Source organism: Aquarana catesbeiana, linkage group LG12, assembly GCF_042186555.1.
Source record: "Aquarana catesbeiana isolate 2022-GZ linkage group LG12, ASM4218655v1, whole genome shotgun sequence".
Taxonomy (NCBI): domain Eukaryota; kingdom Metazoa; phylum Chordata; class Amphibia; order Anura; family Ranidae; genus Aquarana; species Aquarana catesbeiana.
The window spans coordinates 239791062-239847732 of NC_133335.1; the positions used below are offsets into that span (position 1 = coordinate 239791062).

Below are 56671 nucleotides of genomic sequence, written 5' to 3' on the forward strand. Positions count from 1 at the left end.
GAAGATTCACAATGAAATTGTGGGCATTTATTTGAAGCCTGATCCTTGCATTACCCTATTGTCCGTTCCCTTGGTTTTTTGTTCTAGAAGGAGCCATTGTGCCATATCATTAGTGGTGGCCCCCACAACTATAACAAGACATTGGAGTTCAGAATATACCTCTACTGTGGTGGATTGGGTGTCTGAAATGACTAAGATTGAATCTTTTTGAGAAAATGATCTCTCAGGAAGGTAATAGACTTGAGAGATGTCAAATTGCACAATTCCATTGCAGTGGCGGATGGTGCTCAAAATTTTTGGGGGGCTCAAACAAACCGAAAAGTTCTGAAAAATACTGAAAAAAAATCCATCAATTAGCCTCACTGTGCCCATCAAATGCAGCCACTGTGCCCATCAAATGCAGCCACTGTGCCCATCAAATGCAGCCACTGTGCCCTCTCCCCTAGGAGAGCCTGTCCTTTGTATTTACTTAATTTAAGTAAAAGGGCTGTAACAGGCTTGGCCAAGACAAAAAGTGCTGCGCTGTCTGGCAGTGTTGCCTGGTTCACAAGACTTGTGTGCACACTCGTCTACCTCCAAAAATGGAAGAGGATCCATTCCCTTCTGTCTAGGGCAGGGGTGTCCAAACTTTTTTCAAAGAGGGCCAGATTTGATGAAGTGAACATGCGTGAGGGCCGACCGTTATTTTTTGAACCATTAAAATCCGGGCTAATGCCCCGTACACACGGTCGGACATTGATCGGACATTCCGACAACATGTGCCAGAAGATTTTTATCCTTTTATATCACATTTTATTGTATTGAATGTTTGCTAATATATTGTATTTCTTTCCTCATTCCCTAATTACCATGATTGTAATATGCTGTGAATGTCCCCTTTCTCCTCATGCATGCTTGAATTTTCTGGGGGTTTTTTTGTCCTTCATACATATTTGCCTTCACTTACCTCCCCAGCATGTTCTCCTGGCCCTATATTCACCTCATGTAGTCACTTGATAATGTATTTTATCAGCTCCATAGTAGTGCTTTACCCCAAACACCCCTAAAATGTTTAGAAATGTGATTTGTGCTTTCAATTCAGGCAGAGTGCCAGAGACTTTTTTTGTAGTGTCCCCAAATCATTTTGAACTCTCCCTCCCCCCAACTGCTAAGTCAGCTGATCCCAATTCTCTATCTATCCTCAATCCTCTACCTGCTGACTTTGCCAAAAGCATACACACTATACCCACCTCTTTTGTGGTCAGATTTATGGATGAATTCCCCAAAGCATGTAGTGCAAGGGCCTGCCGGTATACTTTCAAATGGTACTGTTTAAAGTTTTTGGATACTATTATTATCTTGATAGGTAATAGCAGAATGTCCAAATGTGCTCAAATGTGTACAGTGTGTATTTATATCTTTGTATTATGACACTTCTTACCTGTCCAGTGGGCTGCCAATAGTGTAACTAAGGAGGGGCTGTTCCAAGTAATACCCATTATTTAGGCATTCATCTCTCAATTAAGTGGAGAGGGTTACCTGTCCAAGTTTCCCCGCCCTATAATGTTAGAAATGGCCCATGAGAGGGGGGGGGATATGATAGGTGTACCTTATACTTTGGTGTTGTAAAATTCACCTTAATAAATGTTATCTGGATGTTGGCCAAGAATGTTTGTGTCTAATCTGCTTTCCATGTTTATGTGCAAAAATACTAATTTTTTTTGTTTTCCTCAACAGTTTCCTTCTACGCCACAGGAATGGCAGACTGTGGCCTCCCACTTTGCCCAGTGGTGGGACTTTCCTAACTGCGGAGGGGCAATTGATGGGAAACACGTCCACATCGTCCCACCACCCAACTCGGGGTCGTACTATTATAATTACAAGGGGTTCAATAGTATTGTGATGTTGGCGGTGGTGTCGGCTAATTACGAGTTCCTGTATGTGGACGTGGGGAAGAATGGCCGGATGTCCGATGGTGGAGTCATCGCCCAGACGGAGTTTTACAGGCGTCTCCAGAATGGCAGCTTGGACTTGCCACCTCCAGAAGAGAATGTGGAAGGACTCCCATTCGTCTTCGTTGCGGATGAAGCATTTGCGCTGGGGGACCATCTTATGCGGCCATTCCCAATGAGGACCCTCACCCCGGAACAGAGGGTTTTTAATTACTGGCTGGCCAGAGCCAGAAGAGTGGTGGAGAACACATTTGGAATCATGGCCAGCCGGTTCTGCCTATTTCTTACACCCATCCATATGGCGGAGTATAAACTGAATCATATAATCCTGGCGTGCTGTGTTCTACATAACTTTTTACATCAACATTCTGCCAACTATGCTAGCTCAGTTGGGCCTGAGGCCGGAATGATAAATGAAACAACCCTGACGGCGCTTGAAAGTGGCCGTCCTGGCTTGCCCTCCCTGAGTGCCCATGATGTCCGGTTAAGATACCTTGAGTTCTTTGCGGGTAGGGGGGCCATCAATATGCCAGATAATTTGTGAAACCTTGATCCAATAAAAAAAAACGCAAATCTTTGGTGACATTTACTGCTTGTGTTTGTTTTAGCTGACCCTGACAGAAATGTGGTGAGTCCAGAAAATGGCGTGATTGTGTAACCTTATACAAATCACTGTTGGGTGTTATTTACTAAAGGCAAAGACACTTTGCACTACAAGTGCACCTGGAACTGCACTGAAACTGCACTTGTAGTGCAAAGAGGATTTGCCCTTAGGAAATAACCCCCATTGTCACAGAAAACAGCAATTACATCACCACAAAAGTGTTGTAGCGTTGAGACAATAATCCACACATTCTTGATTAACAATCTTTTTAATACCTGCACAACCACATGTGCATTTAGAAAAGGTTTTTAAAACAAACCAACATGTTTGTTGTATAACAATTTTTGGGGTGGCATTATCAAAAATCGAAATGTCCATTTAAGATAAAACAGGCATGTGTAAAACCAACAAGAAAGACACAAATCTTGAACTTACAAAGTTCACATTTGGTAGAACTTGAAGGCAATATCAGACATGAGTATTTAGGAACTGTGTTTGATATTGCGTTCAGATGGGGTGAAGTCACCCCAGGAAAAGCAAAATTTGGATGATGCACACAGTGTGTCAACATGTGCTACCTGCCATCACGGGGGATCAAGGGACGTGTTTTGGGGGAGAAACCCCTTCCTCTCAGCTACTTTATTATTGAGGAAGGGGTTGCACCCCCAAAACGCCTACATTGATCTCCCGTGATGGCAGATAGCACATGTTGACACACTGTGTGCATCCTCCAAATTTTGCTTTTCTAAAAATCGCTAAAACATTTTGAACTTTGTAGCACACAAAAAAAGAAAGTGATTTGGAGGAGTTTTAAACTCGCCCCAAAACATCAATGATGTTCTTATTTTTTTGAATAACATCATTGATGTTTTTCTGGTGGTTTTCCAAAGCTAAATTACACCCCATGATCTCCCCGATCAGGATCTGGGCACTTTCTGATTTGAAAGGATCTGGATCCACAACATCACGATCACCTAAAAAGAGAGAAACCAAACAAAAACAGGTATCAAAAATATGCCGGCATCCATCTCTTACCTGAGCCTGTGGTCGCAGACACTCACCTGTTGTGGTGACTAGTTCCACCACATCTTCTTTCTCCTGCTCTTCTTGTGTTGGGGGTATTTCCCCTTCTTCCAGAGGTGGGTGGTCTCTGGTCTCCTCGGATGAGAGGTGTCCCCCGAGTCTTTTCTCCCCTATGTAAAACAAAAATGCTATACTTAGCACAAAGATATTTGATGGCAGAACTATAAATATGAAACATTGCTTGGAAGTGGGGTACAATTGTCTATTTTGGCAGAGTTCCAAAATGTAGCATTTTCAGTGTCCTTGCTTTGTCAAGCTGCAATACTTTACCTGTTTGGTACAAGCTTCACAGATGGAGACCCCCCTATAGTATACACTGGAGCACCTGTGTGGCCCCCCCTAATAAAAAGGGTGTTCTGGTGTCCCACACTAGTGCTCCAGTGTCCAGATGTGAAAACAGCTGCTCAGTGTCCTCTCCTTACACAGAATCTAGTTTGCATTTCATGCATATGGCCAAAACAATGGTGTTTTATAGGCCGAAAGAAAAATGTTTTATATTAACGAATAATGTACCCATGAACATGAAAGTTGACATTTTAGAATGTACACTTTTAAGAAAAGCACATGGAGCAGCACGAACGTAATAAACATAAAGAATAGGAACACAGCACAACTACTTACTTTTTTGCAGCACTCTCCGGATCTTTCTGTACTGCTCATGTTCTTGTAATTTGAGGTCCGACCACCGCTTCCTGAGCTGATCTTTCGATCGTCGTACCCCGAAATTCTGGTGCAGACTCCTGACCACTTTCGCCATGATCTTGGCCTTTCTGACATTTGGGTTGGGGTAAGGTCCATGCTTTCCATCATAGTCGGCCTTCTTCAGGATGTCGACCATCTCCAACATCTCACCAAAGGACATATTTGAGGCCTTAAATCTCCTTCTGGATCGGGACATCTCCGAATCCGGGCTTTCCTCCTCCTCCTTCCTGTAATTAGCACGCACCTGCTGTGTCTCCGCCATGTGCTCTTCCCCCACTGCGCAGAACGAAAAGGGGCCGGGAATAGACTAGAAAGAACGTCAGGGGCGGGCGTAGTTACACGCATGCGCAGTGTGTATAAAGCATAACACGCGTGCGTATTACGTATGATCTGTGAGCGGAGGAAGGAGCACCGATCGTAATAACGAAGGTAAGAGCCAAACTTGGGCCTATACTGCTTCTAGATTGAGGCCTATATTGTAACAAGATTAGGAGAGTTTTGGCTGACATTAGGGTTTGTCTTGTGTTGTGTCTTGCTGTGAAAATGGATATCTTGAATGATACCGACTTCATGGCAATCTTCATTGACATGTTCAGGGAGCTGCCTTGTCTGTGGGAGATCAACCACCCACATTACAGGAACCAAACAAAGAGGAAGGCAGCGCTGGATCAATTGTTGGAAATTGTGAAGCAGGTGATCCCCACGGCAGACATCACATATTTGAAGATCCTAATTGGTGGCCTGAGGAGCACATATCTAAGGGAGCGCCAGAAAGTCCAGGATTCCCAGAGATCCGGAGCAGCAAATGACATTTATCTCCCCAGGCTGTGGTACTATGACAGGCTGCATTTTCTGGCAGGCCAGACTGAACCCAGGTCATCCCTCTCCAGTCTTCCTTCCACGCTTCCTTCCCCCCCCAGCTGAGGCTTCTGACGCCCAACCTGGGCCTTCCAGGCAGCAACATGTGGAGGAGCCCAGATTGAGCCAGGTATAGCATTCTTCTAAATATTTCTGGTTGTCCAATCAATGATGTTAACTAGATGTTAGTTGGGAGTACTAATTTATGATTGTGATTGATGATGCAAAACATCCAACAACCATGTCCCTTTTTCATACACAGGGAAGTCTCAGCCAGGAGGTGGCCAAGCAGGCTGCCTGATATGCAAAGAGAAAGTGGCAGGAAAAGGAGTACCCTAGAGGAGGCTGCCATAGGCCTCTTTTGGAAGGCTACAGAGGCCCTGGGAGCACCACACACTGTGGAGGAGGACTTTGCTGGCATAATTGCCTGTAAAATGCAGCGGATGGAGAAGGGCCAACAACTCATGTGTGAGTCATTAATGTTGGAAGCTCTCAATAAGGGGTTGAGGGCCCAAATAACATCTGCTACCCACATTTGTGACCTCAGACATGGTCCTCCTCCTCCAGGTCCTACTCCTCCTCCTCCTCCTCCTCCAGGTCCTACTAGTCCTCCTCCTCCTCCAGGTCATACTCCTCCTCCTGCCACATCTCCAACAGCAGAGCCACAGCCTGGAAGGAAGACTAGAAAGTGATGACCCTGGATCCAGTCTGGTCTGGCAAAAGATGCAGCCTCTTGTGGTACCACAGCCTGGGGACACAGATGTCATCTGCTGCTTTCCGGATCTCTGGGACTTCTGGACCAGACTGCACTCCCTTACATATGGACTCCTCAGGCCACCAACTTTGATGTTCAAGAATTGATGTCTGCCCTGGGGGTCCCAGGCTTCGCTAATTTATGCTGTTTATCCAGCGTTGCATTACTCTTTGTTTGGTTCTGAGCCCTTAATAAAGGATTTTTGGTTTCAATTATACTTGCCTATGTGTGTTTTCCGTAAAAAAAGACAGTTTGTTGGTGAGGATTCAGGTACATTTCAAATATACAATGTGAAATTAACAAGGGACACCAACACCAAACAATCTCCTTGAACTTCAATAATAAAAGATAATAATGGTGTTGTGGTAACTTGACACACAAAACACACACAAAAATATTCTGGAGTAAAACTAAAAATAAAATAAAACAAAGATCAGCCTTGGAAAAAATACAAACCTAAAATTAAAAAAAATCTGCCTTTAAAAAAAAAAAAAAATATACCGTATTTATCGGCGTATAACACGCACCGGCGTATAACACGCACCTCAATTTAGGAGGGAATTTTAAGGAAAAAAAATTTTAGGAGGGAAGTTGAAGGGAAAAAAACTTACATTTAAATGCTCATCATTGCAGCCTTCTCAGTGCAGCCTTGCCCCAGTCCAGCCTTGCCCAGTGCAGCCTTGTCAGTGCAGCCTTGCCAGTACAGCCATGTCAGTGCAGCCTTGCCAGTGCAGCCTTGCCAGTGCAGCCATGTCAGTGCAGCCTTGCTAGTGCAGCCATGTCAGTGCAGCCATGTCAGTGCAGCCTTGCTAGTGCAGCCATGTCAGTGCAGCCTTGCTAGTGCAGCCATGTCAGTGCAGCCATGTCAGTGCAGCCAAGTCAGTGCAGCCTTGCTAGTGCAGCCATGTCAGTGCAGCCATGTCAGTGCAGCCATGTCAGTGCAGCCTTCCCCAGTGTCCAGTCCAGCCTTGCCCCAGTCCAGCCTTGCCCCAGTCCAGCCTTGCCCCAGTCCAGCCTTGCTGAAGCCTGTGAGCTTCAAAATCGCCGACCGCGATTTGAAAATGGCGCCGCCGGCGCCGAAATACACAGAGCCGGTCCTTGGCTCTTCTCGGCGGCTCTCGTTTACTTTCGGTTCCACTCGGACGGTGAGCGGAGCTATCCGAAACTAGCCGAGTATACTCGGCTAGGTTCGGGCGGCGCTCGAGTGAAACCGAAAGCCGCCGAGAAGAGCCGAGGACCGGCACTGTGTATTTCGGCGCCGGCGGCGCCATTTTCAAATCGCGGTCAGCGATTTTTTAATTCTGACAGGTCAGGATCGCAGGGGATCGGCGTATAACACGCACCCGCGATTTTCCCCTGATTTTAAGGGGAAAAAAGTGCGTGTTATACGCCGATAAATACGGTACATATATTTTTGTCAGATGTGACAAATCAAAATATATTAAGGGAATCCCGATAAATAATAAAGAAAGAAGTTTGTGAGAAGTCTGTGTGAATATGAGCAGCAAAACGACTTCATTCTTCTCACATTATAAAGAAGAAGAGAGTGCGCTGTATTAAACCATTTTTAACATTGCACCGTGACGAAAGTGCTGTATCCATTGCGAACGCTAAGTTTACCAGACCGAGCTGTTCCGTCTCGGAATTTCTATTGAGCATGCGTGGCACTTTGTGCGTCAGAACAGGCCACACACAGTCGGAATTGACGCGATCGGATTTTGTTGTCGGAAAATTTTATAGCCTGCTCTCAAACTTTGTGTGTCAGAAAATCCGATGGAAAATGTCCGATGGAGCCCCACACACGGTCGGAATGTCCGACAACACGCTCCGATCGGACATTTTGTGTGCACGGGGCATTAGTGTTTTCGTCCGAGCACTAATACACTGCCCAACAAGAATTCTCTTGCCTTTGTGGCTTTGTGTGGTGAAGAGATGAACTCGGGCGTGTTATTTGGACATACCGTATTTATCGGCGTATAACACGCACCTTCACTTTAGGAGGGAGGTTTCACGAAAAAACGTATATTTTAAATAATGAACTGTGAAGCAAAATAAGGGTCAGTGCCCATCAATACAGCCTAATCAGTGCCCATCTGCAGACTCACCATTGCATGAATGCAGCCTCTCCATTGCCATGCATGCAGCCTCACCATTGCCATGAATGCAGCCTCACCAATGCCATGAATGCAGGAAGGGGGTAAATCCTTCCGGGGCTGAAGTGGTTAAAGAGCCATTTAAAAAAAAAAAAAATTTTAAATTACACTTTTTTTTATTGCATTGAAGTGTAAATATGAGATGTGAGGTCTTTTTGACCCCCCAGATCTCATATTTAAGAGGACCTGTTATGCTTTTTTTCTATTTCAAGGGATGTTTACATTCCTTGTAATAGGAATAAAAGTGACAATTTATTTATTTTTAAAAAACAGTGTAAAAATAAAAAATAAAATGTAAAATAAATAAGAAAAAAACGTTTTTTTTTAATGCGCCCTGTCCCGCTGAGCTCGCGTGCAGAAGCGAACGCATACGTGAGTAGCGCCCGCATATGAAAACGGTGCAACCTGTAGAATTTTTTAAACGTTGGCTATGGAAATTTTTAAGGGTAAAAGTTTGTCGCCATTCCCCGAGTGAGCGCAATTTTGAAGCGTGACATAGGGGGTATCAATTTACTCGGCGTAACATTATCTTTCACAATATAAAAAAAAAAAAACTGGGCTAACTTTACTGTTGTCTTATTTTTTAATTCAAAAAAGTGTATTTTTTCCAAAAAAAGTGCGCTTGTAAGACCGCTGCGCAAATACGGTGTGACAGAAAGTATTGCAACGACCGCCGTTTTATTCTCTAGGGTGTTAAAAAAATATATATATAATGTTTGGGGGTTCTAAGTAATTTTCTAGCAAAAAAAAATGTTTTTAACTTGTAAACAGCGGATATCAAAAAGAGGCTCGGTCCTTAAGTGATTAAATAAAAAGATGTAATTGTAAAAATAGGCGTGTGACAACTTTATCTTTCTGAGCAGTAGCCCACACGCTTAGTGGGAGTTGGCTTATATTGGAAATGTACACAGCTTTCGTCTTATACTTGCTGGTCAGAAATGAATTTGGCTGCAGCGAGAGACTCCCTGACATGTTCGGTCTGCCAGGATATCTTCAAGTATCCCGTGACATTGCCATGTGGACACAATTTCTGCCAGGACTGTATCATAAAGACATGGGACAATCAGGAGGAAAGAGAATATTCCTGCCCGGAATGCATGCAGAGGTACAGAAACCGCCTGGGGCTAAAAAAAAACATAAGACTAAAAGACTTAGTGGAGATTTACCTAGCTGAAGCAAAGAAATTTGGGATCTTGTGTATTTACTGCGTTGACACCCCTACACCGGCTGTGAAGTCCTGTCTGAAATGTGAATCTTCTTTCTGCGATAAACACCTAAAAGTCCACAGCAAGTCACCGGAGCACGTCCTGACCAAACCCACCTCTGACTGGCAGAACAGAGAATGCCCCGTCCACAACCAGACCCTGGAGTATTACTGTGTGGAGGACTCATCTTGTATCTGTACGTTCTGCACGCAACAAAAAAAGCACCGAGGGCATACCATACACACCTTGTCTGAGGCAAGTACAAAAAAGAAAGCCGAAGGTAGACTCCTTTTAGCGAAGTTGACCAACCAGAGAGAAGAGACGGAGAAAACAATCCGGAGTTTGAAAAAACATAAGGATAAGCTACAAGAGAAAGCCGTCGGTATAGCGGACAGGGTGGTTTCTCAGTTCAGAGCATCCCGGAGGCAGATAGAAGACCTCGAGCGCAGAGTCCCGGCTGAGATCACCACCAAAAAGGAGCAGATTTTAAGTTCAGTCTCTAATCGGGTCCATCAGCTGGAAATAAAGCAAGAAAAGTTATCTAAAAAGATCTGTCACATTAAAGAACTGCGCTCCATAACTGATCCGCTAACAGTGATATGGGAATCGGACCGAGGTGGCTTTTGCGGTGATGATGAGGTTGGAGAAAATGAACATAGAGCAGGAGATGATGAAGAACACATCCATGGTGCTGATGATCTGGATGAGATTCTGATCTCCCTTAATATACGGAAAGAATTATCTGATATTGTAAGCAATGCTATGAAACATCTCTCAGTGGCAGAAGGTTCAGATGTATATCTAGATGACAGCAGTGCCGCTGATAATGTAGAAGTATCTGTTGATCTAAAGGTCGCCTATGGAGTAAAACACAATGAAACTTATGAACAGACATCGGAAACATTCGAATCTAACCAGGTTTTAAGTAGCACTTCTTTTGACAGAGGAAGACATTACTGGGAAGTAGATATCATGGGCAGTAACAACTTTAGAATTGGAATGTGCTATGCCAGCATAGACCGGAAGGGGTGGTCATCTGTAATCGGTAATACTGGTGATTCCTGGTGCTTAGTACATTCAGATGGAAAGTTCTCATTGAGGCATCTTAATAATGACATTGATTTAGATCATGAGTCTTTTATTAACAGATTAGGGATCTACCTAGATTATGAGGCTGGGCGGTTGTCCTTTTATGAGATGTGTGACCCGGTCAGGCATTTGCACACCTTCACTACCGTCTTCACTGAGCCCCTCCATGCTGTGTTTCGAGTTGGCTTAGATGTCTGGGCAAGAATTAGAACTTAAAATAGAATATGAAGAAATAATAATTAAAATGTTAGGCGATTGGATTTTATTATGGTGGGGGTGGGAGGGTTTAATCAAAAGAGTTTTTATTAGTATTACATGCCCCTATGTTGTATGTATTGGGGGGGTTTACCAAAACTGGAGCACTCAGATTCTGGTGCAGCTCTGCATGGTGGCCAATCAGCTTCTAACTTCAGCTTGTTCAATTAAGCTTTGACAATAAAACCTGGAAGTTTATTGGTTTCTATGTAGAGCTGCACCAGATCTGGCATGGTCCAGTTTTAGTAAATCTCCTCCCTTTGAGTCAAATGTAGATCAAGGGTCATACACAGGGGCGTTGCTAGGTCTACAAAAGATCTGGGGCTAGAACCCATAGCAGCGTAGTAAAGAAAGTCACACGCTTGGGCCGGCATACACATGTATATACAGCAATATAGGTGTGTGTGTGTGTATATATCCCCAGAGAGCCCCCCACTTAAATCAGGGTCCCCAGAGAACCCCCCCTTACATCAGGGTCCACAGAGAACACCCCCTTACATAAGGGTCCCCAGAGAACCCCCCCTTACATCAGGGTCCCCAGAGAACCCCCCCTTACATCAGGGTCCCAAGAGAGCCTCCCCCTTGCATCAGGGTCCCCAGAGAGCCCCCCACTTACATCAGGGCTCCCAGAGAGCCCCCCTTACATTAGGGTCCCCAGAGAGCCTCCCCCTTAAATCAGGGTCCCCAGAGAGCCCCCCACTTACATCAGGGCTCCCAGAGAGCCCCCCTTACATTAGGGTCCCCAGAGAGCCTCCCCTTTAAATCAGGGTCCCCAGAGAGCCTCCCCCTTAAATCAGGGTCCCCAGAGAGCCTCCCCCTTAAAATCAGGGTCCCCAGAGAGCCTCCCCCTTGCATCAGGGTCCCCAGAGAGCATCCCCCTTACATCAGGGTCCCCAGAGAGCCCCCCCACATAAATCAGGGTCCCCAGAGAGCCTCGCCTCCCCTTGGGGACCCCTGCAGAGACTCGGGGCTATGGGCTCCAGATTCGGGGCTATAACCCCAAAAGCCACCCCCTAGCGACGCCACTGGTCATAGATAGGACAAGGTTTCTGCAATATGGAATACAGAGAAGGAATGTATTGCATAGACAATTTTCAAAGTTATCAAATTGCTGAAGATGAATGAAATGGGATACCTAATCAAAGACTGTTTGCAGGAACAAATGCAAAATAATATAGCAAAGCCCATATGAGTGTAATCAGTTGAGAAACTATGAAAACCAAAAAGTGTTGTGTGCTGTCCAAAAATAGAGAGATATTAGGAACTTCGTCGTTCCCTTTGATATAACCGATCACCAAGTTTATAGCACTAAAACCTGAGTAGGTCAGACCTGAGCACACAATGGACAGCAAGTAGAGGGTTCTACCTGCAACATACTGTTTTATTAATCTGTTTAATTAATAGCATTTTATTAATCTCTTCTTTCCATTGTTGTAAGGCTGGCACCCCAGCTTGGGTCCACACCTTAGCTATCAGCCTCTTGGCTTCTTTTTGGTATTTTAACCACTTACTTCCCGCCCAGCCTATAGTCAATTGAAGACTGGGCAGGATATTTGTCATTCCGGGTGGACGTCATATGATATCCTCCCGGAACGCGCATTGCGCGAAAGCCATGGGGCCTCGCTGTGGCACGATCTGTCACCGGCTGTGTCCATCAGAAAAAGCCATTGACTGATCAGTGTACCGGCTTGCTGTTGGTACCATGTGATCACTGTAACCAATCAGATCACAATGACAATTGGTAAACAATGGACGTCTTCCTTTCATACCATCCATTGTGTTCAACTGTGTTGCTGGCTGCGATTGGTCACAGTAATCACATGGTACAGACAGGGCCCAATCAGAGCCCATCTGTACCATATGATTAGCTGTGACCAATCACAGCTAATCACAACAATACACACTGAATGAATCAGTTTCATTCTGTAAAATGCTTGGTTATAGCAATATAATTCACTGGTATAAACAATCATAATGTGTAAAAAAATTTTTTAAAAAATACTGATCACTTCCTCAGAGTAGTACAGTGTTACTAATGTAACACTGTATTGCTCTGGTCACTGTGTGTTTAAAAAAATCATTTAAAAAATTTACCAAAAAAGAAAGAAAAATGTTAAAAAATTTAGGAAAAAAATATTATTATTATGTTTTAATTTTTTTACATACTGTCCCTATATAACAAACAAAGTAAAACTTGTTTTGTTTTTTTTCAACATTTTTGTCTTTTTTCATTTATTTAGCAAAAAATAAAAACCCCAGTGGTGATTAAATACCACCAAAAGAAAGCTCTATTTGTGTGAAAAAATTGATAGAAATGTCATATGAGTACAATGTTACATGACCGCGCAAGTGGCATTCAAAGTGTGACAGCGCTGAAAGCTGAAAATTGGCCTGGGCAGGAAGGGGGTGAAAGTGCCCGGTATTGAAGGGGTTAAAGTAGATCTAAAAACCTAACTGGAACATGCTCTGTTAATAAACTCTCTTAGCACAAATTTCTAAAAATTTACAATGAAATCACGGACATTAATATGAAGTCAATTCTCACATTACCTTATGGTTCATTCTCCTGGTTTCTTAAGAAGGAGCTATTGGGCCATTTTCTAGTGGTGGCCACCACAAATATAGCAAGACCCTGGAGATCAGAACATACCCCTACTGTTGTGGAGTGGGTGTGTGAAATTAATGAAATTTAACCTTCTGAGAAAAATTTCCCTCAGAAAGAGAATAGGCTTGAGCTTTATCTTCTTGCATGGTTCCAGTAGGAATACTTTAAGTCTTCTCTAGAGTCCTCCATCTTCCAAGGGCACTTAGGAGCCTGATTGGTGGTATGCCGGCCTGCTGGGAGTAGCCTGGTGAAGTGTCACGCTCTCCTTCTCTGATTTTCCTTCCTTTCTTTCTTTTATTCTCTTTTCTAATTGGTTCTTCTTTTTCTTTGTTTGTTTGCTTCCTTATCGTTTCTTTCTTTCTCCTCTTCTCTGAAATCCTTGTGGAGGAATCAGCTGCATCCATGGCACTAAAACATCTATGTTCATGAAGTACCATGGTTCTTCTTGTTGAATGATATCCATGAATCCTCTGATAACTAAAATATATTCTGGTGTATTTTCTAATGCCACATTTTTTTTGTGACACATATTATAATGTTGTGATAAATGGGACTTTGATCCCAATCCAAGCTGTATGTAATGCTCATATATAACATATTGATGTGAAATTGTATTTTCTGTGAATGTGCTATTTTATGCCTTCCATGCTGCTTTCTGTATTAGAATTTGTCAACTTAATAAATAAAGATTATACCTAAATGAAACAGTGGAGGCTGGTGCTCAAAATTTTTGGGGGGGCGCGAACAAACGGAAAAATTTGGAAAAAAACAATCAATTGCCGCCACTGTGCCATCAAATGCAGCCACTGTGCCCCATAAAATGCAGCCACTGTGCCCATCAATTGCCGCCACTGTGCCATCAAACGCAGCCACTGTGCCATCAAATTCAGCCACTGTGCCATCAAATGCAGCCACTGTGCCCCATAAAATGCAGCCACTGTGCCCATCAATTGCCACCACTGTGCCATCAAACGCAGCCACTGTGCCCATCAATTGCTGCCACTGTGCCCATCAATTGGCGCCACTGTGCCCATCAATTGCCGCCATTGTGCCATCAAACGCAGCCACTGTGCCATCAAATTCAGCCACTGTGCCATCAAATGCAGCCACTGTGCCCCATAAAATGCAGCCACTGTGCCCATCAATTGCCACCACTGTGCCATCAAACGCAGCCACTGTGCCCATCAATTGCTGCCACTGTGCCCATCAATTTCCACCACTGTGCCCATCAATTGGCGCCACTGTGCCCATCATTTGCTCCCACTGTGCCCATCAATTGCCACCACTGTTCTCATCAATTGCCGCCACTGTGCCCATCAATTGCCACCACTGTGCCCATCAATTGCCACCACTGTGCCCATCAATTGCCGCCGCTGTGCCCATCAATTGCCCCCACTGTGCCTCATCAAACGCAGCCACTATGCCAAATGAAATGCTGCCAGTGTGCCCCCCGCCGTCTGCACCTACCTGTTTCGGTGGCGGTGGGACAGCTCCTCGATGTCTTCTCCCGTCCTCTCTTCCCGTCCTCTGCTATGATTGGACGCCTGGCGTCCAATCACAGCGCCTGCCGTTTCAGCCAATCAGGTGACGGGTAACAGATCCGAGCACCTGATTGGCGGACATGCGGTTTAGTGTTAGGAAAGCGAATATTCATTCCACTGAATTGGAAGATAGTAATTGCTTGCTCACAAAAATGTGCAATACCACCACCATGGAGATGTGCTGTATATGTGTGCTTCAGATTGGTACAATTTATTCTTAAAACGGTATGTGAAGGACCACCTGGCACCACGCCTGGGTGCCTCTACCACAGAGCTGCTTCCTCGCTGCTGGAACCCAGGAACAAGGTATTATAGCTAAGAATTGCACCCAAGAACTAGACAACACTAGCTTAGATGCAAACAGGAACTACCTTTATTGTAAATCCACACAGAATTTATGCCACACAAAATCAGATAAGAGCTTGATCACATTATCCTAAACCATGCAAACTGTAATATCATCCGTACATCTAACAGTACATCTGATGAGCAGCTAGCAGCTACAGTACCCTGAATAAACAATGATCTAATTAACAGTAAGCAACAGCCAGGCACCCAGACAAGCTTTGATTTTTCAGAGAGCCCACCCCAGACGGTCCAGAAAGTCCACAGCCCTGGATACACAAAGTGTATTACACATGCTGTCTTTCAGGTGTTTGGCTTTCACTTGTGTAATCTGTCCACTAGAAAAGCACACTTGCCAACTGTCCCGAATTTCCCGTGACATTCCCAGGATTCAGACCCTTTTCCTGAATTTATCGTTTCCAGGGAAATGTCCCGGGAAATTAGTTTTTTCCAGATTTTTCGCCGCCGAGGTCCGCGCCACCGGCCACTAGAGGTCCGCAGCCGCCATTTTCAAGAAGACCAGAAGAAGTAGGCTGGTCAGGTGGCTACAATAGAAATTGAGCTGCGGCGCCGCCCACCCCGCTGCCAGTCTCTGTGACCTGTTATGGAGGGGGATGGGCGGAGCTGTAGCTCAATTTCTATTGTAACCGCGCTGTCGGCTCCGCCTCTATTTTGTTCCCCCTCGGCCTCTCTTCTGTAATGGTGGCGGAGACACCGCTGCTCTGGGATACCTAATAGATGTAAGGAGGGGCTCCGCTGGGGACACTGGGTGAAAGGAGGGGTTCCGCTGGAGACACTGGAAGTAAGGAGGGGCTCTGCTGGGGACACTGGATGTAAGGAGGGGCTCTGCTGGGGACACTGGATGTAAGGAGGAGCTCTGCTGGGAGGCACTGGATGTAAGGAGGGGCTCCGCTGGGGACACTGGATGTAAGGAGAGGCTCCACTGGGGACACTGGATGTAAGGAGGGGCTCCACTGGGGATGCCTGATATAAGGAGGGGCTCCGCTGGGGACACCAGATGTAAGGAGGGGCTCTGCTGGGGACGCCTGATGTAAGGAGGGGCTCTGCTGAGGACACTGGATTTAAGGAGGGGCTCTGCTGGGGACACTGGATGTAAGGAGGAGCTCTGCTGGGGACACTGGATGTAAGGAGGGGCTCTGCTGGGGACACTGGATGTAAGGAGGGGCTCCACTGGGGACACTGGATGTAAGGAGGGGCTCCACTGGGGACACTGGATGTAAGGAGGGGCTCCGCTGGGGACACTGGATGTAAGGAGGGGCTCCACTGGGGACACTGGATGTAAGGAGGGGCTCCGCTGGGGACACCAGATGTAAGGAGGGACTCTGCTGGGGACGCCTGATGTAAGGAGGGGCTCTGCTGAGGACACTGGATGTAAGGAGGGGCTCTGCTGGGGACACCTGTTGTAAGGATGGGCCCCGCTGGGGACACCAGTAGTAAGGAGGGGCTCTGCTGGGGACGCCTGATGTAAGGAGGGGCTCCGCTGGGGATGCCTGATGTAAGGAGGAGCTCCGCTGGGGACACTGGATGTAAGGAGGGGCTCTGCTGGAGACACCTGATGTAAGGAAGGGCTCCGCTGGGGACACCAGGTGTAAGGAGGGGCTCTGCTGGGGATGCCTGATGTAAGGAGGAGCTCCTCTGGGGATGCCTGATGTAAGGAGGGGCTCCACTGGGAACACTGGATGTAAGGAGGGGCTCCGCTGGGGACACTGAATGTAAGGAGGGGCTCTGCTGGGGACGCCTGATGTAAGGAGGGGCTCCACTGGGCCCACTGGATGTAAAGAGGGGCTCCGCTGGGGACGCCTGATATAAGGAGGGGCTCCACTGGGGACACCAGATGTAAGGAGGGGCTTTGCTGGGGACACCTAAAGTAAGAAGGGGCTCCGCTGGGGACACTGGATGTAAGGAGGGGCTCCGCTTGGGACACTGGATGTAAGGAGGGGCTCCACTGGGGACACTGGATGTAAGGAGGGGCTCCACTGGGGATGCCTGATATAAGGAGGGGTTCCGCTGGGGACACCAGATGTAAGGAGGGGCTCTGCTGGGGACGCCTGATGTAAGGAGGGGCTCTGCTCAGGACACTGGATGTAAGGAGGGGCTCTGCTGGGGACACCTGATGTAAGGAGGGGCCCCACTGGGGACACCAGTAGTAAGGAGGGGCTCTGCTGGGGATGCCTGATGTAAGGAGGAGCTCTGCTGGGGACACCTGATGTAAGGAGGGGCCCCACTGGGGACACCAGTAGTAAGGAGGGGCTCCGCTGGGGACACTGGATGTAAGGAGGGGCTCTTCTGGAGACACCTGATGTAAGGAAGGGCTCCGCTGGGGACACCAGGTGTAAGGAGGGGCTCTGCTGGGGATGCCTGATGTAAGGAGGAGCTCCTCTGGGGATGCCTGATGTAAGGAGGGGCTCCACTGGGAACACTGGATGTAAGGAGGGGCTCCGCTGGGGACACTGGATGTAAGGAGGGGCTCTGCTGGGGACGCCTGATGTAAGGAGGGGCTCCACTGGGCACACTGGATGTAAAGAGGGGCTCCGCTGGGGACGCCTGATATAAGGAGGGTCTCTACTGGGGACACCAGATGTAAGGAGGGGCTTTGCTGGGGACACTTAAAGTAAGGAGGGGCTCCGCTGGGGACACTGGATGTAAGGAGGGGCTCCGCTTGGGACACTGGATGTAAGGAGGGGCTCCACTGGGGACACTGGATGTAAGGAGGGGCTCCGCTGGGGACACTGGATGTAAGGAGGAAATCCGCTGGGGACACTGGATGTAAGGAGGGGCTCTGCTGGGGACACCTGATGTAAGGAGGGGCTCCGCTGGGGACACCAGTAGTAAGGAGGGGCTCTGCTGGAGACGCCTGATGTAAGGAGGGGCTCCGCTGGGGATGCCTGATGTAAGGAGGAGCTCCGCTGAGGACACTGGATGTAAGGAGGGGCTCCGCTGGGCACACTGGATGTAAAGAGAGGCTCTGCTAGGGACGCCTGATGTAAGGAGGGGCTCCGCTGGGGACACTAGATGTAAGGAGGGGCTCCGCTGGGGACACTAGATGTAAGGTGGGGCTCTGCTGGGGACACCTGATGTAAGGAGGGGCTCTGCTGGGGACACCTGATGTAAGGAGAGGCTCTGCTGGGGACATTAGCTTGTAAGGAGGGGCTCTGCTGGGGGCACCTGATGCAAGGACGGACTCTGCTGGGGGCACCTGATGGCATCTGGTGGCAGGCGACCTGGCAGGTGACACGCTCAGGGGTCCCACTGATTATGGTGAGTTGAATGATTTCATTCTATATTACAATGTAATAATAGAAATAATGCGCTTCAATCATCCTGACACCACAACAACCATGGTGCTGGGATGATTGAAGCGCTAACACCAGATATTTGGAGTATCTTTATCTGCTGATTTGCTAAACTCTGGAATACACATTTCTATTGGGGTGTAGGATCTGGGCCTGCTGTCCCTCCATCCCTCTTTCCTTCCTTCTCTCTCCTTCCCTCCTTCTTTCCTTCTTTCTCTCTCCCTTCCTCCCTCCCTCCCTCCCTCTCTTCCCCTTTTTTTCTCCATCGCTCATTAATCTCAGACTCTAACCACACTCCCATTTGAACTGCGCCCATATAAGCCATGCCCACTATTTCACGTAAACCACGCCCATTCTTTTTTGCTATGTCACATCTACAAACGCATGCCCCACCTCCTAATTGCAATAAAACTCCACCTACAGCTAAAAAAGTGTCCCTATAAATTTTTTTACAATGTTAGCAACTATGGAAAAGTCATCATAAGGCTTCATGTATACTTGAGTTTAGGAGCTTTTGGTGTTTTTTGCCAAAGCTCCTAAACTCAACTCCTAGGCTTTTAGCATTGTTTAGGAGCTGCTACCATTGGGGGAGGTTCAACCTCCCTCAACTGAATGTGAAAGAATTGCATTCACAATAGCAACGTTTTGACTGCTGGCTATGGAAACCGCAAAACGTGGCCAAACCGTGGCAAAATCATGGTGCATTTTTGCAGCATTTTCCCGCGGCACATCAGAGCCAAGTATACATGAAACCTAAGACAAAACTCATATAATGTGGAATTTATTTATCTTCATAGATCTCCTGAGGATTATGGTTGATAAATATTTCTGTCCCAAGTAGAGGAGCTTCTCCAACCCAGTCTGCAGAAGGGCCACCATATTTCCTCTGACCATTACCCTGTACAAGATTAATATTACACCTTTCCATCCACTCCAGAAGGGAATGTTTATTGTACTTATTCAGAGAATTAATCCAAGCCTCGCTCTCAGCGTTCATCACATGGTTATCATTAGAGAATGATCTGCTCTCTCCATGGTATCAGACGCTGTACTGAGCTTTTTTTCATGCTCTGACCAGGAGAAGCCGACAAAATCCCCGGTCTCCTCCATGGGCCATAATCAGTGGGTAGAAGGCTAGCCCCCAGTCCCCACAGTCCCTAGTCCCCCAGTGGTTACCGTGACTTGGTAAAAAATCCCATAACTAAAAAGATAATATAATACAGCTTACCAATCCTTAGATGTGGTGGCTGCATTCGTTTTCCTTTTTTTTTTTCCCCCCTTTATTTTCACTTGGTTATTTGGCCAGTAACACTTCCTGTCTTAATCTGGCCATACATTATACAATTTTCTTATTCAACTTCCTTTAGATTTTACCTTCAACTATGTAGTGCAAGGGCCTGCATGATTCTATTGTAACCGCGCTGTTGGCTCCGCCTCTATTTTGTTCCCCCTCGGCCTCTCTTCTGTAATGGTGGTGGAGACACCGCTGCTCTGGGATACCTAATAGATGTAAGGAGGGGCTCCGCTGGGGACACTGGGTGAAAGGAGGGGTTCCACTGGGGACACTGGAAGTAAGGAGGGGCTCTGCTGGGGACACTGGATGTAAGGAGGGGCTCTGCTGGGGACACTGGATGTAAGGAGGAGCTCTGCTGGGGACAATTTTCTTATTCAACTTCCTTTAGATTTTACCTTCAACTATGTAGTGCAAGGGCCTGCATGATTGCATACAAATTGGAAGTGTTTAGGTGTGACCTCATATTATATGGTTTTGGTAAATCTCAAAGAAGATGTATGACCAGCCTTAGGGTGGCTCCATTCTGGATGGAGGAGCATCAGAGACAGCCATTGAATTAAAATCAATATAGAACATAGAATGTATAACTTCTTATAGCAAAACCCACAATAAACATCTAAGGTGCACGTTCCTAATCTACATGTAGATGTTCATAAACTATCTTCTGGAATACACCTGGACTTAGAAGGAGATGAAGCCTCTGAATAAATAACATAAATATTACCACCATAACTAATTGTAGTCACACACAAACATGACATACCTGGTGTAAAAATTAAAAAAAAAAGACATTTTAAACATCCTCATGTTTGAAGTAGATCATCAGCACAAAGCATGTGGGGAGGTGCGGCGTGGTAAACGCTCCGAGTCCAGGTGCAGAGAACAGAACTTGTATTATTGTCAAAGTTCAATAATTCACAACAAGCCCGAGAGGAAGGAGCCCGACCGGTAACACTCACAGAATGTAACAGCGATATGTAGCAGTGCAGGTCTCAGATGTGCCGACAGCGTCTGTCTTGAGGGGGCGGAATGTGACCTGGCCGGTCCGTACCCAAATGAGGAGGTCTCCAGGAAGGTTGGTATGTCCCAATCCTTTCCCTACTCGTCTAGAACCTCTCCCTACCGCTAATCACTGTCCCTACACTACCCACATGCAAAATACGTGCCGAGCCTGGGAGCCAGGGCCTCTGCCTGACCCAAGATGGCTGCCGGAGTCACATGGGGTGACAGCATCCAATCGAATTGCTTAATTTATACCCAGTGAGGCACTAAGTCAGAAACGTGTAAAAAATAAATGACTAATGCCAGTAAATTAATTAATAAATATATATACAGTGGGGACGGAAAGTATTCAGACCCCGTTAAATGTTTCACTCTTTGTTATATTGCAACCATTTGCTAAAATCTTTTAAGTTCATTTTTTTCCTCATTAATGTACACACAGCACCCCATATTGTACACACAGCACCCCATATTGACAGTTTTTCTTTTTTAATAAATCTGCAAAAATGTCAACAATTCTGTGTTTTTCTGTCAATATGGGGTGCTGTGTGTACAATATGGGGTGCTGTGTGTACAATATGGGGGGCTGTGTGTACAATATGGGGTGCTGTGTGTACAATATGGGGGGCTGTGTGTACAATATGGGGTGCTGTGTGTACAATATGGGGGGCTGTGTGTACAATATGGGGGGCTGTGTGTACAATATGAGGTGCTGTGTGTACAATATGGGGTGCTGTGTGTACAATATGAGGTGCTGTGTGTACAATATGGGGTGCTGTGTGTACATTAATGAGGAAAAAAAATGAACTTAAATGATTTTAGCAAATGGCTGCAATATAACAAAGAGTGAAAAATGTAAGGGGGTCTGAATACTTTCCGTCCCCACTGTATGTTCAAAATCTCAGTCCTGTGAAGACTGAGGGAGTTGCATCACAACTCCCAGATGCAACTCCTTCAATCTTTCCAGCAACTAAAGTTTGAACACATATCCATACGGCTGTCATCTGTGATCGGCAATACCGTTGATTCCTGGTGCTTAGTACATTCAGTTGGAAAGTTCTCATTTAGGCATTTTAATCATTGAATTGCTTTACACCATGAATCCTCGATTAGGAGACTAAGGATCTACCTAGATTATGAGGCTGGGCGGTTGTTCTTTTATGCGCTGTGGGACCTGATCCGTCATAGCCCGGAAGGGGCCTTCATTTGTAATCGGCAATACCGGTGATTCCTGGTGCTTAGTACATTCAGATGGACGTTCTCTTTCAGGCATTTTAATAATGACATTGATTTATATAATTCAATTTAATCTAATGCAGCCTTTCTCAACCTTTTCAACACAGAGGAACCCATCGAAATAACTTTTCAATCTCAGAGAACCCCCGCTAAAACTTACTATATCTACCACTCATGATACATTAGTGTGATGGTCAGTGGGAAGAATGCTCCTTACACTGGTGGTCATTGGGAAGAATTTCCCCCCTTACAGATAGCTAAAAAAGATCAACGGAGTCAGTGGGAACTGAGAGGAAGAAATTGCTCATTGCTCAAGAAACACCTAGAAACTTCTGGAGGAACCCTAGGATTCCATGGTTGAGGCACCCTAGCATGGATGAACACCTTAGCAGTCAGCTTCTTGGCCATCTCCAGTGGGGTTTTTAAAGTAGACAGGACATGCCTTCTCATTGCACCCCTCTGGGAAATAAATTTTGAAGATTCACAATGAAATTGTGGGCATTTATTTGAAGCCTGATCCTTGCATTACCCTATTGTCCGTTCCCTTGGTTTTTTGTTCTAGAAGGAGCCATTGTGCCATATCATTAGTGGTGGCCCCCACAACTATAACAAGACATTGGAGTTCAGAATATACCTCTACTGTGGTGGATTGGGTGTCTGAAATGACTAAGATTGAATCTTTTTGAGAAAATGATCTCTCAGGAAGGTAATAGACTTGAGAGATGTCAAATTGCACAATTCCATTGCAGTGGCGGATGGTGCTCAAAATTTTTGGGGGGCGCAAACAAACCGAAAAATTCTGAAAAATACTGAAAAAAAATCCATCAATTAGCCTCAGTGCCCATCAAATGCAGCCACTGTGCCCATCAAATGCAGCCACTGTGCCCATCAAATGCAGCCACTGTGCCCATCAAATGCAGCCACTGTGCCCTCTCCCCTAGGAGAGCCTGTCCTTTGTATTTACTTAATTTAAGTAAAAGGGCTGTAACAGGCTTGGCCAAGACAAAAAGTGCTGCGCTGTCTGGCAGTGTTGCCTGGTTCACAAGACTTGTGTGTACACTCGTCTACCTCCAAAAATGGAAGAGGATCCATTCCCTTCTGTCTAGGGCAGGGGTGTCCAAACTTTTTTCAAAGAGGGCCAGATTTGATGAAGTGAACATGCGTGAGGGCCGACCGTTATTTTTTGAACCATTAAAATCCGGACTAATGCCCCGTACACACGGTCGGACATTGATCGGACATTCCGACAACATGTGCCAGAAGATTTTTATCCTTTTATATCACATTTTATTGTATTGAATGTTTGCTAATATATTGTATTTCTTTCCTCATTCCCTAATTACCATGATTGTAATATGCTGTGAGTGTCCCCTTTCTCCTCATGCATGCTTGAATTTTCTGGGGGTTTTTTTGTCCTTCATACATATTTGCCTTCACTTACCTCCCCAGCATGTTCTCCTGGCCCTATATTCACCTCATGTAGTCACTTAATAATGTATTTTATCAGCTCCATAGTAGTGCTTTACCCCAAACACCCCTAAAATGTTTAGAAATGTGATTTGTGCTTTAAATTCAGGCAGAGTGCCAGAGACTTTTTTTGTAGTGTCCCCAAATCATTTTGAACTCTCCCTCCCCCCAACTGCTAAGTCAGCTGATCCCAATTCTCTATCTATCCTCAATCCTCTACCTGCTGACTTTGCCAAAAGCATACACACTATACCCACCTCTTTTGTGGTCAGATTTATGGATGAATTCCCCAAAGCATGTAGTGCAAGGGCCTGCTGGTATACTTTCAAATGGTACTGTTTAAAGTTTTTGGATACTATTATTATCTTGATAGGTAATAGCAGAATGTCCAAATGTGCTCAAATGTGTACAGTGTGTATTTATATCTTTGTATTATGACACTTCTTACCTGTCCAGTGGGCTGCCAATAGTGTAACTAAGGAGGGGCTGTTCCAAGTAATACCCATTATTTAGGCATTCATCTCTCAATTAAGTGGAGAGGGTTACCTGTCCAAGATTCCCCGCCCTATAATGTTAGAAATGGCCCATGAGAGGGGGGGGATATGATAGGTGTACCTTATACTTTGGTGTTGTAAAATTCACATTAATAAATGTTATCTGGATGTTGGCCAAGAATGTTTGTGTCTAATCTGCTTTCCATGTTTATGTGCAAAAATACTAATTTTTTTTGTTTTCCTCAACAGTTTCCTTCTACGCCACAGGAATGGCAGACTGTGGCCTCCCACTTTGCCCAGTGGTGGGACTTTCCTAACTGCGGAGGGGCAATTGATGGGAAACACGTCCACATCTTCCCACCACCCAACTCGGGGTCGTACTATTATAATTACAAGGGGTTCAATAGTATTGTGATGTTGGCGGTGGTGTCGGCTAATTACGAGTTCCTGTATGTGGACGTGGGGAAGAATGGCCGGATGTCCGATGGTGGAGTCATCGCCCAGACGGAGTTTTACAGGCGTCTCCAGAATGGCAGCTTGGACTTGCCACCTCCAGAAGAGAATGTGGAAGGACTCCCATTCGTCTTTGTTGCGGATGAAGCATTTGCGCTGGGGGACCATCTTATGCGGCCATTCCCAATGAGGACCCTCACCCCGGAACAGAGGGTTTTTAATTACTGGCATTTGGAATCATGGCCAGCCGGTTCTGCCTATTTCTTACACCCATCCATATGGCGGAGTATAAACTGAATCATATAATCCTGGCGTGCTGTGTTCTACATAACTTTTTACGTCAACATTCTGCCAACTATGCTAGCTCAGTTGGGCCTGAGGCCGGAATGATAAATGAAACAACCCTGACGGCGCTTGAAAGTGGCCGTCCTGGCTTGCCCTCCCTGAGTGCCCATGATGTCCGGTTAAGATACCTTGAGTTCTTTGCGGGTAGGGGGGCCATCAATATGCCAGACAATTTGTGAAACCTTGATCCAATAAAAAAAAACGCAAATCTTTGGTGACATTTACTGCTTGTGTTTGTTTTAGCTGACCCTGACAGAAATGTGGTGAGTCCAGAAAATGGCGTGATTGTGTAACCTTATACAAATCACTGTTGGGTGTTATTTACTAAAGGCAAAGACACTTTGCACTACAAGTGCACCTGAAACTGCACTGAAACTGCACTTGTAGTGCAAAGAGGATTTGCCCTTAGGAAATAACCCCCATTGTCACAGAAAACAGCAATTACATCACCACAAAAGTGTTGTAGCGTTGAGACAATAATCCACACATTCTTGATTAACAATCTTTTTAATACCTGCACAACCACATGTGCATTTAGAAAAGGTTTTTAAAACAAACCAACATGTTTGTTGTATAACAATTTTTGGGGTGGCATTATCAAAAATCGAAATGTCCATTTAAGATAAAACAGGCATGTGTAAAACCAACAAGAAAGACACAAATCTTGAACTTACAAAGTTCACATTTGGTAGAACTTGAAGGCAATATCAGACATGAGTATTTAGGAACTGTGTTTGATATTGCGTTCAGATGGGGTGAAGTCACCCCAGGAAAAGCAAAATTTGGATGATGCACACAGTGTGTCAACATGTGCTACCTGCCATCACGGGGGATCAAGGGACGTGTTTTGGGGGAGAAACCCCTTCCTCTCAGCTACTTTATTATTGAGGAAGGGGTTGCACCCCCAAAACGCCTACATTGATCTCCCGTGATGGCAGATAGCACATGTGTGCATCCTCCAAATTTTGCTTTTCTAAAAATCGCTAAAACATTTTGAACTTTGTAGCACACAAAAAAAGAAAGTGATTTGGAGGAGTTTTAAACTCGCCCCAGAACATCAATGATGTTCTTATTTTTTTGAATAACATCATTGATGTTTTTCTGGTGGTTTTCCAAAGCTAAATTACACCCCATGATCTCCCCGATCAGGATCTGGGCACTTTCTGATTTGAAAGGATCTGGATCCACAACATCACGATCACCTAAAAAGAGAGAAACCAAACAAAAACAGGTATCAAAAATATGCCGGCATCCATCTCTTACCTGAGCCTGTGGTCGCAGACACTCACCTATTGTGGTGACTAGTTCCACCACATCTTCTTCCTCCTGATCTTCTTGTGTTGGGGGTATTTCCCCTTCTTCCAGAGGTGGGTGGTCTCTGGTCTCCTCGGATGAGAGGTGTCCTCCGAGTCTTTTCTCCAAAATGTAGCATTTTCAGTGTCCTTGCTTTGTCAAGCTGCAATACTTTACCTGTTTGGTACAAGCTTCACAGATGGAGACCCCCCTATAGTATACACTGGAGCACCTGTGTGGCCCCCCTAATAAAAAGGGTGTTCTGGTGTCCCACACTAGTGCTCCAGTGTCCAGATGTGAAAACAGCTGCTCAGTGTCCTCTCCTTACACAGAATCTAGTTTGCATTTCATTCTAGTAACAAAGCCATCTACACAACCAAATTAGTTTCATACAAGTAGGGCGTAAAAAAAATGTGGCCAAATGCATATGGCCAAAACAATGGTGTTTTATAGGCCGAAAGAAAAATGTTTTATATTAACGAATAATGTACCCATGAACATGAAAGTTGACATTTTAGAATGTACACTTTTAAGAAAAGCACATGGAGCAGCACGAACGTAATAAACATAAAGAATAGGAACACAGCACAACTACTTACTTTTTTGCAGCACTCTTCAGATCTTTCTGTACTGCTCATGTTCTTGTAATTTGAGGTCCGACCACCGCTTCCTGAGCTGATCCTTCGATCGTCGTACCCCGAAATTCTGGTGCAGACTCCTGACCACTTTCGCCATGATCTTGGCCTTTCTGACATTGGGGTTGGGGTAAGGTCCATGCTTTCCATCATAGTCGGCCTTCTTCAGGATGTCGACCATCTCCAACATCTCCCCAAAGGACATATTTGAGGCCTTAAATCTCCTTCTGGATCGGGACGTCTCCGAATCCGGGCTTTCCTCCTCCTCCTTCCTGTAATTAGCACGCACCTGCTGTGTCTCCGCCATGTGCTCTTCCCCCACTGCGCAGAACGAAAAGGGGCCAGGAATAGACTAGAAAGAACGTCAGGGGCGGGCGTAGTTACACGCATGCGCAGTGTGTATAAAGCATAACACGCGTGCGTATTACGTACGATCTGTGAGCGGAGGAAGGAGCATCGGAGGCACCGATCGTAATAACAAAGGTAAGAGCCAAACTTGGGCCTATACTGCTTCTAGATTGAGGCCTATATTGTAACAAGATTAGGAGAGTTTTGGCTGACTTTAGGGTTTGTCTTGTGTTGTGTCTTGCCGTGAAAATGGATATCTTGAACGATACCGACTTCATGGCAATCTTCATTGACATGTTCAGGGAGCTGCCTTGTCTGTGGGAGATCAACCACCCACATTATAAGAACCAAACAAAGAGGAAGGCAGCGCTGGATCAATTGTTGGAAATTGTGAAGCAGGTGATCCCCACGGCAGACATCACCTATTTGAAGATCCTAATTGGTGGCCTGAGGAGCACATATCTAAGGGAGCGCCAGAAAGTCCAGGATTCCCAGAGATCCGGAGCAGCAAATGACATTTATCTCCCCAGGCTGTGGTACTATGACAGGCTGCATTTTCTGGCAGGCCAGACTGAACCCAGGTCATCCCTCTCCAGTCTTCCTTCCAAGCTTCCTTCCCCCCCAGCTGAGGCTTCTGACGCCCAACCTGGGCCTTCCAGGCAGCAACATGTGGAGGAGCCCAGATTGATCCAGGTATAGCATTCCTCTAAATATTTTTGGTTGTCCAATCAATGATGTTAACTAGATGTTAGTTGGGAGTACTAATTTATGATTGTGATTGATGATGCAAAACATTACAACCATGTCCCTTTTTCACACAGAGAAGTCTCAGCCAGGAGGTGGCCGGACCAAGCAGGCTGCCTGATATGCAAAGAGAAAGTGGCAGGAAGAGGAGTACCCTAGAGGAGGCTGCCATAGGCCTCTTTTGGAAGGCTACAGAGGCCCTGGGAGCACCACACACTGTGGAGGAGGACTTTGCTGGCATAATTGCCTGTAAAATGCAGCGGATGGAGAAGGGGCAACAACTCATGTGTGAGTCATTAATGTTGGAAGCTCTCAATAAGGGGTTGAGGGCCCAAATAACATCTGCTACCCACATTTGTGACCTCACACATGGTCCTCCTTCTCCAGGTCCTACTCCTCCTCCTCCTCCTCCTCCAGGTCCTACTAGTCCTCCTCCTCCTCCTCCTCCAGGTCATACTCCTCCTCCTGCCACATCTCCAACAGCAGAGCCACAGCCTGGAAGGAAGACCAGAAAGTGATGACCCTGGATCCAGTCTGGTCTGGCAAAAGATGCAGCCTCTTGTGGTACCACAGCCTGGGGACACAGATGTCATCTGCTGCTTTCCGGATCTCTGGGACTTCTGGACCAGACTGCACTCCCTTACATATGGACTCCTCAGGCCACCAATTTTGATGTTCAAGAATTGATGTCTGCCCTGGGGGTCCCAGGCTTCGCTAATTTCTGCTGTTTATCCAGCGTTGCCTCCCTCTTTGTTTGGTTCTGAGCCCTTAATAAAGGATTTTTGGTTTCAATTATACTTGCCTATGTGTGTTTTCCTTAAAAAAAGACAGTTTGTTGGTGAGGATTCAGGTACATTTCAAATATACAATGTGAAATTAACAAGGGACACCAACACCAAACAATCTCCTTGAACTTCAATAATAAAAGATAATAATGGTGTTGTGGTAACTTGACACACAAAACACACACAAAAATATTCTGGAGTAAAACTAAAAATAAAATAAAACAAAGATCAGCCTTGGAAAAAATACAAACCTAAAATAAAATAAAAATCTGCCTTTAAAAAAAAAAAAAAATATATATATATTTTTGTCAGATGTGACAAATCAAAATATATTAAGGGAATCCCGATAAATAATAAAGAAAGAAGTTTGTGAGAAGTCTGTGTGAATATGAGCAGCAAAACGACTTCATTCTTCTCACATTATAAAGAAGAAGAGAGTGCGCTGTATTAAACCATTTTTAACATTGCACCGTGACGAAAGTGCTGTATCCACTGCGAACGCTAAGTTTACCAGACTGAGCTGTTCCGTCTCGGAATTTCTTCTGAGCATGCGTGGCACTTTGTGCATCGGAACAGGCCACACACGGTGGGAATTGATGCGATCGGATTTTGTTGTCGGAAAATTTTATAGCCTGCTCTCAAACTTTGTGTGTCGGAAAATCCGATGGAAAATGTCCGATGGAGCCCCACACACGGTCGGAATGTCCGACAACACGCTCCGATCGGACATTTTCCATCGGAAAATCCGACCGTGTGTACGGGGCATTAGTGTTTTCGTCCGAGCACTAATACACTGCCCAACAAGAATTCTCTTGCCTTTGTGGCTATGTGTGGTGAAGAGATGAACTCGGGCGTGTTATTTGGACATACCGTATTTATCGGCGTATAACACGCACCTTCACTTTAGGAGGGAGGTTTCAGGAAAAACCGTATATTTTAAATAATGAACTGTGAAGCAAAATAAGGGTCAGTGCCCATCAATACAGCCTAATCAGTGCCCATCTGCAGACTCACCATTGCATGAATGCAGCCTCCCCATTGCCATGAATGCAGCCTCCCCATTGCCATGAATGCAGCCTCACCATTGCCATGAATGCAGCCTCACCATTGCCATGAATGCAGCCTCACCATTGCCATGAATGCAGCCTTACCGTTGCCATCAGCCAGATCGATGCCCATCTGCAGCCTCGGAGGAGACTGGGAGGGGGCAGGATGAGCGTAGACAGATTACATAAAGGAGAATCTCCTGTTTACTCGGTGGTCTCTAGCTGCCATAACCCCGGTATCCACTTCTTTAGCCGGCGGTTCGGCTTCTGATAAGAGTGGTCTCTGCGGTGGATTCGCCGCGAGGTCACTTTTATCAGTGGCGGAAGTGGCCCCCCCTCCCGCCGCGCTCCAGTGCCCTCCGCCGCTTACTGGAGCCGTCGGCAGTGGCGGAGGTGATCGGATCTTCACCCTTGTGAAAGATCGAATATGTTATTGTTTATGGTATTGAGGTATGAACATGCACTACAGACCAATGTTAATTTTGAAGTCAAATTTCAATTTAGTTTTAGTCTAATGCCCCGTACACACGGTCGGACTTTCTGACGGAATATGTGCGATCGGAGCTTGTTGTCGGAAATTTGACCGTGTGTGTGCTCCATCGGACTTTTTCCATCGGAAGTTCCGACACACAAAATTTGAGAGCAGGCTATAAAATTTTCCGACAACAAAATCCGATCCTTTAAATTCCAATTGTGTGTACACAAATCCGACGGACAAAGTGCCACGCATGCTCAGAATAAATTAAGAGACGAAAGCTATTGGCTACTGCCCCGTTTATAGTCCCGACGTACGTGTTTTACGTCACCGCGTTCGAAACGATCGGATTTTCCGACAACTTTGTGCAACCGTGTGTATGCAAGACAAGTTTGAGCCAACAAAAAAACGATGGATTTTGTTGTCGGAATGTCCGATCAATGTCCGACCGTGTGTACGGGGCATTAGTCTTTTGTCTAAAATTCTATTTTAGTCGTATTTTAGTCATGTCAGTTGTTTTAGTTTTAGTCGTATTTTAGTCGACTAAAATAGTATTCATTTAGTCGACTAAAATGTTTTAGTCGTTTTAGTCGACGAAATTAACACTGGATGGCCCCCACCCATCTCCATAACAATGCAGGGCAGAAGCGACGTCAAAACGTCACTTCCTCCCATAGCTCTTAACCAGTTGCCGACCGCCTCACGACGATATACGTCGGCAGAATGGCACGGGCAGGCAGAAACACGTACCTGTACCTGAAACCCCCCTTGGTGCCCGAGGCGGTTGGCATTTCTCCCCCGGCGATCGGAGGTGAGGGGAAGGCCATCCATTTGTGGCCACCCCCTCGCGATCGCTCCCGGCCAATGAAATCATTCCTCTGCTGCTGTATAGTAAACAGCAGCAGAGGAAGTGATGTCATCTCTCCTCGGCTCGGTATTTTCCGTTCCGGCGTCGAGGAGAGAAGACATCCGAGTGAGTGCACAACACACACACAGTAGAACATGCCAGGCACACATTACACTCCCCATCACCCCCCGATCACCCCCTAATAACCCCCCCCCCTGTCACACTGACACCAAGCAGTTTTTGTTTTTGTTTTTTCTGATTACTGCATTGGTGTCAGTTTGTGACAGTTAGTGCGGTAGGGCAGTTAGTATTAGCCCCCTTTAGGTCTAGGATACCCCCCTAATAAAGTTTTAACCCCTTGATCACCCCCCCATCGCCAGTGTCACTAAGCGATCATTTTTCTGATCGCTGTATTAGTGTCACTGGTGACGCTAGTTAGGGAGGTAAATATTTAGGTTCGCCGTCAGCGTTTTATAGCGTTAGGGACCCCCATATACTACCTAATAAATGTTTTAACTCCTTGATTTCCCCCTTGTTAACCCTTCCACCACTGATCACCGTATAACTGTTACGGGTGACGCTGGTTAGTTAGTTTATTTTTTATAGTGTCAGGGCACCCGCGGTTTATTACCGAATAAAGGTTTAGCCCCCTGATATGCGTTGCCCCAGGCAGCGTCAGATTAGTGCCAGTACCGCTAACACCCACGCACGCAGCATACGCCTCCCTTAGTGGTATAGTATCTGAACGGATCAATATCTGATCTGATCAGATCTATACTGGCGTCCCCAGCAGTTTAGGGTTCCCAAAAACGCAGTGTTAGTGGGATCAGCCCAGATACCTGCTAGCACCTGCGTTTTGCCCCTCCGCCCGGCCCAGCCCAACCCACCCAAGTGCAGTATCGATCGATCACTGACACTTACAAAACACTAAACGCATAACTGCAGCGTTTGCAGAGTCAGGCCTGATCCCTGCGATCGCTAACAGTTTTTTTGGTAGCGTTTTGGTGAACTGGCAAGCGCCAGCGGCCTAGTACACCCCGGTCGTAGTCAAACCAGCACTGCAGTAACACTTGGTGACGTGGCGAGTCCCATAAGTGCAGTTCAAGCTGGTGAGGTGGCAAGCACAAGTAGTGTCCTGCTGCCACCAAGAAGAAGACAAACACAGGCCTGTCGTGCCCATAGTGCCCTTCCTGCTGCATTCGCCAATCCTAATTGGGAACCCACCACTTCTGCAGCACCCGTAATTCCCCCATTCACATCCCCCACCAAATGCAGTCGGCTGCATGAGAGGCATTTTCTTTATGTCCTCCCGAGTACCCCTACCCAACGAACCCCCCCAAAAAAGATGTTGTGTCTGCAGCAAGCGCGGATATAGGCGTGACACCCGGTATTGTTGTCCCTCCTGTCCTGACAATCCTGGTCTTTGCATTGGTGAATGTTTTGAATGCTACCATTCACTAGTTGAGTATTAGCGTAGGGTACAGCATTGCACAGACTAGGACACACTTTCACAGGGTCTCCCAAGATGCCATCGCATTTTGAGAGACCCGAACCTGGAACCGGTTACCGTTATAAAAGTTACAGTTACAAAAAAAAGCGTAAAAAAAAAAAAAAAAAAAAACACAAAAAAATATATAACATAAAAAAAAAATAGTTGTCGTTTTATTGTTCTCTCTCTCTCTATTCTCTCTCTATTGTTCTGCTCTTTTTTACTGTATTCTATTCTGCAATGTTTTATTGTTATTATGTTTTATCATGTTTGCTTTTCAGGTATGCAATTTTTTATACTTTACCGTTTACTGTGTTTTATTGTTAACCATTTTTTTGTCTTCATGTACGCCATTCACGACTTTGAGTGGTTATACCAGAATGATGCCTGCAGGTTTAGGTATCATCTTGGTATTATTTTTTTCAGTCAGCGGTCGGCTTTCATGTAAAAGCAAACCTAGCGGCTAATTAGCCTCTAGACTGCTTTTACAAGCAGTGGGAGGGAATGCCCCCCCCCCCCCACCATCTTCCGTGTTTTTCTCTGGCTCTCCTGTCTCAACAGGGAACCTGAGAATGCAGCCGGTGATTCAGCCAGCTGACCAGAGAGCTGATCAGAGACCAGAGTGGCTCCAAACATCTCTATGGCCTAAGAAACCGGAAGCTACATTTCATGACTTAAATTTCGCCGGATGTAAACAGCGCCATTGGGAAATTGGGGAAGCATTTTATCACACCGATCTTGGTGTGGTCAGATGCTTTGAGGGCAGAGGAGAGATCTAGAGTCTAATAGACCCCATTTTTTTCAAAAAAGAGTACCTGTCACTACCTATTGCTATGATAGGGGATATTTACATTCCCTGAGATAACAATAAAAATGATTAAAAAAAAAATAATGAAAGGAACAGTTTAAAAATGAGATAAAAAAGCAAAAAAATAATTAAAAAAAAAACAAAAAAGCACCCCTGCCCCCCCCTGCTCTTGCGCTAAGGCGAACGCAAGCGTCGGTCTGGCGTCAAATGTAAACATCAATTGCAACATGCATGTGAGGTGTCACCGCGAAGGTCAGATCGAGGGCAGTAATTTTAGCAGTAGACCTCCTCTGTAAATCTAAAGTGGTAACCTGTAAAGGCTTTTAAAGGCTTTTAAAAATGTATTTAGTTTGTCGCCACTGCACGTTTGTGCGCAATTTTAAAGCATGTCATGTTTGGTATCCATGTACTCGGCCTAAGATTATCTTTTTTATTTCATCAAACATTTGGGCAATATAGTGTGTTTTAGTGCATTAAAATTTAAAAAAGTGTGTTTTTTCCTAAAAAAATGCATTCGAAAAATCGCTGCGCAAATACTGTGTGAAAAAAAAAAATGAAACACCCACCATTTTAATCTGTAGGGCATTTGCTTTAAAAAAAATATATAATGTTTGGGGGTTCAAAGTAATTTTCTTGCAAAAAAAGATAATTTTTTCATGTAAACAAAAAGTGTCAGAAAGGGCTTTGTCTTCAAGTGGTTAGAAGAGTGGGTGATGTGTGACATAAGCTTCTAAATGTTGTGCATAAAATGCCAGGACAGTTCAAAACCCCCCAAATGACCCCATTTTGGAAAGTAGACACCCCAAGCTATTTGCTGAGAGGCATGTCGAGTCCATGGAATATTTTATATTGTGACACAAGTTGCGGGAAAAAGACAAATTTTTTTTTTTTTTTTGCACAAAGTTGTCACTAAATTATATATTGCTCAAACATGCCATGGGAATATGTGAAATTACACCCCAAAATACATTCTGTTGCTTCTCCTGAGTACGGGGATACCACATGTGTGAGACTTTTTGGGAGCCTAGCCGCGTACGGGACCCCGAAAACCAAGCACCGCCTTCAGGCTTTCTAAGGGCGTAAATTTTTGATTTCACTCTTCACTACCTATCACAGTTTTGGAGGCCATGGAATGCCCAGGTGGCACAAACCCCCCCAAATGACCCCATTTTGGAAAGTAGACACCCCAAGCTATTTGCTGAGAGGTATAGTGAGTATTTTGCAGACCTCACTTTTTGTCACAAAGTTTTGAAATTTGAAAAAAGAAAAAAAAATGTTTTTCTCTTGTCTTTCTTCATTTTCAAAAACAAATGAGAGCTGCAAAATAATCACCATGCCTCTCAGCAAATAGCTTGGGGTGTCTACTTTCCAAAATGGGTCATTTGGGGGGGGGGGGATTGTGCCACCTGGGCATTCCATGGCCTCCGAAACTGTGATAGGCAGTGAAGAGTGAAATCAAAAATTTACGCCCTTAGAAATCCTGAAAGTGCTTGGTTTTCGGGGTCCCGTACGCGGCTAGGCTCCCAAAAAGTCCCACACATGTGGTATCCCCATACTCAGGAGAAGCAGCTGAATGTATTTTGGGGTGCAATTCCACATATGCCCATGGCCTGTGTGAGCAATATATCATTTAGTGACAACTTTTCCCGCAACTTGTGTCAAATATAAAATATTCCATGGACTCAACATGCCTCTCAGCAAATAGATTGGGGTGTCTACTTTCCAAAATGGGGTCATTTGGGGGGGGGGGGGTTGTGCCATCTGGGCATTTTATGGCCTTCAAAACTTTGATAGGTAGTGAGGAGTGAAATCAAAAATTTACGCCCTTAGAAATCCTGAAGGCAGTGATTGGTTTTCGGGGCCCCGTACACAGCTAGGCTCCCAAAAAGTCCCACACATGTGGTATCCCCGTACTCAGGAGAAGCAGATGAATGTATTTTGGGGTGCAATTCCACATATGCCCATGGCCTGTGTGAGCAATATATCATTTAGTGACAACTTTTTGTAATTTATTTTTGTCATTATTCAATCAAATCAAAATATTAATATTCAATGGGCTCAACATGCCTCTCAGCAATTTCCTTGGGGTGTCTACTTTCCAAAATGGGGTCATTTGGGGGGGGGGGGTTTGTACTGCCCTGCCATTTTAGCACCTCAAGAAATGACATAGGCAGTCATAAACTAAAAGCTGTGTAAATTCCAGAAAATGTACCCTAGTTTGTAGACACTATAACTTTTGCGCAAACCAATAAATATATGCTTATTGACATTTTTTTTACCAAAGACATGTGGCCGAATACATTTTGGCCTAAATGTTATGACTAAAATTGAGTTTATTGGATTTTTTTTATAACAAAAAGTAGAAAATATCATTTTTTTTTCAAAATTTTCGGTCTTTTTCCGTTTATAGCGCAAAAAATAAAAACCGCAGAGGTGATCAAATACCATCAAAAGAAAGCTCTATTTGTGGGAAGAAAAGGACGCAAATTTTGTTTGGGTACAGCATTGCATGACTGCGCAATTAGCAGTTAAAGCAACGCAGTGCCAAATTCTAAAAAGTGCTCTGGTCAGGAAGGGGGTAAATCCTTCCGGGCTGAAGTGGTTAAAGAGCCATTTAAAAAAAAAAAAATTTTAAATTACACTTTTTTTTATTGCATTTAAGTGTAAATATGAGATGTGAGGTCTTTTTGACCCCCCAGATCTCATATTTAAGAGGACCTGTTATGCTTTTTTTCTATTTCAAGGGATGTTTACATTCCCTGTAATAGGAAAAAAGTTACACAATTTTTATTTAAAAAAAAAACAGTGTAAAAATAAAAAATAAAATGTAAAAAAAATAAGAAAAAACGTTTTTTTTTAAATGCGTCCCGTCCCGCTGAGCTCGCCTGCAGAAGCGAACGCATACGTGAGTAGCGTCCGCATATGAAAACGGTGCAACCTGTAGAATTTTTTAAACATTGCCTATGGAGATTTTTAAGGGTAAAAGTTTGTTGCCATTCCCCGAGTGGGTGCAATTTTGAAGCGTGACATAGGGGGTGTCAATTTACTCGGCGTAACATTATCTTTCACAATATAAAGAATCTAAAAAAAACTGGGCTAACTTTACTGTTGTCTTATTTTTTAATTCAAAAAAGTGTATTTTTTCCAAAAAAAGTGCGCTTGTAAGACCGCTGCGCAAATACGGTGTGACAGACAGTATTGCAACGACCGCCGTTTTATTCTCTAGGGTGTTAGAAAAAAATATATATAATGTTTGGGGGTTCTAAGTAATTTTCTAGCAAAAAAAAATGTTTTTAACTTGTAAACAGCAGATATCAAAAAGAGGCTTGGTCCTTAAGTGATTAAATAAAAAGATGTAATTGTAAAAATAGGCGTGTGACAACTTTATCTTTCTGAGCAGTAGCCCACACGCTTAGTGGGAGTTGGCTTATATTGGAAATGTACACAGCTTTCGTCTTATACTTGCTGGTCAGAAATGGATTTGGCTGCAGCGAGAGACTCCCTGACATGTTCGGTCTGCCAGGATATCTTCAAGTATCCCGTGACATTGCCATGTGGACACAATTTCTGCCAGGACTGTATCATAAAGACATGGGACAATCAGGAGGAAAGAGAATCTTCCTGCCCGGAATGCATGCAGAGGTACAGAAACCGCCTGGGGCTAAAAAAAAACATAAGACTAAAAGACTTAGTGGAGATTTACCTAGCTGAAGCAAAGAAATTTGGGATCTTGTGTATTTACTGCGTTGACACCCCTACACCGGCTGTGAAGTCCTGTCTGAAATGTGAATCTTCTTTCTGCGATAAACACCTAAAAGTCCACAGCAAGTCACCGGAGCATGTCCTGACCCAACCCACCTCTGACTGGCAGAACAGAGAATGCCCCGTCCACAACCAGACCCTGGAGTATTACTGTGTGGAGGACTCATCTTGTATCTGTACGTTCTGCACGCAACAAAAAAAGCACCGAGGGCATACCATACACACCTTGTCTGAGGCAAGTACAAAAAAGAAAGCCGAAGGTAGACTCCTTTTAGCGAAGTTGACCAACCAGAGAGAAGAGACGGAGAAAACAATCCGGAGTTTGAAAAAACATAAGGATAAACTACAAGAGAAAGCCGTCGGTATAGCGGACAGGGTGGTCTCTCAGTTCAGAGCATCCCGGAGGCAGATAGAAGACCTCGAGCGCAGAGTCCCGGCTGAGATCACCACCAAAAAGGAGCAGATGTTAAGTTCAGTCTCTAATCGGGTCCATCAGCTGGAAATAAAGCAAGAAAAGTTATCTAAAAAGATCCGTCACATTAAAGAACTGCGCTCCATAACTGATCCGCTAACAGTGATATGGGAATCGGACCGAGGTGGCTTTTGCGGTGATGATGAGGTTGGAGAAAATGAACATAGAGCAGGAGATGATGAAGAACACATCCATGGTGCTGATGATCTGGATGAGATTCTGATCTCCCTTAATATACGGAAAGAATTATCTGATATTGTAAGCAATGCTATGAAACATCTCTCAGTGGCAGAAGGTTCAGATGTATATCTAGATGACAGCAGTGCCGCTGATAATGTAGAAGTATCTGTTGATCTAAAGGTCGCCTATGGAGTAAAACACAATGAAACTTATGAACAGACATCGGAAACATTCGAATCTAACCAGGTTTTAAGTAGCACTTCTTTTGACAGAGGAAGACATTACTGGGAAGTAGATATCATTGGCAGTAACAGCTTTAGAATTGGAATGTGTTATGCCAGCATAGACCGGAAGGGGTGGTCATCTGTAATCGGTAATACTGGTGATTCCTGGTGCTTAGTACATTCAGATGGAAAGTTCTCATTGAGGCATCTTCATAATGACATTGATTTAGATCATGAGTCTTTTATTAACAGATTAGGGATCTACCTAGATTATGAGGCTGGGCGGTTGTCCTTTTATGAGATGTGTGACCCGGTCAGGCATTTGCACACCTTCACCACCGTCTTCACTGAGCCCCTCCATGCTGTGTTTCGAGTTGGCTTAGATGTCTGGGTAAGAATTAGAACTTAAAATAGAATATGAAGAAACAATAATTAAAATGTTAGGAGTTTGGATTTTATTCTGGTGGGGGTGGGAGGGTTTAATCAAAAGAGTTTTATTAGTATTACATGCCCCTATGTTGTACGTATTGGTGGAGATTTACTAAAACTGGAGCACTCAGAATCTGGTGCAGCTCTGCATGGTGGCCAATCAGCTTCTAACTTCAGCTTGTTCAATTAAGCTTTGACAATAAAACCTGGAAGTTTATTGGTTTCTATGTAGAGCTGCACCAGATCTGGCATGGTCCAGTTTTAGTAAATCTCCTCCCTTTGAGTCAAATGTAGATCAAGGGTCATACACAGGGGCGTTGCTAGGTCTACAAAAGATCTGGGGCTAGAGCCCATAGCAGCGTAGTAAAGAAAGTCATATGCTTGGATGGGCATACACATGTATATACAGCAATATAGGTGTGTGTGTGTATCCCCAGAGAGCCCCCCACTTACATCAGGGTCCCCAGAGAACCCCCCCTTACATCAGGGTCCACAGAGAACTCCGCTTACATCAGGGTCCACAGAGAACCCCCCTTACATCAGGGTCCCCAGAGAACCCCCCCCTTACATCAGGGTCCCCAGAGAGCCTCCCCCTTGCATCAGGGTCCCCTGAGAGCCCCCCACTTACATCAGGGCTCCCAGAGAGCCCCCCTTACATTAGGGTCCCCAGAGGGCCTCCCCCTTAAATCAGGGTCCCCAGAGAGCCTCCCCCTTAAATCAGGGTCCCCAGAGAGCCTCCCCCTTAAAATCAGGGTCCCCAGAGAGCCTCCCCCTTAAAATCAGGGTCCCCAGAGAGCCTTCCCCTTAAAATCAGGGTCCCCAGTGAGCCTCCCCCTTGCATCAGGGTCCCCAGAGAGCCTCCCCCTTACATCAGGGTCCCCAGAGAGCCCCCCACATAAATCAGGGTCCCCAGAGGGCCTCCCCTCCCCTTGGGGACCCCTGCAGAGACTCTGGGCTATGGGCTCCAGATTCGGGGCTATAACCCCAAAAGCCACTCCCTAGCAACGCCACTGGTCATAGATAGGACAAGGTTTCTGCAATATGGAATACAGAGAAGGAATGTATTGCATAGACAATTTTCAAAGTTATCAGATTGCTGAAGATGAATGAAATGAGATACCTAATCAAAAACTGTTTGCAGGAACAAATGCAAAATAATATAGCAAAGCCCATATAATTAGAGTGTAATCAGTTAAGAAACTATGAAAACCAAAAAGTGTTGTGTGCTGTCCAAAAATAGAGAGATATTAGGAACTTCGTCGTTCCCTTTGATATAACCGATCACCAAGTTTATAGCACTAAAGCCTGAGTACGTCAGACCTGAGCACACAATGGACAGCAAGTAGAGGGTTCTACCTGCAACATACTGTTTTATTAATCTAGTGTTAATTAATATCATTTTATTCATCTCTTCTTTCCATTGTTGTAAGGCTGGCACCCCAGCTTGGGTCCACACCTTAGCTATCAGCCTCTTGGCTTCTGGTTGGGATTTTAACCACTTCCCGCCCAGCCTATAGTCAATTGAGGACTGGGCAGGATATTTGTCATTCCGGGTGGACGTCATATGATATCCTCCCAGAGCGCGCATTGCGCGAAGGCCATGGAGCTTCACTGCGGCACGATCTGTCACCAGCTGTGTCCATCGGAAAAAGCCATTGACTGATCAGTGTACCGGCTTGCTGTCGGTACCATGGGATCACTGTAACCAATCAGATCACAATAACAATTGGTAAACAATGGACGGCTTCCTTTCATACCATTCATTGTGTTCAACTGTGTTGCTGGCTGCGATTGGTCACAGTGATCACATGGTACAGACAGGGCCCAATCAGAGCCTATCTGTGCTATATGATTAGCTGTGACCAATCACAGCTAATCACAACAATACACACTGAATGAATAGGTTTCATTCTGTAAAATGCTTGGTTATAGCAATGTAATTCTCTGGTATAAACAATCATAATGTGTAAAAAAAAAAAAGATCACTTCCTCAGAGTAGTACAGTGTTACTGTAATGTATTGTAACACTGTATTGCTCTGGTCACTGTGTGTTTAAAAAAAATCATTAAAGAAATTTATTAAAAAAGAAAGAAAAATGTTAAAAAATTTAGGAAAAAATTATTATTATTATTACTTATTTTTTTTTACATACTGTCCCTAGTCAGTGTCTCTGATCGCTGCCAAACCAGTTATATGATGATGCTGTACTGCACTGGTAGAAAAAAAAATTGCGAAGAAAACAATTGTTACAATTTTTTTTTCATATTCCTAAAAATTGTGACAAAAAAATTACAACTTGAAAAAACTCGCCATGCCTCTTACTTAATACTTTGTACTGTCTACTTTCTAAAAATGGGTAATTTGGGGGGAATTTGAACTCTCCTTGCATTTTTCGGCCTCAAAAAATGACATAGGACATCAGGACTGATCAATTTTCACATATATTTCCCATAGTTTGTGGACTCTATAACTTTCCTACAGTCTAAATAATATACACTGATTTGGGTTATTTTCACTAAAGAAATGAAGCAGAATACCTTTCGGCTTAAGATTTTTTATTTGAAAAAAAATTTAGAACAAAAACAAAAAAAAAAAGTGTTGTTTTTTTTAAAAAAAACATTTTTGGTCTTTTTTCATTTATTTAGCAAAAAATAAAAACCCCAGAGGTGATTAAATACCACCAAAAGAGATCCGTCCGTTTTGGCTGGCCATTTTATATTGGATCAAGGAAATTCAAGGATGGGAAGTCCAAATGACCCATGGTTTGTCTTGTTTCATTGTACAGGTAAACCAACTGGACCTTATAAAAAATCAATCGCACCTTACTTACTTAACGCCGCAAAAGGCACTCATCCCTTTATATTGGAAAAAAACAACCATCCCGACATTACGTAAATGGTTGCTGAAAGTAGATTATGTTTATTACATGGAAGACATGACCCTTTCCTTAAGAAACAAATCAGATCTTGCAAAGAAAATATGGTCCTGTTGGTTTGCCTTTAAATACACTACCGCGTACGCAGAAATTATGTCTCAACCCATGTAACATGTTAATAGACAATACTAATGAGTAGGGGAATGTGGACCTAGGCAGACTTACACCCCCCCCCCCCCTCCCTCCCCTCCTCATCTATCTCCCTTCCCTCTTTTCTTTTCTTCATTTTATCATTCTCTCTTCCTTCTAATTCAAATATAATAGGAAATGAGGAGGTATGCTATTTTATGCTATTTTATACGTCACGTTTTCTCAAACCCATTCAGTAATGTATATTGGTGGTTATTTGACTCAACATGCATTGTATACTTCTTCTTTTTCTTAATAAAAACTAATTAAACACAAAAAAAAAATACCACCAAAAGAAAGCTCTATTTGTGTGAAAAAAATGATAAAAATGTCATATGGGTACAGTGTAGCATGACTGCGCAATTGTCATTCAAAGTGTGACAGCTCTGAAAGCTGAAACTTGGCCTGGGCAGAAAGGGGGTGAAAGTGCCCGGTATTGAAGGGGTTAAAGTAGATCTAAAAACCTAACTGGAACATCCTCTGTTAATAAACTCTCTTGACACAAATTTCTAAAAATGTACAATGAAATTTTTAATTTTTTTTTTTGATCCTGCCGTTATTGCATCCCTCTTTTTTCATGAATTGTATGTGTTTTTTGATCCTGCCATAAATTCAATCCCCTTTTTTGCGATTCTGTCATAAATTTAATCCCCCTCTTTTTTTGATCTTGCCATAAATTGCATTCCTCTTTTTTGATCCTGCCATAAATTGCATCCCTCTTTGATTCTGCCATAAATTGCATCCTTCTTTTTCGATCCCGTCGTTAATTGAATCCCCCTCCCCTCCCTTTTTTTTTTTATGATCCTGCCATTAATCTTGACTTTACATCTTGTTGCTACCACAAAGTATTTTATTTGAACATTTTCCCCTTTTTTTTTTTTTTTTTTAAGGAATATATTTCTCCCTTGGAGTAATAAGGTCCTAATATCTCATGTAGCATTTTTTCTACACACTTCTTTTTGGCTCAACAAAATAACTTTTTATATTGTCTTTCTTTCCTCTCCCTCTTCTCATGCTGGCTAAAAACAGGTGTTAGAGTCAGTAACCACTCGAATAATTGGTGGTATCAATCAAATATGTTAATTTTCTGTGACACCAACCTGATAGGACAATTATGTAGAGATGGAGTTTGCTTATGTGTATGTGAGTATATATATATTTTGCCATATCTGTTTCAAACTAGCTACGACTAAGGCTATTGCCGAAATGCGTCAGTTTTATTGTTTTATTGTCACTCTGATGTACCAATAAAGGACACTTCAAGGATTACAGTTTTGCCGCCTCTCCTTATTACTGTTACAATGAAATTAAGGAGACTAATATGAAATCAATTCTCACATTACCTTATGGTTTATTCTCCTGGTTTCTTAAGAAGGAGCTATTGGGCCATTTTCTAGTGGTGGCCACCACAAATATAGCAAGACCCTGGAGATCAGAACATACCCCTACTGTTGTGGAGTGGGTGTGTGAAATGCATGAAATGTAACCTTCTGAGAAAAATTTCCCTCAGAAAGAGAATAGACTTGAGCTTTATCTTCTTGCATGGTTCCAGTAGGAATACTTTAAGTCTTCTCTAGAGTCCTCCATCTTCCAAGGGCACTTAGGAGCCTGATTGGTGGTATGCCGGTCTGCTGGGAGTAGCCTGGTGAAGTGTCACGCTCTGTTTCTCTGATTTTCCTTCCTCTCCTTCTTTTATTCTCTTTTCTAATTCGGTTCTTCTTTTTCTTTGTTTTTTTTTTGCTTCCTTATCGTTTCTTTCTCCTCTTCTCTGAAATCCTTGTGGAGGAATCAGCTGCAACTATGGCACCAAAATATCTATGTTCATGAAGTACCATGGTTCTTCTTGTTGAATGATATCAAGGAATCCTCTGATAACTAAAATATATTCTGGTGTATTTTCTGATGCCACATTTTTTGTGACACATATTATGATGTTGTGATAAATGGGACTTTGATCCCAATCCAAGCTGTATGTAATGCTCATATATAACATATTGATATGAAATGGTATTTTCTGTGAATTTGCTCTTATATGCCTTCTGTGCTGCTTTCTGTATAAGAATTTGTTAACTTAATAACCAAAGATTATACTTAACTGGAACAGTGGCGGCTAGGGCTCAAAATTTGGGGGGGGGGGGGGCGTGAACAAACTGAAAAATTCAGAAAGAAAAAACATCAATTGCAGCCACTGTGCCATCAAACACTGCCACTGTGCCCATCAATTGCTGCCACTGGGCCATCAAATGCAGCCACTGTGCCCCATAAAATGCATCCACTGTGCCCGTCAATTGCCGCCACTGTGCCATCAAACGCAGCCACTGTGCCATCAAATACAGCCACTGTGCCCAATAAAATGCAGCCACTGTGCCCCATAAAATGCAGCCATTGTGCCCATCAATTGCCGCCACTGTTCCATCAAACGCAGCCACTGTGCCCATCAATTGCCACCATTGTGCCCATCAATTGGCGCCACTGTGCCCATCAATTGCTCCCACTGTGCCCTTCAATTGTCGCCACTGTGCCCATCAATTGCTCCCACTGTGCCCCATCAAATGCAGCCACTATGCCATATCAAATGCTGCCAGTGTGCCCCCCCCCGCCGTCTGCACTTACCTGTCTCGGTGGCGGTGGGACAGCTCCTCGATGTCCTCTCCTATCCTCTCTTCCCATCCTCTGTTATGATTGGACGCCTGGCATCCAATCACAGCGCCTGTCGTTTCAGCCAATCAGGTAACGGGTAACAGATCCGAGCACCTGATTGGCGGAGAGGCGGTTATAGTGTTAGGAAAGCGAATGTTCATTCCACTGAACTGGAAGATACTAAGTGCTTGCTCACAACAATGCAATATCACCATGGAGATGTGCTGTATATGTGTGTTTCAGATTGGTGAGATTTATTCTTAAAACGGTATGTGAAGGACCACCTGGCACCACGCCTGGGTGCCTCCACCATAGAGCTGCTTCCTCGCTGCTGGAACCCAGGAACAAGGTATTATAGCTAAGAATTGCAACCAAGAACTAGACAACACTATCTTAGGTGCAAACAGGAACTACCTTTATTGTAAATCCACACAGAATTTATGCCACACAAAATCAGATAAGAACTTGATCACATTATCCTAAACAATGCAAACTGTAAACAGTAATATCATCCGTACATCTAACAGTACATCTGATGAGCAGCTAGCAGCTAACAATACCCTAAATAAACAGTGATCTAATTAACAGTAAGCAACAGCCAGGCACCCAGATAAGCTTTGATTAGTCAGAGAGCCCACCCCAGACAGTCCAGCAACAAGTCCACAGCCCTGGATACACAAAGTGTATTACACATGCTGTCTTTCAGGTGTTTGGCTTTCACTTGTGTAATCTGTCCTCTAGAAAACTCATCATAAGGCTTCATGTATACTACACCTCCTAAACTTGAGTTTAGGAGCTTTTGGCATTTTTTGCCAAAGCTCCTAAACTCAACTCCATGAAAGCCTATGTGTCCATGTACAGATAGGCTTTTAGCATTGTTTAGGAGCTGCTACGGTTAGGGGAGGTTCAACCTCCCTCAACTGAATGTGAAAGAATTGCGTTCACGATAGGAACGTTTTGACTGCTGGCTATGGAAACCGCAAAATGTGGCCAATTCGTGGCAAAATCACAGAAGCATATTTTCCCGTGGCACATCAGAGCCAAGTGTACATGAAACCTAAGACAAAACTCATATACAGTGGAACCTTGGATTACGAGCATAATCAGTTCCAGGAGAATGCTTGTAATCCAAAGCCAGAGGCGGCTCTAGAATTTGTGAGGCCTTAGGCAAAACTTAGACATGAGGCCCCACTCACTCCCATAATGAGAAAAATAATTCAAGGGATGAAAATGAACTGTATTAGGAGTGTACAGTATAGGGGAGTGGACAGTACAGGGGGTGGGTAAGTGGGCATAATAAAGATATATTTTCCTCAAGCAGAGCTGCACAGGGAAGCTGCTCTCACAGATCCTACCTATTCTGGTAGGCTGTCACAAAGAGAGAAATAAAGGGGGATGGGTGGAGAAGGAAGGAAGGAAGGAAAGAGAAAAAGAGAGAAAGAAAGATGGAAGGAAAGAAAGAAAGAGAAAGAAAGAAAGAAAGAAAGAAAGAAAGAAAGAAAGAAAGAAAGAAAGAAAGAAAGAAAGAAAGAAAGAAAGATGGATGGAAGGAAAGAAAGAAAGAGAAAGAAAGATGGATGGAAGGGATGGAAGGAAAGAAAGAAAGATGGATGGAAGGAAAGAAAGAAAGATGGATGGAAGGAAAGAAAGGAAGAGAAAGAAAGAAAGAAAGAGAAAGAAAGATGGACGGAAAGAAAGAAAGAGAAAGAAAGATGGACGGAAAGAAAGAAAGAGAAAGAAAGATGGACGGAAAGAAAGAAAGAGAAAGATGGATGGAAGGAAAGAAAGAAAGAGAAATAAAGATGGATGGAAGGAAAGAAAGAAAGAGAAATAAAGATGGATGGAAGGAAAGAAAGAAAGAGAAATAAAGATGGATGGAAGGAAAGAAAGAAAGAGAAAGAAGGATGGAAGGAAAGAAAGAAAGAGAAAGAAATATGAATGGAAAGAAAGAACGAGAAAGAAAGATGGAAAGAAAGAAAGAAAGAAAGAAAGAAAGAAAGAGAAAGAAAGATGGATGGAAGGAAAGAAAGAAAGAGAAAGAAAGATGGATGGAAGGAAAGAAAGAAAGAGAAATAAAGATGGATGGTAGGAATGGAAGGAAAGAAAGAAAGAGAAATAAAGATGGATGGTAGGAATGGAAGGAAAGAAAGAAAGAGAAAGAAAGATGGATGGAAGGAATGGAAGGAAAGAAAGAAAGAGAAAGAAAGATGGATGGAAGGAAAGAAAGAAAGAAAGATGGATGGAAGGAAAGAAAGAGAAAGAAAGATGGATGGAAGGGATGGAAGGAAAGAAAGAAAGAGAAAGAAAGATGGATGGAAGGAAAGAAAGAAAGATGGATGGAAGGAAAGAAAGAAAGAAAGATGGAAGGAAAGAAAGAAAGAGAAAGAAAGATGGACGGAAAGAAAGAAAGAGAAAGATGGATGGAAGGAAAGAAAGAAAGAGAAAGAAAGATGGATGGAAGGAAAGAAAGAGAAAACAAGATGGAAAGAAAGAAAGAAATATAAAGAAAGATGGATGGAAGGAAAGAAAGAAAGAGAAAGAAAGAGAAAGAAAGAAAGAAAGAAAAGAAAGAAAGAAAGAGAAAGATGGATGGAAGGAAAGAAAGAAAGAGAAATAAAGATGGATGGAAAGAAAGAAAGAAAGAAAGAGAAAGAAAGAAAGATGAAGGAGAGAAAGAAAGAAAGAAAGATGAAGGAAAGAAAGAAAGAAAGAAAGAGAAAGAAAGAAAGATGAAGGAGAGAAAGAAAGAAAGAAAGGAAGGAAGGAAGGAAGGAAGGAAGGAAGGAAGGAAGGAAGGAAGGAAGAAGGAAGAAGGAAGAAAGGAAGAAAGGAAGAAGAAGAAAGAAAGAAAGAAGAAAGAAAGAAAGAGATGGATAGAAGGAAAGAAAGAAAGAAAGAAAGAAAAAGATGGATAGAAGGAAAGAAAGAAAGAAAGAAAGAAAAAGATGGATAGAAGGAAAGAAAGAAAGAAAGAAAGAAAAAGATGGATAGAAGGAAAGAAAGAAAGAAAGAAAGAAAAAGATGGATAGAAGGAAAGAAAGAAAGAAAGAAAGAAAAAGATGGATAGAAGGAAAGAAAGAAAGAAAGAAAGAAAAAGATGGATAGAAGGAAAGAAAGAAAGAAAGAAAGAAAAGATGGATAGAAGGAAAGAAAGAAAGAAAGAAAGAAAAAGATGGATAGAAGGAAAGAAAGAAGGAAAGAAAGAGAAATGGAAGGAAAGAAAGAGAAATGGAAGGAAAGAAAGAGAAATGGAAGGAAAGAAAGAGAAATGGAAGGAAAGAAAGAGAAGGGGGTGGAGGAAGAAGGGAAGGAAGAACATCCCCTACATCAGTGTACTCACTGGGACGCAGGAGGGACTGGAGGGATGGATGGATGGATGAATCAGACTCCCCTTTTCCTTTTCTGTTTTCTTCTTCAGCATGAATCTTCCCGCCCACACATCCCCTTCTGAGGCAGAGCAGAGAACACTGCCGAGGAGAGTGGGCGGGGCAGACACAGGAGGAGAGGGCGGGAGGAGGAGGAGCAGAAGCTCTCTCTCCTCTTCTGTTTGGCTGTGCGGGCAGCAGGGGGAGGGGGGAGATCTGTCAGAGCTCTGCTGAGCGGCTCTCCCTGTCTGTGATCCGGAGATGTACGTGAGCTCCGATCACACATCTCAGCCTGTTATCTCTCCCTGTAACAAAACGAGGGGACTCAGGACTGTGTGATGGCGGATACCTCTGCTGCTGGAAGAGGCGGCTCTCTAATTAGGTAAACAATCCAGCTGTGCGAGGCCCCTATGACTGTGAGGCCTGAGGCCACCGCCTATTTCGCCTAATTAGAGAGCCGCCTCTGTCCAAAGCACTCGCATATCAAAGCGAGTTTCCCCATAGAAGTCAATGGAAATGAAGATAATTCATTCTGCATTGACTTCTATTGCATGCAATACCGCATGTGGCCAGAGGTGGGGGGGGGCGCCCGGAGAGCCTCAGAAATACTCGGGGACAGCTCGGCTGAACTCGGAAACCCTCGGGAAGGCTCGGAAACACTCGGAAACTGAGTATTTCTGAGTGGTTTTGAGTATTTTCTAACCGTTCCGAGTGTCACCGGCGCCCCCACACCCCATTGGCTTGAATCCTGCTCGTTTTGCGAGACAACACCTGCAAACTGAGTCAGGATTTTTTTTAAAAAGTTGCCCGTCTTTTAAAATGCTTGTTAACCGCGTTACTCGTAAACCAAGGTTCTACTGTAATGTGGAATTTATTTATCTTCATAGATCTCCTGAGGATTATGGTTGATAAATATTTCTGTCCCAAGTAGAGGAGCTTCTCCAACCCAGTCTGCAGAAGGGCCACCATATTTCCTCTGACCATTACCCTGTACAAGATTAATATTACACCTTTCCATCCACTCCAGAAGAGAATGTTTATTGTACTTATTCAGAGAATTAATCCAAGCCTCGCTCTCAGCGTTCATCACATGGTTATCATTAGAGAATGATCTGCTCTCTCCATGGTATCAGACGCTGTACTGAGCTTTTTTTCATGCTCTGACCAGGAGAAGCCGACAAAATCCCCGGTCTCCTCCATGGGCCATAATCAGTGGGTAGAAGGCTAGCCCCTAGTCCCCTCAGTCCCTAGTCCCCCAGTGGTTACCGTGACTTGGTATAAAATCCCATAACTAAAAAGATAATATAATACAGCTTACCAATCCTTAGATGTGGTGGCTGCATTCGTTTTCCTTTTTTTTTCCCCTTTATTTTCACTTGGTTATTTGGCCAGTAACACTTCCTGTCTTAATCTGGCCATACATTATACAATTTTCTTATTCAACTTCCTTTAGATTTTACCTTCAACTATGTAGTGCAAGGGCCTGCATGATTGCATACAAATTGGAAGTGTTTAGGTGTGACCTCATATTATATGGTTTTGGTAAATCTCAAAGAAGATGTATGACCAGCCTTAGGGTGGCTCCATTCTGGATGGAGAAGCTTCAGAGACACCCGTTGAATTAAAATCAATATAGAACATAGAATGTATAACTTCTTATAGCAAAACCCACAATAAACATCTAAGGTGCACGTTCCTAATCTACATGTAGATGTTCATAAACTATCTTCTGGAATACACCCGGACTTAGAAGGAGATGAAGTCTCTGAATAAATAACATAAATATTACCACCATAACTAATTGTAGTCACACACAAACGTGACATACCTGGTGTAACAATGAAAAAAAAGACATTTTAAACATCCTCATGTTTGAAGTAGATCATCAGCACAAAGCATGTGGGGAGGTGCGGCGTGGTAAACGCTCCGAGTCCAGTTGCAGAGAACAGAACTTGTATTATTGTCAAAGTTCAATAATTCACAACAAGCCAGAGAGGAAGGAGCCCGACCGGTAACACTCACAGAATGTAACAGTGATATGTAGCAGAGCAGGTCTCACATGTGCCGACAGCGTCTGTCTTGAGGGGGCGGAATGCCACCTGGCCGGTCCGTACCCAAATGAGGAGGTCTCCAGGAAGGTTGGCGTGTCCCAATCCTTTCCCTACTCGTCTGGAACCTCTCCCTACCGCTAATCACTGTCCCTACCAGACAGATGACCTGTCCCTAACCTACCCACATACAAAACGCGTGCTGAGCCAGGGCCTTAAATAGGCTCTGCCTGACCCAAGATGGCTGCCGGAGTCACATGGGGTGACAGCATCAAATCGAATTGCTTAATTTATACCTAGTGAGGCGCTAAGTCAGAAACGTGTAAAAAATATCTAACTAATGCCAGTAAATGAATTAATAAATGTATATATGTTCAAAATCTCAGTCCTGTGAAGACTGAGGGAGTTGCATCACAACTCCCAGATGCAACTCCTTCAGTCTTTCCAGCAACGAGATTTTGAACACATATCCATGCGACTGTCATCTGTGATCGGCAATACCGGTGATTCCTGGTGCTTAGTACATTCAGTTGGAAAGTTCTCATTTAGGCATTGTAATCATTGAATTGCTTTACACCATGACTCCTCGATTAGGAGACTAAGGATCTACCTAGATTATGAGGCTGGGCGGTTGTTCTTTTATGCGCTGTGGGACCTGATCCGTCATAGCCCGGAAGGGGCCTTCATTTGTAATCGGCAATACCGGTGATTCCTGGTGCTTAGTACATTCAGATAAACGTTCTCTTTCCGGCACTTTAATAATGACATTGATTTATATAATTCAATTTAATCTAATGCAGCCTTTCTCAACCTTTTCAACACAGAGGAACCCATCGAAATAACTTTTCAATCTCAGAGAACCCCCGCTAAAACTTACTATATCTACAACTCATGATACATTAGTGTGATGGTCAGTGGGAAGAATTTCCCCCCTTACAGATAGCTAAAAAAGATCAACGGAGTCAGTGGGAACTGAGAGGAAGAAATTGCTCATTGCTCAAGGAACACCTAAAAACTTCTGGAGGAACCCTAGGATTCCATGGTTGAGGCACCCTAGCATGGATGAACACCTTAGCAGTCAACTTCTTGGCCATCTCCAGTGGGGTTTTTAAAGTAGATCTAAAACCTAACCAGGACATGCCTTCTCATTGCACCCCTCTGGGGAATAAATTCTGAAGATTCACAATGAAATTGTGGGCATTTATGTGAAGCCTGATCCTTGCATTACCCTATTGTCCGTTCCCTTGGGTTCGTTCTAGAAGGAGCCATTGTGCCATATTATAGTGGTGGCCCCCACAACTAAAACAAGACATTGGAGTTCAGAATATACCTCTACTGTGGTGGATTGGGTGTCTGAAATGACTAAGATTGAATCTTTTTGAGAAAATGATCTCTCAGGAAGTTAATAGACTTGAAAGATGTCAAATTGCACAATTCCATTGCAGTGGCGGATGGTGCTCAAAATTTTTGGGGGGCGCAAACAAACCAAAAAATACTGAAAAAAACACCCCATCAATTGCAGCCTCACTGTGCCCATCAAATGCAGCCACTGTGCCCATCAAATGCAACCACTGTGCCCATCAAATGCAGCCACTGTGCCCATCAAATGCAGCCACTGTGCCATCAATTGCAGCCACTGTGCCCATCAAATGCAACCACTGTGCCCATCAAATGCAACCACTGTGCCCATCAAATGCAGCCACTGTGCCCATCAAATGCAGCCACTGCGCCATCAATTGCAGCCACTATGCCCATCAAATGCAGCCACTGTGCCCATAAAATGCAGCCACTGTGCCCATCAATTGCAGCCACTATGCCCATCAAATGCAGCCACTGTGCCCATAAAATGTAGCCACCAGTGACGGCGCGTCCATAAGGGCGCACGGACACAGCCCCCCTCTCTCCAGCCACCCCTCAATCACCAATAGATAGATTCATGCATTGCACAATGTCTGCTCCAGTGTTAAGAAACTCCTTCCAATGTATTTACTTAATTTAAGTAAAAGGGCTTGTAACGAGCTTGGCCAAGACAAAAAAGTGCTGCGCCACACTGCCCAACAAGAATTCTCTTGCCTTTGTGGCTGTGTGTGGTGAAGAGATGAGCTCGGGCGTGTTATTTGGATATATATCTTTTGTGGCCCCCAACGAATCCCAGAGTGCTGCTCAGGACTAAGGATGACCTCGGGCGTGTTATTTGGATATACCGTATTTATCAGCGTATAAAACGCACCTTCACTTTAGGAGGGAAGTTTCAAGAAAAAACTTAAATTTTAAATAATGAACTGTGAAGCAAATTAAGGGTAGTGCCCTTCAATGCAGCCTAATCAGTGCCCATCTGCAGCCTTACCATTGCCATGAATGCAGCCTCACCATTGCCATGAATGCAGCCTCACCATTGCCATGAATGCAGCCTCACCATTGCCATCAGTGCAGCCTGATCGATGCCCATCTGCACCCTCTTAGGGGACAGGGAGGAGGCGGGACGAGCGCCAACAGTTTATTTACAAGAGAATCTCCTGTTTACTCGGTGGCCTCTTTAATACAAAGTCCCGCCTCCTATAATAGACGGAACAGTCGTCCAATAGTAGCCCAGGATATGGGACTTCCTATTACAGACGCCACCGAATAAACAGGAGATTCTCCTGTATGTGATCGTCCCGTCCCCCTCCCTGTCCCCTCCGAGGCAGCGCCCTGGGGGCCACAAAAGATATATATATATCCAAATTCCATGGGGGGGGGGAATATTAGACCAGAACGCGGGCCGCACTTTGGACATGCCTGGTCTAGGCGGATCATATTGGGTGTTAAACAGATAGCAGAGTCCCATAGAGCATGACTTCATAAAGACATGGTTTGATCAGTTTTTGTTGTTGAGGGACCTGAGTGCCCTGCACAGAGCCCTGACCTCAACCCTTCTGAACATCGATAGTGAACCAGGACTTCTCATCCAACATCAGTACCTGAACCTCACAAATAGGCACACATTCAAACAGACACCCTCCAAAATCTTGTGCAAAGCCTCCCCAGAAGAGCGGAGGATGGTATAGCCACAAAAGGAGGCCAGCTCCACATTAATGGCCATGGTTTTGGAATAGGATGTCCAAAAAGCTCGTTTAGGTGTGATGGTCAGATATTCATAATGCAAAGCGGCCCTAAACTAGAGCTTCCCTCCCTCTGCCAATGTGAGTGCTGCTGGTGTACGGGGGAAGTACAGGGGTACCAAGACAGATTAAAATACAGGTGCAAGTTCTATGTAAGAAAAAAATAAAGCTTTCAGTATGCAAAATAAATTCCTGACGTGTCACAATGCACAGCGACAGTCATTTTTCAGAAAACGCAGCCACTGTGCCAATTAAATGATGCCAGTGTGCCCATCAAATTCTGCCAGTGTGCCCATCAAATGCCAGTGTGCTCATCAATTGCAGCCACTGTGCCATCAAATTCTGCCATTGTGCCATCAAATGCAGCCACTGTGCCAATTAAATGCTGCTAGTGTGCTCATCAAATGCCACTGTGCTCATCAATTGCAGCCACTGTGCCCATTAAATGCAGCCACTGTGCCCATCAATTGCAGCCACTGTGCCATCAAACGCAGACACTGTGCCAATCAAATGCTGCCAGTGTGCCCATCAAATGCTGCCAGTGTGCTCATCAATTGCAGCCAGGGTGCCCATTAAATGCTGCCACTGTGCCCATCAAATGCTGCCACTGTGCCCATCAAATGCTGCCACTGTGCCATCAAATGCAGCCACTGTGCCATCAAACGCAGACACTGTGCCAATTAAATGCTGCCAGTGTGCCCATCAAATGCTGCCAGTGTGCCCATCAAATGCTGCCAGTGTGCTCATCAATTGCAGCCAGGGTGCCCATTAAATGCTGCCACTGTGCCCATCAAATGCTGCCACTGTGCCATCAAATGCAGCCACTGTGCCATCAAATGCAGCCACTGTGCCATCAAACGCAGCCACTGTGCCAATTAAATGCTGCCAGTGTGCCCATCAAATGCTGCCAGTGTGCTCATCAATTGCAGCCAGGGTGCCCATTAAATGCTGCCACTGTGCCCATCAAATGCTGCCAGTGTGCCATCGAATGCCGACAGTGTGACCCCCCCCCCGCCCGCTCGCTGTCTGCCCGGCACTTATCCTGTCTTAGTGGGGCAGCGGGTGACGGCGACAAGCGGGATTCTTCAAGGCAGCGTCTCCTGCCATCCTCATCTTCCGACTGACTCCCATCCTCTCCTCCTGATAGGCGTACAATAGCGGCGCCTGTCTTCTCAGCCAATCAGGTGACAGGTAACAGACCCGAGCACCTGATTGGCGGAGAGGTGGTTCAGTGTCGCTTTCGTAACACAGCTAAGTGAACTGCGAGTGCCAAGCATGGCGCTGGCATGTAACCATTTTTTACATCTACTAGAGCCTATGGCTCTAATCAGGTGCTTCAAAAACACCCCCCCCTGTAATTCAGGCACCCGATGCACGAAGGTCGGAGGTCCGCCCGAAAAAAAATATTAAAAACCAGCAGCTACACATACTGCAGCTCCTGGCTTTTAATAATAGGACAATTTTCTGTCCTGGAGTCCAGCGATGTCGGCACCGCAGCTGATGTTTGAGCTGTCGGGTGCTGCCGCCGCCATTGCGGGTAAGGGTACCCAGCAGTGTAGCCTTACGGCTTCACGCCGGGAACCCTACTGCGCATGCACGAGGCCCCGCTCCTCTCTCCTATTGAGTGTCTGGGTGCTATTTTCTGGGTGTCTGGTGTGCTCCTGTACCTTTAAGAAGGGATGGGCTGCCCTTCAGTCCACCTGCCCTCATTTATCCATCAGAATGCATGTGCCTCCACTGTGGGGACACTCAGCGTTAGGATCACAGATATCAGGGTGCCGTGGCTTACACATGCGTTTGCAAATGCATGCGGACTAAACCCCTGTTTTTAACGCAGACTGTTAGACAGGTTAATTTGGTTGTCTGCGAGCTGGTGGCAAGTAGGCTTGGAATTTTTTCCTGGGCATTCCCTTGGCCTTGTTTCTATCCTCTCTCCTACTGGCCCGACGACAGGGTGAGGGGGGAGGAGGGAGGAGGAGGAGGGAGCCCCAGCCGTGACGTCAATACCCGTGGCTGAGGCTCCCAGAAGTGGGAAAGGATACCTGTCAAAAACAGGTATTCCGTCCCCCCTCCCCCCCGAAAGGTGCCAATTGTGGCACCGGAGGGGGGGAAGGAAACAGATGAGCAGAAGTTCCACTTTAATGCACAGGCCGCCACTGATACCGGACGTGTTGTAAAGGAACATGGTTAAATATCCATCCATCTACCCACCCATCCATTCATCCATCTACCCACCCATCCATTCATACATCTACCCACCCACCCATCCATCCATCTACCCACCCATCCATCCATCCATCCATTCATCCATCTACCCACCCATCCATTCATACATCTACCCACCCATCCATCCATCCATCCATCTACCCATCCATCCATCCATTCATCCATCTACCCACCCATCCATTCATACATCTACCCACCCATCCATCCATCCATTCATCCATCTACCCACCCATCCATCCATCTACCCACTCATCCATCCACCCATCCATCTACCCACCCATCCATCCACCCATCCATCTACCCACCCATCCATCCACCCATCCATCTACCCACCCATCCATCCATTCATCCATCTACCCACCCATCTATCCATCCATCCATCCATACATCCATCCATCCATCTACCCACCCATCCATCCACCCATCCACCCACCCATCCATTCATACATCTACCCATCCATCCATTCATACATCTACCCATCCATCCATTTATCCATCCATCTACCCATCCATCCATCCATCCATCCATCTACCCATCCATCCATCCATCCATCCATCCATCCATTCATCCATCTACCCATCAATCCATCCACCCACCCATCCATTCATACATCTACCCATCCATCCATTCATACATCTACCCATTTATCCATCCATCTACCCACCCATCCATCCATCTACCCACCTATCCATCCATCTACCCACCCATCCATTTATCCATCTACCCACCCATCCATTCATCCATCTACCCACCCATCCATTCATACATCTACCCACCCATCCATCCATCCATCTACCCACCCATCCATCCATCTACCCACCCATCCATCCATCTACCCACCCATCCATCCATTCATCCATCTACCCACCCATCCATCCATCTACCCACCCATCCATCCACCCATCCATCTACCCACCCATCCATCCACCCATCCATCTACCCACCCATCCATCCATCCATCTACCCACCCATCCATCCATCTACCCACCCATCCATCCATCTACCCACCCATCCATCCACCCACCCATCCATCCACCCATCCACCCATCCATTAATACATCCATCCACCCATCCATCCATCTACCCATCCATCCATCCATCCATCCATCTACCCACCCATCCATCTACCCATCCATCCATCTACCCACCCATCCATTCATCTACCCACCCATCCATCCATCTACCTACCCACCCATCCACCTACCCACCCATCCATCTACCCATCCATCCATCTACCCACCCACCCATCCATCCACCTACCCACCCATCCATCTACCCACCCATCCATTCTTCTACCCACCCATCCATCCATCTACCTACCCACCCATCCATCCATCCATCCATCTGCCCACCCATCCATTCATACATCTACCCACCCCTCCATCCATCTACCTACCCATCCATCCATCTACCTACCCATCCATCCATCTATCTACCCATCCATCCATCTATCTACCTACCCATCCATCCATCTACCTACCCATCCATCTATCTACCTACCCATCCATCCATCCACCCACCCATCCATCCATCCATCCATCCATCTACTCACCCATCCATTCATACATCTACCCATCCATCCATCTACCCACCCATCTATTCATCCATCTACCCACCCATCCATCTACCCGTCCATCCTTCCATCCATCTACCCACCCATCCATCCATCCATCTGCCCATCCATCCATCTACCCACCCATCCATCTATCTAACCATCCATCCTTTCATCCATCTACCCACCCATCCATTCATACATCTACCCACCCATCCATCCATTCATCCATCTACCCACCCATCTATCCATCCATCCATCCATCCATCTACCCACCCATCCATCCACCCATCCACCCACCCATCCATTCATACATCTACCCATCCATCCATTCATACATCTACCCATCCATCCATTTATCCATCCATCTACCCATCCATCCATCCATCCATCTACCCATCCATCCA

General features: G+C 44.9%; 1 protein-coding gene across 1 annotated transcript; it reads left to right on the forward strand.

Moving 5' to 3' along the window:
- Positions 1-8960: 8960 nt before the first annotated feature.
- Positions 8961-41365, forward strand: LOC141113412 (uncharacterized). Its single transcript, XM_073606469.1, has 2 exons — positions 8961-10589; positions 36604-41365. The coding sequence occupies exons 1-2, from the start codon at positions 9024-9026 to the stop codon at positions 38245-38247; spliced, it is 3210 nt and encodes a 1069-aa protein (XP_073462570.1). The 5' UTR covers positions 8961-9023; the 3' UTR covers positions 38248-41365.
- Positions 41366-56671: the final 15306 nt, after the last annotated feature.

Coding starts and splice junctions, on each gene's coding strand:
- LOC141113412 (XM_073606469.1), top strand. CDS start 9,024: ATGAATTTGGCTGCAGCGAGAGACTCCCTGACATGTTCGGTCTGCCAG. Junction 10,590..36,603: donor ATGTCTGGGCAAGAATTAGA/ACTTAAAATAGA, acceptor TCTGAGCAGTAG/CCCACACGCTTAGTGGGAGT.